Here is a 72089-nt window from a genome sequence, read left to right as displayed (position 1 = left end):
CTTTTACATAAGATTCAATGGTTACTCTTTTTAATGTAGTGCCTCCAAAGGTGAGGAAATAAATTCATGTATTGGAAAGTCAAGATGGAGTGTACTGTCCATATCATTTAGATTCTAAGGTGATTGGCGATGAAGCTAAATGTATTCCCTATCCTGGTAAATCTTGGAGCAAGAATATACATTTCTTGTATTCTCTTTCTTTGCATCACCAAATGTAAACCCTAATGTAGTTGGTCTTCAAATATAAGCAAGTGGATTATTATAATGTATTATGTTCTCTGGAGGACATTAAAAGCATGCTCCTCAATAAAAGGTTTTGCTTGGACAAAATGGATTCTCATTTGTCTCATGTAAAGCTCTTTCTTGTGAGGGATTTTTCCTCAAGTTACCTTATAGATCGTTCGGGTTCTATTGCTTAGGCATCGACTACAATCTCCTCTTCAGACCATGATTAGTGTTGCTAGGTTAGCATGATTTTTTGCAGTTAATTTGGGTCGGTCAAGATGGTTTTAATTTATGGCTCTATGTGCTTATGGATAACTCTATGTTTTATAGAAGGACCTTTGTTCTTGTTGTCTCTCTGGGTTCTGAATTGGGCCTTTTGATATGGATTTGTATTAGCTGGTATTTTGCAAGGCTCTATGAATTTAAGGATGAATATGTGTTTGATAGATGGTTCTTTGTTTATGTTGGTTACTATGGACTTACAAGGATAGGATATGTACGGTGGTGGATATGTGCATACAATTGGGAATTTCTATTTTTGGTTCCCATCATAAAGTTCATTGTTCTAGTTTCTAATTGGGTATTACACCTGGATTATGATAATATATGCTCTTTGAAGAGTGTTATGCTTTGGTTTGAAGGCATTTGGTTTTTCTCTAGGTTTATGTCCTTGGTATTGTATTGGAATTATGATGATATATGCTCATGTAGGAGTGTTTTTTCTTTGGTTGGAAGACATTGGGTCTAGTTTGGAATTGTTGGAAGAGTGTTTTGCTTTATCTCATTGTTGTTGGGTTTTGTCTGGATCTTAGTCTATGGTGGTTTACGTTGCTGGAGGTGCACTTGCTTTGGTGTGATGAAGCTAGGTCTTTTCTCGGTTTATTATGTTGCAATTAACTCTTGTCAAGGGGAGATGTGTACTATGGATTAAAGTTTAGTGACTAGGAAAATGTTGTATTTTGCGGCATTATTTCATAAAGTTCTTATTGCATCTATTATGGTAATAGATAGTAATTACAAATATGTTATTATGGCCTAATGTATTGGACTAAGCATTATTCACTGCGAATCTATTTCTCTTGTGTTTATGTGATATTTCAGTCTTCTAGCATGTTTTGTTGGTTTGGATTTGTAAAGAAAGCTATGTAACACTGTTTTGTTTATGAAATAAAAAGTGTTAAAAAAAACAAAAAACATATAAAATAATTAAATTTCACGTGATTCACACTAACCATATACTAACATATCCATTTATTCATCGGAGGAAAAAGCCACTCCTGATGTGTTAAAGTATAGCCCACATAGCCTTCAAATTAGGTACCCATTTTGAATGGGGAATCTCGATCATGGGAAATTATTTGTAGACTTTGAAAATCTTGCCCACACACTTAACTTGGAATCTATAATCATGTGAGTCTCATTATATTATATTAGTTACTCAATTCATCATGTTCAAGCATCTTAAAGGAAAGTTTTGTACCATGAGTTTAATAAAGTACTTTTGTGAAACAATTTGATTGCATCATCAAAATAAAGTTAATAAATAAAAAGGGACCATTAAAAGATCTTTGAAAGCTACATAGTAGCTAGTACCTGTCAATTAGTTTAAATATAGCTAAATTGAAGAAAAAAATAATAAAATGCTAAATTTACATATATCCCATTTTGCAACAACAAAACAATTGCATTTAGGGAAAAAAAAATTAATAACCTTCAATGCATTTATTATTGATTATCTTTGTTATTTTATGCTTACCTTGATGTTAGTAAATGAAATATTTCAATAAAGATTTTCTCAAGCATCCTACTTGCTCATCCTACTCACTCAATGCATTTCATATTGATAAATATCATTCAATGGATAAATGAGAGAGGTTACTGGTCAATGTTATTTGTGGTTGAATAGATGCAGAGGTAGAGAAAACACTCATCATAAATTGAAATAAATGGAAGAAGGAAGGAAATGAAAATACATCATCCACATACTATTTATATCCAACATTGCCCAAGGATTGAAGGTAGAATATTTTTTTTTAAGTCACACCATATAAATATAGTGATATTTAGTACTTAACAAAATTATACATCAAGAGTAATGTTCACTTGTGTTTTGTTTAATGTTTAGATTGATGAAGGTGATGTACAATCAAATGTATGAAATTTAACAAAGCTCCTTCAAGAACTTGATTCGACCCAAACATTTCAATTTGGGTACCTGTCACTACTTCACCCTCTTTGGAAAAACACTTGGGAATATCAGCACACTTGAAACATTAAACTTTTCTAGGTGTAATAAAATAGGAAATATTGCTTCTCAACTTACACATCAACAATTCCTAGAGGAACTAATTTTGAATTTTGTAGAGTTCAAAGAATTGTCAACTACCATTGGAAACCTCCACAAATTTGGAAATTCTATCTCTATATGTTCCTTTGTTGGAATCCCACCTGCATTCACTTGGTAACCTAACAAACTTAAGGAATTTTGTTACTCTCCTCGAGGAAATTAAAATATCTTTCCAACTCGATTAGCGAGTTGAAACAATTTGACATGCTTGTCAATAACTTCTCGATTCATGAATTTCCATTTTCCATTGTGGAAAAGGTTCAAGGAGACCACAAATTGGTTGACTCTTCTATTGACAACTGCACGCCTAGGCTCATTGACTTAGGCTTATCGAAGACTAAAATAACATAAATACTAAAATAACTTAAATATCATTTGGTGAAGGTGTTTTCCCACTTCTTTAATGTCTCAATCTTAGTTATTGTCATGATCTAATGGAGGCTTCATCATTGCCTAATTAGAAAATGAACTAATACCATTATTGCTTCTACCAACATAGCCAATTTAGCTACTACATAAAGCATGCCACAACTTTGAAATAATAGATTTATGGGGTAAAACTGAATTGAGTATGTCTAGTGGAAAATTCTTCTTCCCTATAGTATGGAGGAATTTTGCATAACAACATAGCTTAATTAACTGATGGAAACCTTCAACCACACGTTTGTGTTTTTCCAAGAATGGTAGAACAAACATATGAAGGAAGTCACCCACTTTCTAGTTAAAAAAAATTCCATGAATTCATAAGGAATTTCACCTAAAATCATATGTTAACTGATTGACAGAAGCTTTAAACCATAATTTTGTTTTCCTAAGAATTATGAATTAGAGAAATTTTGAGGTCTAAAATGGGTCTCCTAAGGAATATTTTAAAATAATAGTTGAAATAATAAAATAAGATTAGATTACCCCATCAAGTTTTAGAGGAAAACAAGAAAAACTACTTTTTCAACTTGTATTTTCAACTTATCTCCCTATGATTTTACTCAAATTTTGAGCGGGAGCATTCGTTGGTTGCGGAATTTAATTTTTCATCCAAGGAGTACCCATGTTTCATACTTTAGATGGACCCTACTACATGAAAAATGTGAAATACATGGAAAAACACAATTGCAATCATGTTGTTTCATGTATTTCACATTTTCCTTGTAGTAGGGTCCATCGAAATTATGAAACATGGGTACTCCTTTGATGAAAAAGTAAATTCCACATCCAACAAGTGCTCCTGCCCAAAATTTGAGTTAAATCGTAGGGCGATAAGTTGAAAGTACTAGTTGAAAACATATTTTTTATTTTTTTATTTTTTTACCTTTTTACTCCAAAAATGGTGTATCATCTCCCATGGTTGACATCATCATATTGAATCCTATTGATTCTTATAAAGTTGATTTTTGTTGTACAAATTTTTTTTTATGCCCATTTTTTACCTCGAAATTTCTCTAATGAAATCTCTATTAAGAATTCAAAATTATTGATCTATTTTAAGATAAACTTAAAATGTTGAAATTTACTTAAAAGCAAGAATGAAGGATTTAGAACAAACTTATTCCAATGGAGTAAATAAAGTGATGTTGTCGAATCCATTAAAAATAAACTCCAATTTCAATCACAAATAGCGTGTGTAGTACTACCATAGAATAATAGATAGTACAAAAACTTGACATCATAGGCTAGGAGAAGGCCCGTTAGCGGTGGCGATGAGATTGTAGGCCAAAACATTGCCATGCATGATAGTTTGAACAAAGGGCTAGCAGAGGATACTTTGTGCATCATTGTTCTTGGGATAAACTCATTAATGACTCTAGCAATAGATAGGCGTGTGAAATGGTAGCATTTCAAAATGGAATCTCGCACCTAACCATAGTCAACAATGTATAGGGAGACAATTATACAGATGGTAGAAAACTAAACTATCGTAGACATCATTCAGTAAATCCTCAAGGTAGTTGTTGTAACTTATTCTCACACCCCAAAAGTTACAAAATTTTTGAGTTTTAGCCAGTCTGCCTCTTAGCTTAATCCTCATGCTTATTTAAACTAGTTGTCGGGCTGATTTTGAGTAATTTTTATATTTTATATACTTAGTTTTACAAAAACATATATTTTTTTTAAATTACTTTTATTTAAAATAATATTGGGTTTATCACCCAATCTCCAAGTTCAATTAAGGATCGAAGCCGACCAACAATTATGCAAGCCGACGCTCCATTGGATATGACAAGTCACAAGCCATGCAAGTCAAAGTTCAAACATAAGTGTCAAGTCATAAGCCACACAACAATTATGCAAGCCGACGCTCCATTGGATACGACAAGTCACAAGCCATGCAAGTCAAAGTTCAAACATAAGTGTCAAGTCATAAGCCACACTTATGGCAGCAGACATCAAAGCACGAGAGGAGCCCATAAGGGCACAGATTTCTTTCAACTACACCTTGAAAAGTATTGAGTCAAATGGTGTATATAAACACCATTTATATTCTTCGCTTGGTGCATATGGGATAAAGTCCCATGGAGAGCTAAACTCCAAGTCAAAGACCAATGCAATAAGCACCAAACTAAGGCAGAACCTAGCCCACCAAACATCACCATTACGCAACATTTGACACTGAGAGGAACCCACAAGGAGTTGAGAGGAGGTACACATGTTGAAATGTGTTGTGGCTGGTCAATCATATAAAATGGGTCTAATTCTTTGATACATATGGGATAAAATCCAACAAATAGTCCAAAAATTCATGGAAATCAAATACAATGCTCATCCTAAGTCTCAAAGCCAGCTCAATGCTTAGTTAAAATCCTGATAGTTTTCAACGGTGAGTAATGCATCCAAGGTAAATCATTGGTCATCAATCATTCTGGGGCCATAGGTGTTTTTGAAGTTTAATTTGAGGAGGGTGTCTGTAATTGTGGTTTTTGCAAAAGGCCAATTTGGTTACGTGGCGCTCTATGGAATATTGTGGGACCCCTCCCCAGTAAAAAACCGCTTACATCTATCTACCCCTCGCAATCCAATTTTAATTTCAATGACAGCGCACGATTTGAAATTCTTTGTAATATGGAAGTACCAACATATTTTCCAAAAGGAGATTTCATTATTATAGATTGTAAGGTTTAGAGATCTCATTTCTAGCTGTGCTGAGGAGGGAGTGAGGATTCTCGGTGAAGGAAAATTTTTCGTATTATATAGGTTCCCTAGAAATTATACAAACCAATTATACATGTCTTTAAAGATTCTTCTGGGTGTCGTTCTAGCTATTCCCCCATTCAACTCTCCTATAAATATTGTTATGTCTAAGATTGCTCCTACCCTTATTATTGGGAATTTGATTATGCTGAAGTCGTCAACTCAGAGAATAGTAGAAACCTTGCACATGATACTCTACATCCATTTGGATGGATTCCAAAAGCACCTTATCAATTGTGTCACAGAAAAGAGATCCAAAAGCATAATATAATTACCACTTTTGTATTAAAACATGTCAATATATTCAAGGAAAGAATGGTGACCTTTCAAGTACAAATTTTCTATGATTTGAGTAATGAATTCTATTCACCACCATTGTGAGACACTTAAAATTGATTTGGGTAGATTGTTTCATTTTCAAGTGTTGATGAGAAGGACCAAAATGATTAATATAGTTGGTGTTGTTTATTCTTCAGAAAGGGACTATTAAAAATTTTAAATAGTAATGTACAAACAGTGAATTTCGAGTGCAATTTTTGGGTAATTGAAGATCAATTTCAAAAATCTAGAACGCGGGTTTTGTGCAAAATGGCACCAATTAGGTTCTACACATGAATTTCTGGCAAATTTTGAGTGGTTTGGGATATTTCCTCAGATATTTGAAGGGTGTATGTTCAGATTTTGGCATGGCCGATTTTCTGCAAAATGCCTCTAAAAAAAATAGTTAATTTTTCTACTGGTTGCGTATGGAAGGATGGACTATGTTCCTGTTTGGACTATTGGTGATGCCATTGTTAGTAAGAACATGTTTTCAAATATATCAATGACAGGGTATGGATTCTGGTATATTGAGTGTACTCTCAACATAAAATATTCTAGTATAATCCAAGTTATGTAGTACAATATTCCTATTGTCATAAGAAATGTTTTCGATCTTTCATCTCCTAGGACAAATATATGTCTTCCTTATATTATAGAGGCTAAGGAATTTGAGCCAGGTTAAGACTCTGATTCGAATGTAAAAGATTTTGCAACCATCGACAATGAAAAACTTGTAAATGTTGAAGGAATTGGAATAATGAATACAATTTTTGGTTCAGTCAAAGATGTTGATGCCAAGGTTATTATGATATCACAAGTCGAGGTCGTTTCTGACTGCAACATTGTTGGCACTTGTTGGACAATGAATGTAAAGCACACCTAGAGTTTGTGCTACTTTATTTAATGAGATAGCAAAGACCAATATAAATGTTTAGAATATTTCTCAGGGTGCTATGAGTACAATATTACAGTGGTTGTGAAACAAGAAGACTCAACAAGCCTACTTAAGAGATCACAGCTTGCAGGCACATGAAAAGCTCAAAATCTTGTTGAAGAATTAGAAGTTGAATCTGAACTATTTAAGAGACTTGTGGAGAATGGATTTGAGGATATAATATGAGATTTAAGAAAGTTAGTATTTCTTCCAAACAACTTGTGGTGCAATTTGAAACTTGTAGACAACAATCATTTTATTAGTGAAGTGAGATGGCTTTTGAACTCCAATAATGTAGTAACATCAAATTGTGAAGTTTTAATAGATGGCCAGCTAAATAAATGTATTGTCTGTTTTGAACAATAATACAACAGAAGCTCTTTAATCTACAAGTTTGAAAATTCGAGATAATTGTTAACCTCTTGTGAAAACTCTGGTCAAACTCCTTTAACTTGAAATTGGCAAAGGCACACTCTTCACCATCTCTTGGAGTAGTATTCTATTTTTCTACTAATCATCATAAGAAGATTCTTATTTTCAAATCTAATACAATGCATAATAATAGGTTATATGAAAAATTTGAAGGTAGGAAACTATGCTCTCTTTAGAAAAATTGGAAGCAAATAAAATTCAAAGAAAAAAGTGTTGGCTAGTAAAGGTAGCAAAGTATGCCCATTCTAAAGGGCGGTTGGCAATTTTTGGGAGACAATTATGAAGCAACCCCAAATTTCTAGACATGAAAATCAACATCTTGGAGATAGAGGATCACATTCCAAATCCCAGAAGAGAACCCAATAGTCAAGGGATCACATCATATTTAAAGGCAGCATTCTGGGAATCTAAATTAGCAGTCAAAGGATTATATCCAGAATTAGCAGCAGATGATTTTCCAGTGGTTGCAAATTTCTTGCAATTTTTCAAAGATTATTTTTATTTCTAGTATATTGTTCATATTTGTTTTTGCAAAAAGCTAGACACAAATAGCTTAATGTAATACTATATATATTATTTGATTTTGATTGTAAAGAGTTAGCTTTTGATGCCAAAACCCTGTCATTTCTGTAAATACTTTTATTACAGGAATTTTAATTAAAGTATTATGGCTTTAGTTTCATGACATAAATTGTTTCTCATGTATGTCTTTCTCTGTTATTTCATAAGTTGTTTCTGCTTATGTTCAAGGTAACATAGGAGTCAGGACAAGGCTAGGTTTGGGTATCAACCACCCTAACAACCCACTGCAAAGTTATCATCTACACAGAGATTAGCTAATTGAACATTCTTTTTAAATCATCTCCTCTACATCATTTAATTGTTGCCTTTTGTCATCTCTTGAATGTATATTGTTTGGCTGTAGAATTCTTCTGCGTGCATCTACTATATTTGATTGATTAAATATTAAGTATGAATACTTAATTATCTGATTTCTCTTCTATTCCTCCACTAAACTCTGTATGCTATGTCTTTCTATCGGAACTAGGCGTTGGCAGTTTGATTAAGTTTCATCAAGAGAGGGCTTTATTTATGAGCAGAGATTGGATAATCATCAAGAACCACCTACAACAAATAATAGACCTCGTCATTGTGCTTCAAAGGCGATTCTTCAGTGACAGTGAACAATGTTAAAAAAAGGCTCGTAACACTTAAGGGAGCCCCCTATGGTTTGAGTGTCGGCTTGAACCTAAAGTTTGGTCGAATTGGTTTCTCAGCGAAGTTTCGCAAGCAAGAACTGCCTTCGAGAAACAGATACAACAATATTTATTCAGATGGCATTTTGTTTTGCAAACAACAATGATGCCATATCCATTGTTGTGTCAAATACACCATTTTTTTCCTAAAAGGTGAAGAACATCGAGTAGAAATTGTTTCATTGATTTCTCAATGACACTTGGAACGAGGATGGGAGAACAAGCCACCTAGCTCTTTAACGCAACAATTAGAGTCAATCATGGGTTTCACAGTGATGGAAGTAATGGAGGTCATTAAATGTATCGCGAGATCCTTGGTTCCAAAAACGAAGGCTTCTTGAGATGAAGGACAAGCATAGATTCCCTCTGCCACCATGGAGAAATCAGGTAAAGGTGCACCTCATATTTGATCTTGTCGGCCACGTGCATGCACTTCCCACCGTCATCTTGATTTACCATGGGCTTACCCTTGTCATTTTGCAATCCAGTTGGTTTGTAGTGGATGGAATTAGATGCTTCTAGACCACCACGTCACGTCCTTTCTTGGATCAATGACATCCCATTTCTCATGAATTGTGAGTATGTTTAGCCAAGAACATTATGCTCGCTTATTCAAACTCATAACTATCATATGTGAAAACATATTTACTCCATGATTATTAATCAGTATAGAATAAATAAATAAATTTAAATATTAAATAAAAATTTACAAAATTTAATCCATAATTTTAAATTATGAAAAAGCTTAATTTTTTTTTATAAAAACAAATAACACCCGATGAAAAAAAAAAATGAACACATAATACCATTCCTACTACACATTAAGAAATCTAAAATAATCATTAAACAAAAAGAATTATGATTAAAATATTCACATGGAAACAATAATAATTATATATATATAACACTTAAAATCCACCTCTAAATTTACCTAACACCATCCCAAATTTATATTAAAAATATTCATCTACGGTATGTAAAGTTTACCTCTAAATATTTATATTAAAGGCGGTGTGAAGAATATTTTGTGGAAAGTATTCACATATTACTTTGTTATGTGAAAAAGGCCAACAGTGTTATATAATTCACATGGGAGGTGGTAAGTATTTGATTATTATTAAATTAAATTAATGCAGACGAGGGAACCATGACTACTGTTTTTCTTGTTTTTTCTCAACCGGAGTCCTCTCTGAACTGTAACATTAGCGTAATGGAGATCATGCGTCATTGATGCAGGGCATTTGTCTTTGATCTCACATTGAGAGAAGGATGAGCGGCTAGTTCCTGTCCGAAAACGCATGACTAATTTAAATTTATTGTTTTGAAATTTAATTAAATATGTTTTTATATTATAAATGTTAATTGGTAATTTCAGATATATGAAATTATTGAAACTCGAGACCCAGGCTCATAGTAGATTTCTCTAAGTTACAAAAAAAAAATATTAAACATATTCAATAGTGTTTATTTCTATTACTAAATAACTAAATGATTAGGTACACAGTGATTATTTATAATAAATTATATTAAAATATTTTCAAAAAATTATTAACTATAATATATAGTTAAGAGGAATAATTAATAATAACTTTTAAACATTTGAAGTAATAATAATATATAGGGTTTGTATTTCAAATAAATTCATAAAGGATGTTTTCGTAACAACTTTAACACTCAAAAGCCTAAACTTTCGGCCCGGAGTATGCCGTAAAACTGCTTCTGCTTGGCTAAGAGCTCGTCTTCCTCGGACGTAAGGAAACAGGTTAACGGCCCAAGACCCAGAGGCATCTGGCAGGAGTGAAAGCCTGCTCCCTTACGGACCACCAGCGGGTTATTACAGGTGGCGTGGTTTTCCTTGATAACAGTGATGAGTCAAACCGACATTCGCGGATAGCAGCCAGAGATGGTTGTCCTCACTGTTGGTTTGACACCTGAGTTTGATAGGTTTTGCCACCTTCGAAAAAAAAAAAAAAACCTAAACTTAATTTTTTATGAATGTGTCTTAGCCTTGGTAATCACATATTTGATATTTCTATATCCAATCATGAAATAACTCTTTTATAATCAAATTAATATATAGATGCATTTTATAAAAACAAAGATCTATTACCAAGGTACCAACAATAAATAAATAAAAACGTAAAAGCTCTCAAAATAAAATAGATTTTTTTTTTTTGAGTAAACAAACAAGGAAAGTAGTTTTCATGATTTTCATGGGACAACTAAAAACCCTTCAATTAGATTACTCTATTTCCATAAATTAGTGTTTTATATACTATACCAATAAGTCATGCATGTGAGCATTCCAAGTTGAGTCTCAACTTTTAAGCTTTAAATTTGATTGTTCGAAGTTTAGACTTAAATATGCCCAATGTAAAATAGTATGATAAAATTTAAGCTTAAATATACACAATATAGAATAGTATGATGTAAGTAGCAAGAAAATTGTCAAAACCCCACTATTAATGAATCACACTTATCTTAAAGTCTCAACACGACTAGAATATCTAAACTAATATTTATCCCTAACTTCTTTTTTTATTTTTATTTTATGGAATCCTTTTTTAATATATATATATATATAAAATTTCCATATATAAATAATATTATTTTAATTTATATATATATATATATATAAATAATATCTTTCTTAAAAATTATATCAAATATTTTAAAGATTTACATTTGCTGACTAGAAAGTATACCCAAATAACAGATGTAATAGATCTAAATTTGGAAGAATCGAATCTTAACTATTCACCTCACAAAAATCTTAACCCATACATTATAAATATCATTATTAAAATATAAATTTTAAAATAATCAATATTTTAACAAAAACCCAACAAACAAATTTAATCCTAATCGATGTGTAAACACTTCAGCTTGAGCATTATAAAGCAAAATGTATTTTAAAATTTGTCGTGCGGTTTCTGCCCTGCGGACATTTGGAACAACTATATTTGGAGCTTTATTGTTATAAACCCTTCAGCTTCAGCATTATAAAACAAATTGTATTTAAGATTTGTCGTGTCGCCCTTTTTATGCTTTACTAGGTGCTTTCCCCGAATTCGGGGAAACCGTCGTATGTGGGCGCAGAGAGGTCAACGTCTCTTTACGCCCCACTTAAATCATTTGGGATTTGGTTGGGCCCCATGCTAAATATTTAATTTGGGTATCAATAAAATATATTTTGATACAAATTAATATTATATATATTTAAAATATATTAATAATAAAAAATTATTTTAATTTGTTTTGGTGTTTTTATGCATATAGTAAGTAAAATATTTTAATGTTAACTATATATATTATACGTCATTTTAAAATAATATGTATTTATCAGAAAAAAAATTATAGTTAAAACATTTGTTTATTTTTATATATATTTCATTCAAAAATACATTTTAAACAATCAAAAATTACATATTATATTTTGTATTCTAAAAAACTTCAGATATGAAAAAAACTGATCTTTCTCTACTCATATTAGATCCATACTTAAAATTGAATACTATATTTAAATACCAAACTTGATATCTTCACCCAAGAGCATGCTTAAAAGTGATATTTGATTTAGACCATGTGATACTCAACCTCTGTTACACTTTTTCTTGTTCCTCTTTGCATGTGCTTCTGCCTCGTTGCATTTCTGACCTTTACTCTTCATTTAATAATGCCTGCCTTACTTTGACACCGACTATATATTCCCCATCTCGCTCCATCTCTCCGTTCGGGGTTGAGTGAGTGAGTGAGTGCTTTTTCTTTGGTTGGAAGTCATTGGGTCTAGTTTGGAATTGTTGGAAGAGTGCTTTTCTTTATCTCATTATTGTTGGGTTTTGTCTGGATCCTGGTCTGTGATGGTTTATGTTGCTGGAGGTGCAGTTTCTTTGGTGTGATGACGCTAGGTCTTTTCTTGGTTTATTATGTTGCAATCAACTCTTGCCAAGGGGAGATGTGCTCTATGGATTAATGTTTCGTGACTAGGAAAACACTATATTTTGTGGCATGATTTCATAAAGTTCTTATTGCGTCTATTATGGTAATAGCTAGTAATTACAGATACGTTATTATGGCATAATGTATTGGACTAAGCATTATTCTTTGTGAATCTATTTCTCTTGTGTTTATGTGATATTTCAGCCTTCTAGCATGTTTTTTTGGTTGGGATCTGTAAAAAAAGTTATGTAACCCTGTTTTGTTTATGAAATACAAAGTGTTTAAAAAAAAAAAAAAACATATAAAATAATTAAATTTCACCTGATTCACACTAACCATATATTAACATATCCATCTATTCATTAGAGAAAAAAACCACTCATGATGTGTTAAAGTATAGCCCAAATAGTCTTCAAATTAGGTACCCATTATGAATGGGGAATCTCGATCATGCAAAATTATTTGTAGACTTTGAACATCTCGCCCACACACTTAACTTGGAATATATAATCATGTGAGTCTCACTATATTATATTAGTTAAACAACTCATCAAGTTCAAGCATCTTGAAGGAAAGTTTTGTACTATGAGTTTAATAAAGAACTTTTGTGAAATAATTTGATTGCATCATCAAAATAAAGTTAATAAAGAAAAAGGGACCATTAAAAGATCTTTGAAATGTGGAAAACAAGTGCTACATAGTAGCTAGTACGTGTCAATTTGTTTAAATATAGCTAAATTGAAGAAAAAAATAATAAAATGCTAAATATACATATATCCCATTTTGCAACAACAAAACAATTTCATTTAGGGAAAAAAAATAATAACCTTTGATGCATATGTTATTTATTATCTTTGTTATTTTATGCTTACTTGATGTTAGTAAATGAAATATTTCAATAAAGATTTTCTCAAGCAGGATGCTCATCCTACTTGCTCAATGCATTTCATATTGATAGATATCATTTAATGGATAAATGAGAGAGGTTACTCGCCAATGTTATTTGTGGTTGCATATTGATAGATATCATTTAATGGATAAATGAGAGAGGTTACTCGCCAATGTTATTTGTGGTTGCATAGATGTAGAGGTAGAGAAAACACTCATCATAAATTGAAATAAATGGACAAAGGAAGGAAATGAAAATACATCATCCACATACTATTTATAGCCAACATTGTCGTGGGATTGAAGGTACAATATTTTTTTTAAGTCACGCCATATAAATATGTGCACTGTGAATAATAAAAATAGTGATATTTAGTACTTAACAAAATTATATATCAAGAGTAACGTTCACTTATGTTTTGTTTAATGTTTAGACTAACGAAGGTGATGTACAATCGAATGTATGAAATTTAACAAAGCTCCTTCAAGAACTTGATTCAACCCAAACATTTTAATTTGGCTTCCTGCCGCTACTTCACCCTCTTTGGAAAAGCACTTGGGAATATCAGCATGCTTGAAAGATTAAAATTTTCTCAGTGTAATAAAATAGGCAATATTTCCTCTCAAGTTATACATCAACAATTCCTAGAAGAACTAATTTTGAATTTTGCAGAGTTTAAAGAATTGCCAACTACCATTGGAAACCTCCCCAAATTTGGAAATTCTATCTCTATATGTTCCTATGTTGGAATCCCACCTGTATTCACTTGGTAACCTAACAATATTAAAGAAATTGATACTCTTCTTGAGGAAATTGAAATATCTTGCCAACTCGATTGGCAAGTTGAAACAGTTTGACATGCTTGTCAATAACTTCTCGATTCACAAATTTCCATTTTCCAATGTGGAAAAGGTTCAAGGAGACCACAAAATGTTGGAATCTTCTATTGACAACTGCATGCCTAGGCTCATTGACTTAGACTCGTCGAAGACTAAAATAACTGAAATATCATTTGGTGAAGGTGTTTTCCCACTTCTTTAATGTCTCAATCTCAGTTATTGTGATGATCTAATGGAGGTTTCAGCATTGCCTAATTAGAAAATGAACAAATACTATTATTGCTTCTACCAGCATAGCCAATTTGGCTACTACATAAAGCATGCCACAACTTTGAAATGATAGATTTATGGGGTAAAACTGAATGGAGTTTCTCTGGTGGAAAATTCTTCTTCCCTATAATATGGAGGAATTTCGCATAAAATCATAGCTTAATTAACTAATGGAAACTTTCAACCACACGATTGTGTTTTTCCAAGAATGTCAGAGAAAACATATGAAGGAAGTCACCCACTCTCTAGTGAAAACATTTTACGTGAATTCTGAAGAAATTTCAACTAAAATCATGCATTAATTGATTGATGGAAACTTTAAACCACAATTTTGTTTTCCTAAGAATTCTAAATTAGAGAAATTTTGAGGTCTAAAATAATAGTTGAAATAATAAAATAAGATTAGATTACCTCATCAAGTTTTAGAGGAAAAAAAGAAAAAACTACTTTTTCAACTCGTATTTTCAACTTATCTCCCTATTATTTTGCTCAAATTTTGAGCGGGAGCATTTGTTGGATCAGGAATTTAATTTTTCATCCAAGTAGTAGCCATGTTTCACACTTTCGATGGACCCTACTACATGAAAAATGTGAAATACATGAAAAAACGCAATTGCAATCACGTTTTTTCATGTATTTCACATTTTTTGTGTAGTAGGGTCCATCAAAAGTATGAAACATGGGTACTCCTTGGATGAAAAATTAAATTCCGCATCCAACGAGTGCTCCCGCACGAAATTTGAGTAAAATCATAGGGAGATAAGTTGAAAGTACTAGTTGAAAAAGTTTTTTTTTGTTGCATTTTTACTCCAAAAATGGTGAATCATCCCCCCATGGTTGACATCATCATATTGATTCTTATAAAGTTAATTTTTGTTGTGATGCCAATTTTTTACCTCGAAATTTCTCTAATGAAAACTCTATTAAGAATTGAAAATTATTGATCTATTTTAAGATAAACTTAAAATGTTGAAATTTACTTTAAAACAAGAATGAAGGATTCAGAACAAAATTATTCCAATGGAGTAAATAAAGTGATTTCGTCAAATCCATTAAAAATAAACTCCAAGTTCAATCACAAATAGCGTGTGTAGTACTAACATAGAATAATAGATAGTATAGAAACTTGACAAGACAGGCTAGTAGAAGGCTCGTTGGCAGTGCCGATGAGATTGTAGGCCAAAACATTTCCATGCATGATAGTTTAAACAAAGGGCTAGCGTAGGATACTCTGTGCATCATTTTTCTTGGGATAAACTCATTAATGACTCTAGCAACATATAGATGTGTGAAATGGTAGCATTTCAAACTGAAAGCTCGCACCCAACCATAGTCGACAATGTATAAGGAGTCAGTTATACAGATGGTAGAAAACCAAACTATGGTAGACATCATTCAGTAAATCCTCAAGGTAGTTGTTGTAACTTATTCTCACACCTTGAAAGTTACAAAAATTTTGAATTTTAGCCAGTCTCCGTCTTGGCTTAATCCTCAGGCTTATTTAAACTAGTTTTCAGGCTGATTTTGAATAATTTTTATATTTTAAATACTTAATTTTACAAAAATATATAATTGTATTTTTTTAATTACTTTTATTAAAAATTAAAATTATTTAAAAAAGGAAAATATTGGTTTTATCACCCAATCTCCAAGTTCAAATAAGAATCGAAGCCAACCAACAATCATGCAAGCCAACGCTCCATTGAATACGACAAGTCACAAGCCATGCAAGTCAAAGGTCAAACACAAGTGCCAAGTCATAAGCCACGCTTATGGCAGCAGACATCAAAGCACGACAAGAGCCCATAAGGGCACGAATTTCTTTCAACTACACCTTGAAAAGTATTGAGTAAAATGGTGTATATTAACACCATTTATATTATTCACTTGGTGCATATGGGATGAAGTCTCATGGAGAGCCAAACTCCAAATAAAAGACCAATGCGATAAGCACCAAACTAAGGCAGAGCATAGTCCACTAAACATTGCCATTACCCAACATTTGACACTAATAGGAACCCATAGGGAGCTGAGAGGAGGTACACATGTTGAAATGTGTTGTGGCTAGTCGATCATATAAAATGGGTTATGTCTAATTCTTTGATACGTATGGGATAAAATCCAGCAAATAGTCCAACAATCCATACAAATAAAATACAACGCTCATCCTAAGTCTCAGAGCCATATCAACGCTCAATTACTATCCTTGTACTTTTCAATGGTGAGTAATGCATCCAAGGTAAATCATCAGTCATTAATCATTGTGGGGCCCCAGGTGTTTTTGAAGTTTAAATTGAGGAGGGGGTCCGCAATGGTGGTTTTTGCAACAAACCAATTGGTTACGTGGCACTCTGTGGAGGATTGTGGTACCCCCCAAGTAAAAAAATCACTTACAACTATCTACCTCCTCACAATCCAATTCTAATTTGAATGACAACGCATGGTTTGAAATTTGCTAGGTAAGATGGAAGTAACAACATATTTTCCACAAGGATGTTTCATTATTACAGATTGTAAGGTTCAGAGTTCTCATTTCTTACTATGCTAAAGAGGGAGTGAGGATTCTCGATGCAGGAAAATCTCTCGTATCATATAGTTTTCCTAGAAATGATAGAAACAAATTATACCTATCTTCAAAGATTCTTCTGGGTGTCGTTCTAGCTATTCCCCTATTCAACTATCCTATAAATCTTGATATGTCTAAGATTGGTCCTACCCTTATTACTGGGAATTCAATTATGTTGAAGCCGACAACTAAGGGAATAGTCGCAGCCTTGCACTTGATACACTACCTCCATTTGGATGGATTCCCAAAGCGCCTTATCAATTGTGTCACAGAAAAGAGATCCAAAAATAGAGTATAATCACAAATTTTGTATTAAAACATGTCAAGATATTCAAAGAAAGAATGGTGACCTTTCAAGTATATATTTTCTATGATATAAGTAATAAATTCTATTCACCACCATCGTGAGACACTTAAAATTGATTTGGGTGGATTTTTTCATTTTCAAGCATTGATGAGAATGACCAAAATGATAACTAGAGTTGGTGTTATTTAGTCTTCATAAAGGGACTATTAAATTTTTAAATAATAATATACAAACAATGAATTTCGAGTGCAATTTATGGGTAATTGAAGATCAATTTCAAAAATCTCGAATGTGGGTTTTGTGCAGAATGGCGTCAATTAGGTGCAACACATGAATTTCTAGCAAATTCTAAGTGGTTTGGGATATTTCCTTAGATCTCTGAAGGGTGTATGTCCAGATTTTGGCATGGCCGGTTTTCTACTAGAAGTGTATAAAAAGATGCACTGTGTTCCTATTTGGACTATTAGTGATGTCATTGTTAGTAAGAACAAGTTTTCAAATATATCAGTGACAGGGTATGGATTCTGGTATATTTAGTGTACTGTCAACAGGAAAGATTATGGTATAATCCTAGTTATGAAGTACAATATTCCTATTGTCATAAGAAATGTTTTCAATCTTTCATCTCCTGGGAAAAATATATGTCTTCCTTATATTATAGAGGCTAAGGAGTTTGAGCTAGGTTCAGACTCTTATTCGATTGTAAAATATTTTGCAACCATCGACAATGTAGCACTTGTAAATGATGAAGGAATTCGAACAACGAACACAATTTTTTGGTTCAGTCAAATATGTCGATGCCAAGGTTATTATGATATCACATGTTGAGGTCGTTTCCGACTGCAACATTGTTTGCAGTTGTTGGAAAATGAATGGAAAGTACACATAGAGTTTGTGCTACTTTATTTAATGAGATAACGAAGACCAATATAAATGTTTAGAATATTTCTAAGGGTTGCTCTGAGTACAATTTTACAGTGGTTGTGAATCAAGAAGATTCAACAAGCCTAATTAAGAGATCACAACTTGCAGGCACATGAAAAGCTCAAAATCTTGTTGAAGAATTAGAAGTTGAATTTAAACTATTTAATAGACTTGTGGAGAATGGATTTGAGGATATAATATGAGATTCAAGAAAGTTGGTATTTCTTCCAAACAACTTGTGGTGCAGTTTGAAACTTATAGACAACAATTAGTTTATTAATGAATTGAGATGGCTTTTGAACTCGAATAATGCAGTAACATCAAACTATGAAGTTTTAATAGATGGTCAGCTAAAGAAATGTATTTTCCATTTTGAAGAGTAATACAACAGAAGGTATTTAATGTACAAGTTTGAAAATTCAAGATAATTGTTAACCTCTTGTGAAAACTATGGTCAAACTCCTTTAACTTGAAGTTGACAGAGACACACTCTTCACCCTCTCTTGGAGTAGTATTCTATTTTTCTTCTAATCATCATAAGAAGATTCTTATTTTCAAATCTAATACAATGTATAATGATAGGTTATATGAAAAATTTGAAGATAGGAAACTATGCACTCTTTAGAAAAATTGGCAGCAAATAAAAGTCAGAGAAAAAAGTGTTGGCTAGTAAATGTAGCAAAGTATGCCTATTCTAAAGGGTAGTTGGCAGTTTTTGGGAGACAACTATGAAACAACCCCAAATTTCTAGACAGGGGAATACACATATTTCTGATAGAGGAGCACATTCGAAATCCCAAATAGAGAACCCAACAGTCAAGGGATCACCTCATATTTAAAGGCGTCATTATGGGCATCTAAATTAGTAGTCAAAGGATTATATCCAAAATTGACGACAATAGATTTTCCAGCGGTTCCAAATTTCTTGCAGTTTTTTAGAGATTCTTTTTATTTTTAGTATATTGTTCATATTTGTTTTTCCAAGAAGCTAGACACAGTTAGATTAATGTAATACTCTATATATTATTTGATTTTGATTGTAAAAGGGTTGGCTTTTGATGCCAAAACCTTGCCATTTTTGTAAATACTTTTATTACAGGAATTTTAATTAAAGTATTACGGCTCTAGTTTCATGACATAAATTGTTTCTCATGTATGTTTTTCCCTATTATTTCATAGGTTGTTTCTGTATATGCTTAAGGTAACATAGGAGTTAGGATAAGGCTAGGTTTGAGTATCAACCTCCCTGACAATGCACTGCAAAGTTATCATCTACATTGAGATTAGCTAATTCAACAATCTTTTCAAATCAGCTCCTCGGCATCATTTAATTGTTGCCTTTTGTCATCTCTTGAATGTATATTGTTTGGCTGTAGAATTCTTTTGCACGCATCTACTATATTTGATTGATTAAGTATTCAAAACGAATACTTGATTTCTCTTCTATTCCTCCACCAAACTCTTTAAGCTATGTTTTTCTATCGAAACTAGGCGTTGGCACTTTGAATAAGTTTCAGTAAAAGAGAGATTTATTTCTGAGCAGAGATTGGATAATCATCAACAACCACCTACAACAAATAATAGACTTGGTCATTGTGCTTCAAAGGTTGTTGTTCAATGATAGTGAAAAACATTAAAAAAAAGCCTTGTAATACTTTAGGGAGCCCCCTCTGGTTCGAGGGCTAGCTTGAACCTAAAGTTTGGTTGAGTTGGTTTCTCAACGCAATTTCGTAGCCAAGAACTGCCTTCGAGAAACATATATAATAGTAGTTACACAGATGGCAATTTCTTTTGAAAACAACAATGATGCTACATTCATTGTTGTGTCAAATACACCATTTTTTTCCTTAAAGGTGAAGAACATTAAGTAGCAATCGTTTTATTGATTTCTCAATGACACTTGGAATGAGGATGGGAGAACAAGCCACCTAGCTCTTTCACACAACAATCAAAGTCGATCATGGGTTTCAAAGTAATGGAAGTAATGGAGTTCATTAAACATATCACCAGATCCTTGGTTTCGGAAACGCAGGCTTCTTGAGATGAAGGACAAGCATAGATTCCCTCTACCACCATGGAGAAATCAGGTAAAGGTGCGCTTCATATTTGATCTTGTTGGCCACGTGCGTGCACTTTCCGTCGTCTTCTTGATTTACCATGGGCTTACCCTTGTCATTTCGCAATCCAATTAGTTTGTAGTGGATGGAATTAGATGCTTCTAGACCACCACGTCACGTCCTTTCTTGGATCAACGACATCTCATTTCTCAATAATTGCAAGTATGTTTAACTGGGACCCTTATGATCACTTGTTCAATCCCATAACCATCTTTATGTGAAAACATAATTACTCCAAACCAATCATATCATAGATAAATAAATTTAAATATTAATAAAAAATTATAAAATTTAATCCATAATATTAAACTTTGAAGAAGCTTAAACTTTTTTTGCAAAAACAAAATAATACCCAATAAAAAAATCAAATACATAATACCATTTTAATTAAAAAATCTAAAATAATAATTAAACAAATAAATTTATGGTTAAAAAATTCACATGAAAAAGGTTATACAACTAAAATAATAAAAAATAAAATAAAATTATTATATATTTATTAATAGATTCCGTGTTATATATATATATATATATAACACTTAAAATCGACCTCTAAACTTACCTAACTCCATCCCAAATTTACATTAAAAATATTCATCTACGGTATGTAAAAATTAAGTTACCGAGGCGATGCTAAAAATATTTTGTGGAAAGTATTCACATATTACTTTGTTATGTGAAAAAGGCAAACAATGTTATATAAGTCACATGGGAGGTGGCAAGTATTTGATTATTATTAAATTAAATTAATGCAGGCGAGGGAAGCATGATTACTGTTTTCCTTGTTTTTCTCAACCCGAGCCCTCTCTGAATTGTAACATAAGAGTAATGGAGATCACGCGTCATTGATGCATGGCATTTGTGTTTGATCTCACCACACAAGCCCTCTCATATATATGAGAGAAAGATGAGTGGCTAGTTCCTGTCCGAAAACGAAAGACTATTTTACAGAGATATCTACTCACATTCTTATTCATCAAAATAAATTGATCTTTTCCTATATATTTTTACCATATTATGAATTATAAGTTTTTTAGGTTAGGAATATAAAACCAATTTTGGTTAATCTAAATTTAGTGTTTTGAAATTTAATTAGATATATTTTTATATTATTTTAAAAATATTGTGTTGGGCAATTTAATTGGTAATTTCTATATATGAAATTGTTGAAACTCGAGAAACTCAAGCTTCAGAGGTTTAAGTGTTGCTGAATTTCTTTTAGTTACAAAAAAAATAAAATATTAAATATATTAATGGTGTTCATTCCTATTACTAAATTATTAAATATTAGGTACAAATACACGGAGTGATTGTTTATTATAAATTATATTGAAGAATTTTAAAAATATATTAATTATAATGTATAGTTAAGAGGAATAATTAATGGTAACTTTCAAACATTTGAAGTAATAATAATATATAGGGCTTGCATTTCAAATAAATTCATAAAGAGAGTTCTTAATTAAGAACTCAGCCTAAACCCAGTTATTTATGAATGAATGTAGGAAATTCAAGGATCAATATATCTAAAGCATCCTAGCTTTGGTAATCACACATTTGATATTTCCATATCCAATCATGAAAAATCTCTTTTCTAATCAAACTAATATATAGATGCATTTTATAAAAACAAAGATCTATCAGCAAGGTACCAACAATAAAGAAAATACATAAAAACTGTCAAAATAAAATAGAAAATTGTTATTTCAAGTAGATAAACAAAGAAAGTCACTTCAATGATTTTCATGGGACAACTAAAAACCTTTCAATTTGATTACTCTATTTTCCATATGTTAGTGTTTTATATATTATACCAATGATGCATGTGGGCATGCCAGATTGAGTGTTAACCTTAACCTTTAAGCTTTAAATTTGAGAGTTCAAAGTTTAGGCTTAAATATGCACAATGTAGGATAGTATGATGTGAGTGGTGAAGAAGGTTGTCAAGACCCACAATTAGTGAGTCCACGCTTATTTTGGAGTTTCAACACTATGGGAAACTAAGGCATCTAAACTTAGGATGTTGAAATTGTAAACTCTACATATTGTTATGTTTATCAATGTTGCATATTGTTATGTTTATCCATAACTTCTTTTATTTTCTGCAATCTTTTTCGAAATATATATATATAAAAGAAAGAATATCTTAAAAAAAAAATTATGAAATATATATATATATATAATTTATTTATTAGATTATTGATTTTAAAAATTATATCAAATGTTTTGAAAATGAGTTATATTGGCTGACTAGAAAGTAAACGCAAATATTTTAAAAATATATGAAAAGTAAAAAAATTATTTATTAAATTAATAATTTTAAAAATTATGTCAAATATTTTGAAAATGAGTTACATTTGCTGAATAGAAAGTATACCAAAATAACACATGTTATGGATTTGGATTTAAAAGAATCAAATCTTATCTATTAGAAATCTTAACTCGTACATTATAAATATCATTATTAAAATGTAAATTTTAAAATAATCAATATTTTAACAAATACCCAACAAACAAATTGAATCTTAATCGATGTGTAAACACTTCAGGTTGAGCATTATAAAGCAAAATGTATTTTAAAATTTGTGGTCCGGTTTCTGCTTTGCGGATATTTGGAACAACTATATTTGGAGCTTTTATTGTTATAAACCATTCAGCTTCATCATTATAAAACAATTTGTATTTTAAAATTTGTCGACCTATTTATGCTTTACTAGGTGGTTTCTCCGAATTGGCGACAACCGTCGTATGTGGGCACACACAGGTCAACGTCTCTTTACACACCACTTAAATCATTTGGGATTTGGTTTAGCCCCATGGTAAATCATTTGAAAGTTAAGTTTGGTTTTCTAATTGATTCAGCTTAATATAATATAGCATGGGATGTGTAAATTTGTTTCTCTATTTGTGTAAGTATGAATGGAGTTGATAGTTTTTTATATATTTATTTATATAAAAATAGATTATTAAAATAAAATATATTAATATTATATATATAAAATATGTAATGTGTGTATTAATAAAATATTTTAATATAAATTAATATTTATATATATTTAAAATATATTAATAATAATAAAATTATTTTAATTTGTTTCAATATTTTTATACACACATTAAGTAAAATATTTTAATGTCAATTATATATATTATATGTCATTTTAAAATAATATATATTTATCATAAAAATTTATAGTTAAAACATTTATTTAATTTTATATATGTTCCATTTAAAAATATATTTTAAACCATAAAAAATACATATTATATTTTATAATCTAAAAAATTTCAAATATGAATTTCTTTTATCCTTCTATTCATGTTATATCATACTTAAAATTGAATAATATATTTAAATACCAAACTAGGTATTTCCGCCAAAGGGCATGCTTAAAAGTGAGATTTGATTTTGACCACGTGATCCTCAACCTCTGTCACACTTTTTCTCGCCACCTTTTACACGTGCTTCTGCCTCGTCGCGTTTCTGACCTTTACTCTTCATTTAATAATGCCTCCCTTACTTTGACACCACCTATATATCCCCCCTCTCGTTCGGAATTGAGTGAATGATTGCTCTGCATTCATCATATTCATAATCTCTGCATTGCATTCACAGTGAAGTGATCTCACTGAAGAAAAAGTGATTAATTGATCATCATGAAGCCTGCAAAGATTGTGCCCTCTGAAATAGTGAAGATGGTGAGGCATGCGGTGGCCAAGGCTGCACCACATATTCATCTCAAAGCTGACGTGGGTAAGGCGAAGGACATTGTTTTTGAGGTGCTGAAGAAGAAGACGCGCGCGTGTGGATGCATGGCAATAAATTATTATAGGTCTCTCCTTCACTTCTCACATTCCTTCCCCAAACTGAAATTGAAGCCCTACAACCTTTCTTCATCTTCTTCTTCTCATGCCACTGATTCTTCATATGAACGGCAGCTTCTTCCTTATGATGCCTTCAATACTAACGACGATGATTCCATAAATCCTGTCTCCACTTTCATATTGAAAAGAATTAATGAAGATGCGCCCAATCTGGAAGAAGAGATTGATCGGTTGGCCGATGATTTCATTGCTAGTTTTCACGCGAGTTTCCGATTGGAGAAACAGCGGTCATATCGGCAATATCAGGAGATGCTGGCCAGGAGCACTTAGTTTAGTTGACAGAGTATCAATCTATGGATCGTTAGAGATTCAAACAGCTAACCTTGTAGCTCCACGAGTTGTAAATTTCACGTAGATATAATGGAATAAAATATCGCTGTAAGAATTGGAACAGAAAATTTTATTGTTAGAGCCACCACGTAGGATGTCGACTGCCCTACCAGGTCAGGTTATAAATAACACATGCTTACTTATAAAAACATGTGTGCTTACTTATTAAAACATACACAGGTTAAGAATGTACATGTATCCCTAAGCTTGCTTGCATGTGTTCTATGAATTACTAATAAAAAATAATGGTAGGTTATTTTATGTTATAAATTGTGCAGTGCATTCAAGTTGAAAGGAGAAGCAATGTTATGATTCATTTAGTGATTTTGACTACCACAATGATATGACCATTATTCATAACATCTTGACCATTATTCATAACATCTTGCATTGTTTTATTTTTTAATTTAATTTAATTTAATTTTTTATTTTAATTCTATGTGCCAATGAAGGCTTTTGTACATGATAATCACTTTCAAATATAATCCCAAAGTTATGAAACATGGTTTAGGCTATTGTACATGATAATCACTTTATAAATATAATTTAAAGTTATCAAACATGGTTTAAGTCTAATTCACCAATTGATGTTATAACTTAATTTTAAAAAGTGAAAAGGGACAAGTTGGGTTACATGAGTTCCTAAGTGGTGGGGTGAGTTCCTCATGTGACACTTGGTAGAAATATTACATGCATACATAAGTCAAGTTTTCCATCATTCTTGTTATTAACAATCTAAATTTTGAAACAGGAACTATACATTCAAACAGGAACTCTGGCCAAAAAACCTTGTAAAAACATTAAAAAAACAGTGCTCAAAACGAAAAGTGTTGATGCTGGAATAACACTTTTTTTTTCTAGGGTAAATTTTCAACATGTTTTAAAAATAGCGGTGAAAACCAATTTTTTGTGCAAAAATTGTCCAAAAAACACCCCCAAAATGAAGTGTTGATATTAGAATAACACTTTTTTTTTTCAATGGTAAATTTTGTGCAAAAAACACCCTCAAAACGAATGCTTCGCATAACACTTTTTTTTTCAAGGGTAAAATTTTAACATTTCAAAATAACGGCGTAAAATATTTTATCATGACCCCGAAAAACATTAAAATTTCAAAAAAATAATGAAAACATAAAATAAAATAAAATAAAATTAAAACAATGAAAAAACACAAAAAAAGTTAAAAAAATATAACAAATCATAAATTAAAATATATACTAAAACAAAACATTAAATAAAAAAAAAAAAAAACCAAAAAAAAAAAAAAAAATCAATCATTAAAAAAAAACCAAAATTAAACTATAAAAGATAACGATTAAAAAACTAAAAAAAAATTCAAAACTATAAACAAATAAATAGTAAAAAAAAACATATTTAAAAAAAATGGAAGACAAAAAAAATATCTTGTTAACCATAAAAAAAATTGGTAAAAGAAAAACAACAAAAAAAAACTACTAAAATTAAGATTAAAATGTTGATTACTTAAAAAACAAATATAAAAATATATATAAAAAGGACAAAAAAATAAATAAAAACTGTTAAAAAACCAAAAATTATCTCATAAACCATAAATGAATTTGGATATATATATATATATATATATATATATATATATATATATATATATATATATATATGAGTAAAAATAGAAAAATTAAGAAAAACATTAAAAAAAATAGAAAAAAAAATTAAAAACAAACTAGATTAAAAAAAAATAGAAATTAACCACAACAAAAAACAAAAATAAACCAAAAAAAAAAAAAACCAAAAAAATATGAAAATTTTAAAAATATATGTCTCTTCAAACTAAAAAGAAAAAAGAAAAAGAAAAAAATTTAAAACATTTACAGTTTATAGAGAAATATGTATTTTTGATTTAAAAAATAATTAATTATTTTTATTAAACTTACATTTAAAAAAAACCAAAATTTAAAATTAAATTATCTTTTTTAAACGACTTTTTTTTTTAATAAATTATTAAAAAAGTTTAATTTTTTTTAAACATTTTTTTTATTAAAAAAAAAAACAAAGTTTTAAAAATTTTGAAATTTTCTATTATTTAAAAAAAAAAATGTTGCCCGTGGTGGCACAGCCCTGGGCGCTGTGGTGGTGCGGCACCACAGGTGGCGGGCGGGTGCAGGGGCGATTCCCAGAATCGCCCCTCTGCCCGCTTGTGGTGGCGCGGCCCTAGGCGGAGGGCTTGCATAAATTTAAAATTTTTAATAAAAAAAATTGTTTAAATATGTATATTTTTTAATCATTTTTTAAATTTAAAAAACATTTGTTTAAAAAAATTGTGTTTAAAATTTTTTTTAATAATTTTTTTTTAAATAAAAAAAAACATTGCTTAATTTTTTTTTTTTAATATATATATATATATATATATATATATATATATATATAACTTTAAAAAAAAGTTTAAATTTTGTTTTAATAATTTTTTTTATAGGGAAAAAAAAAATCAAAAATAAAAATCAAAAATCAAAATCAAAATCAAAATTTTTTAATCTTTAAATTTTTTGTTTTTAAATAAAAAAGTGAGCTTTCATTCATATATATATATATATATATATATATATATATATAATACATATTTCTTTATAAGCTTTAAATGTTATTTATTTATTTATTTATTCTTTAATTTGAAAAGAAATATATATTTTTAAAATTTCTTTTTTTTTGTTTTTTTGCTTTTTTATAATTTGAATTTATTTTTGTTTTTGTAGTTTGTTTTTTAAATGTTTTTGATATTAATTTTACTAGTTTTTTTTTTTTTTTGGGTTAATTTTCTATTTTTCTTTTTTAATCTAGTTTGTTAATTTATTTTTTTGTTCTTCTAGTTTTTGTTAATGTTTTTTTAAATTTTTCTGTTTTTACTTACTTAATTTTATATATTTTTTTAAAATTTTGTTTTTTTTTCCAAATTCTTTTATGGTTTATGAGATATTTTTTTTTTTAACATTTTTTTATTTTGTTTATTGTCTATATATATATATATTATATTTGTTTTTTTAAGTAATCAACATTTAAAAAAAGAAAAATCAAACAACTTTAAAATTCGTTAAGTAATCATAATTTAAAAAAAAAATAAACATAATAAATTTTAAAGTGTGAAAAGTAAGTCCTCTAAACAAAAGGTATGCTGCATCAACACGTTGCATCAACATATTTCAAAATCAGCATGAAAATCACTAACATTTAAAAACAAATATTTATATTTGATACATAAGAAAATTTAAACTGTCAAAAATATGCTAAAAAAAAGTGTATTTTGCATCACCACTTTTCAAAATCGGGTCACGTTTTTACTACCCCTATGAAACGGATAATCATATCGGTTATTTAAAGTGCAAAAAACTATGCTCTAAAAAAATATATGTGTTCTGCATTGCCCCTTTTCAAAATCAGGTCAATTTTTTGCTATCTCTACAAAACGGGTAAAAGTATCAGTTGTCGTTTCAAATTTTACGTTGTTAATTGTTCCATGCTCATTCTACCATGATTTCTCCATGGTTCATTGCTAGTTCACCCTTAATTCATGTTGATTCACCTCTTATCCATTGTAGGTCCATCCCTAGTTCATTATTGATCCATTGCTAGTGTGTTATTTCTTTATGCTATGGAATTGAGGGTAAGTGAGATTGGATACCTATTGACCCTCCTAACCTAGTAAATTGTTGTGAATTCCTTGGTGAAATTCTATGAGTTGGGACTCTTGGAGCTATAATATTTTGATACTTCCTAGATAGTTTGTTCCAAATCCCAAGGAGATTAGTGGCATAACTCGATGGACTATAGAGGTAGAGAAGGGGGTGCACTATGTTAGGTTGTGCACATTGGGGGATGTAAGACTATAGTTAGGGAGGCTATTAGGCTTGGTACTAGACCTAGTATTTGTTTGGTACTATTTGTATGATTGTAGTTGACTCTAGGTGAGCCATTTTCAATTTGGAGTTATACCCTCAACTTGGGGGTGTCCCACTTTTGATAGAATTGGAGCAATGTGGTTTATGACTGGGTGGAACGTCTAAGGTTTATAGCTAGTTATTGAATTACTTGAAATAAATGTGAAATTCATACTTTATATGTATTGCACATTGTGTTACTCTAAAGTGTAAATATTGCTTTATGGATTTATATGTTTATGCATGATTATATTATTGTTCTAGTCACAATTACTATCATATTTCATGTCATTGCATTGGACATGTGTGAGAAGAGTTATGGAGGTACCAAAGGTATCTAGATAGTTGAATTAGATTTGTTAAGGAAATTAGAATATTAAACAAAATTTTCCTATGAAGGATTGGATTTTATAATATGGAATCAATGTTATGTGTGCATAATTAATTCGTATAGTTGATGAATATCATTTCCACATATGTCATTGATGGACAATAGAATCAAATCTAGAATGAATGGTAATAAACTATGCATATGGTAGATGGGTAGTAGACCACTTATGCAATCATTTAGCAGTTAATGAAAAGTGTATTTGACCATCAATCGATGGTCTAGTCAAAGTACAATATAACTACATATTCAATTGACTAGTAGGTTAGTTCTTTCAATTGTTGGATAGTCGACTTCTTAGATACAGGTGACAACCAAGTTGAGTTGAGTGGTAATTTCCCTCAAATAGTTGGTGGGGAGTGTTAAAAAGTGGTATCAAAGCTCATTAGTTCAAACATTAGACCTACATTGGGATGAAGACTAGAAATTGTAGATTCAACCTTGAAAAATATGGTTGATTAAATCGAATCCCTAGTTGACTAAATCGACCGCTTATTTGATTTATATATTACACCAATTGGTTGATTTAATTAATTAACCAACATATTTTACTTTTATTCAATTAGACGATCAATCAATTCAAGTGTTTAGTCAAAATAATCTTCTAGTCTGTTGACTTGATGGTGTAGTTGACTAGTGCATATGATTGCTTGATTCAACCTAGTGGTTAATCAATTCAATTGTTTAGTCTATTTTCCTTTATAATCAATTGGTTAGTTGGAATCAACCAACGATTAACTAGTTAGTCAACTTGAGCAATAGTTAATTGGTCCGTGAACTCAACAAATGGTCAATTGGCTAGTTGGCTTCATGATGGTTGATTGGTTAGTCAACACAACCAACAATTGACTATCCCATAGACCAAACCAACAATTGACTAGAATATTTCATTATTCAAGTTAACCAAATGGTTAATGGACTCGACCATTTGGTTGATGATCGACTAGTTTATACCTTTGTCAACCCAATTCACAAGTTGACCGAATCAATTGTTTAGTCAATATTTCCTTGTAGTTGACCACAATAATACAATAGTCAGTTGACCAGGTTAGTTGATAACCTTATATATATTACTAGTTCACTAACTCACTTACATGAATAGAATTAAGTGAATTGGTTCAAAAACAATGTGTATAAAGGTTTAGAAGTTGATTTAGTACCTCATATGTCATCTCAAAAACCAAAATTAGTAGTGCTGGGTATGAATATTCCCATGATTTTTAGAAATTCAAATTTCATAGCATCTTTAAGGCCATAAATGACAATTTTAGATATAAAAGGTTTGAGTGATTTAGTCCTAACCATCACAAATGGAATATATAAAAGAGATATTTCCAACAAGATATTACAAATGAATCACATAGTTATTATGAGAAATTTACACTTGAAATAATGAAAGGGATAAATTAGGCACTAATTTAATTCTTATAAGCATAACCCCCTCCTCAAAGCTCAAATTAGGACACAAAAGTAGTCTATGGATAGCTCTTGGATTGTATAATACATCCATTGAATTATATTTGAAATCTAAGCATTGCAATTCTTGAAGAATTAACTAGAAAACACTTAGTCAAATTAGGAAAAATGCATTAGATTAAAAAACAATTGTATGATCATATGCCTAGAAATCAACTTTGAGAAAATGAATAGTTGAGGGAAAGCTAATAAATAATGGAATTCGATTTTCCATGTATAATATTTAATTGGAATATAATTTCTCAATAAACCAAAAGAAAGTTTCTAGTGGCCTATAGGGGTAGATAAGGTTTCTAATGTTTAAGATACACACACACACACATACAAAGTTATATTGGAATATGATTTTTACTCTTGTCTAATAGAATTATCTTTTTAACATTATAGAGTTGAAGCATAGGTAGGCTAAGAAGAAAATATAAGGGAAGAAAAGAATCCAAATGAGGACTATAGATATGGCATATGATCAATGTCCTAAAACAATGAAGATGGAGAAGTTAGGAGAATGAGTCTTGGAAATCCTGAGATGACTCAAGTGGTCATGGAAAAGACAAAACAAACAACCAAAGATTGGTTGAGAAAATGAGAAGTATAAATATGGAGGTTATTAATTACAAAGATAACAATGAAAGGTTGATTAGAGCCCGGGAAATGTAGGAGCTCATTATCACTCACATTTTGCAAAGTATAGACCACTTGCATCAAAGATAGATTAAGTTTATGAGTCCAAGCGAGCTATAAAGCATCAAGGATCTAGTAGAAGGGAGTATAATAATGATGTAAGGAAATATATGAATGAAAATAGGCATATGTATCACTCCCTAAGAAAATTAATGAGGAATTCATACACATCCTCCAATTTTGATACTAGCTAAAGTCTTTCACTAGCTAGACATCAAAGAAGGAGGTCCAAGAATGGTGATCTAAAGGGAGAAATTAGAAAAATTAAACCTCCTACATTCAATGTATACCATAGGTAGTGTTAGGTTGAGGCCCATTTGTTGGGAATGTGAAAATATCTTCAATTGTATAATTACTCTTCTAATCTGGAGGCTAGAATGGCCATGCATCACTTGCAGGGAAAAGCATTCATGTTGTGGTCATCTCAAGCAAGTTAAGAAGTTGTATGATAATAATATAAGTTGGAAACAATTCAAGAAGTATCTATCCAAGAATTATTATACAAATATGCAAGATTTCTTTAAACTCAAGCTTGAAAATATGGAAATGGAGGAATTTGAGAGGAAATTCCTTGAGTTGCTAAAGTAGACCAATTTTTTTAAAGATGAGAAAGTCAACATCCATAGGTTCTTGAGAAAATTGGAAAAATCAATTTTGATGAACCCAAGACTCTATAGGAACCAATAAAAAAATACAAGTATCTCTATGAACAAAGCAAAAGTAATCCAACATTCCAAAAGGCTTGGGATGAGAATAAGGAGGGTAAGATGCGTTGAATTTGTAACTATGGTCAGTCTTCATAATGTATATTTGATCACTTTATGTATTTTTATTTATCATTTCAAAGCATATTTTAAATGCTACAGTCAAAAGAAAATTCATTTTGAGTCAAAGTCCCATTGCAAGTTTAAAAAAAAAAGAAAATTTGAATTTTTGAAATGTAATTTTTGGCTCCAAAAGTTGTCAATTTGGCCTCCCTCCAAGTCAAGTCAACCCTGGATAAAGACACACACATTTGACCAAGATAGAGTACTATATAAAGGAACTTCGACCTCCTTCACTTGCGAATTCACATTCTCTCAAACACGACAATTTATGGGCAAGAAAGCAAAGGAAAAGAAGGATAAATAGGACAAATAAAAGGATGCATTTACTTTCTCTTCTCTCTCTTGTGACTCGCAAGTATGGATAGACTTTTCTCTCTTTGGTTCGCAGTTTTTCTAGGAATGTTGTTGTAGGGGGGCGGAATTCTGGAAAACTGCAAAGGCTAAATTTTCTAGGGTGATTGGCAATTGTAGGAGGGCCACAATTATGGGTCAAGTTAGGGAGAGAAAATTTCTAGATCGAATTGGGAGGCTTGGCTTGGAGGAAAAGATTAGGTTTGACCATAGGCCTAGGTGTGTCTCTCATTGAACAAAAATAATTTCTCTATTGAAAAGGTTGTTGGGTTTTTCCCCTTTGTGGGTTTTCCCAAGGTAAATTTTGTCTTCATTTGTGCATTATGATATCTACTATTCTATTATTCTTTATGGTTGAATTTATGAAGTATAATTGTTGAATGATGCATTAGAATAATTTAAAAGAAAATCTACATCAAATTAATTATTGGAATTTCATAAATGTTGTGCTAATCTCTATTTCACTTAGAAAATCAACATGGTATCAAATATTTGGTAAAGGAACAAAGGAACATTGATATTAATCTACAAAAACTCTAGAGGCAATTTTATTGAATTCCTTATTATAGATTAGAATCTATGGCTTCTTCTATGAAACTTTAAAACAAGTTAGAGGTAGAATCAAACTTCCGAGATTGGAAACTTAGAATAGATCTTATTCTTGCCAAGAACAAAGTTTAGGATGTTGTGATGGGAAAGGTTGTTGAACAAGCTGATGCAGTAGGGAAAGAAAATTTTAATGAGGATGACATCACTGCTATGATTCTTATAATGGACTCCATTAGAGATCATCTGATTCCCTACATTTCAAGATACGATACTTCAAAAAATATGTATGGTGCCCTAACAAATATCTACACTATCAATAATTTTGGACAATCCATGAGTTTGAAGAATGGGCTTTGAAATACAACAATGACTAATAATAACACTATCGCTTCATACTTCGTGAGGATTTCCCAAATAAGATATCAAATTAAAGCAATTGGAGAATCCATTCTTGATCAAGAACTTGTGACCACAACACTTAATGGTATTCATATATCATGGGATGGTTTTGGAGTAGGTATAAGAAACTAGAACGAAGCCCCTTCATTTGGACAACTATGGACATCTTGTGCTCAAGAAGAATCACAATTGATGATAAGAGATCATTAAGAAGAGGAAGTTAAATATTTTATATCTCATTTCAAGAATAATGGAAATATGAAGTTTGGTCCTCAACACAAGAAGTCATGAAAGGGATCTTCTTCCTCCGAAAGTTAGAAGGATTTATCAAAGATATAATGTTATGTACGTTAGGAATTTGGACACTTCAAGAGATATTTCCCTAACATGGCTAATAAAAAGAAGAGGAAAGGAAAACAACATGATTCCATAGAAGATGATGAAGATGAGAACCTAAAGAAGCCAAAATGTGACAAAGATTTCTTTTACTTTTCTTCTCCGACAGGTTCCATTGTGGATGATGATGACATGTGACTAGTAGATAGTGGACCATCAAGACACATGACCAAAGAACGTGGAAATATTTCTAGCGTGAAGAAAAAGAGTTTGTCCTAAAGGGTTGAGCTTGGAGACAATCATAACTATGTAGTCAAAGGAGTTGGAAAAGCATCCATAGAGCTAGAATCTATTAACAATGTGCATATAAGCAATGTTCTTTTAAAACCAGGTTTAAAAAATAATCTTATCTCTATTTCTTGTTTGGAAGATAAAGGAGATAGAATAGCTTTTGTGGATGGAAAGTATTTGTTTAGTCCAAGGGATCTAGTATAAATGATGCTAGGGTTATTAGGATTCCTGATGGAAGATTGTATAGACTTGTAAGTCAACAAGCACAAGAACTAGTACATGATGAGATCAATCCAAGTGAGTTATGGCATAAAGGGTATGGATATCTTCATTATAGAACATTTCCTTAATAAAGTGAAATAGTTTTAGGGTTTCCTAAATTGAAATTAAAGAATGATGGTGAATGTAAAGGTTGTGCTCTTGGAAAGAACATTAAGAAACCATTTCCAAACAGTGATAATAGATCTAACGAAACTTTGAATTTGATTAATTCTGATGTATGTGGTTTGATGCCTATGAAATCGATTTGTGGTTTGTTGTACTTTGTGACATTTATTGATGACTTCTCTCGCAAGACATGGATTTATATTTTGAAGACTAATGATTAGCCTTCACAAAGTTTCAAGAATTCAAAGCTGAAGTGGAGAACTTAACAAGTGAGAAGATCAAGATCTTGCAATTTGACATTAGAGGAGAATACACTTCAAAGGAGCTTGTTGATTTTTGTAAGGAAGATGGAATTAAGAGGGAGTTGATTTTTCCCTATAATCCATAATAGAATGGTGTATCGAAATGAAAGAATAAATCCATTAAAGAACTTTTCAAGGCCAGGATGCATGATTTGAACTTGTCGTTGTTCTTATGGGGTAAGGCATCATGGACATTTGTGTACATTCAAAATAGAAATCCTCATAAAGTTCTGGAAGGTATGACTCCTAAAGAAGCATTCTCTAGAAGGAAGCCAAAGGTTTGACAAATGAGAATCTTTGGTTATCCTATCTATATCCATGTTCCTAAGGATAAGAGGAACAAACTCGTGCCTTCAGGGAAGAAAGGCATATTTGTTGGTTAGAGTGAATCATCTTTGGCCTATAGAATCTACATTCTAGAAAAAAAATGGATCAAGGTCAGTCAGGATGTCACTTTTGATGAGAAAGTGGAATACTGGAAGTCCAAGGAAGTCTCAATGTATTCCTTGGATGAATTGAAGCAGGAGGATTGAAAGGAATTGAATTTGAGTTCTACAGGGTGTCTCAGACATCCAAAAGGGCCTTACGATCGAGTCAAACTGGTTGTTGTCCCAGAAATTGGGAAGAGACCAGCATGGATTATATCTACATTCAAAGAGGGAGAAGGACATGTAGCTCCAGATGGAACATCTAGAGACGTTAAGAAACCTAAGAGGTTTTCTAGCTATGTAGCTCTCATGAATAATCTTAATGATGCAAATCCTTCCATTCACAAAGAAGCAGCTAGCCAACAAGTATGGAAGGAAGTGATGAGTGAAGAGTACCAATCTATTATGAATAATGATGTGTGGGAGATTGTGCCAAGGCCTAAAGAGAAGTAAGTGGTGACTTTGAAGTGGATATATAATATTATGCATGTTGAAAATGATAGTATTGGACAATACAAGGCATGGTCCACTGGGCTAGAGGGTTCACCCAGAAAGAGGGAGAAGATTACGATGATACCTTTGCTCTAATTTTTAGGTACACTTGCATTACATCCATCATCTCTCTTGTTTCTTCGATGGGATGGGATTTACACTAGGTGGATGGGAAGACTGATTTCCACAATGGTGTGATTGAGGAAGAGGTGTACATAGATCAGCCTCAAGGCTTTGAGGTACATGGAAAAGAATATTGTGTTTGCAAGTTAAAGAAGGAATTTTATGGACTCAAGCAAGACCCAAGAGCTTGGTATGCTCGTATTGATAGTTATCTTAAGATATTGGGATTTACCAAGAGTGATGTAGATACAAACCTTTATTTTAAGGCTGTGAAGAATGCATATGTGATATTATTGTTATATGTTAATGGGTTGCTTCTAACAAGTTTTAAGCCTCTTATCGTTCAATGCAAGAAGTAGTTGGCTTCTAAGTTCGATATAAAGTATCTTGGGTTTATGCATTATTACATCGAACTAGAAGTATGGAAAAAAACCTGGTGAAGTATTCCTTTGGCAAGTATAATATGTGATTGAGATTCTTCAAAAGTTTGGTATGATGGATTGCAAATCCATGGCGACAACCATGGTGACTAACTTGAATAAGTTAAGAGGCTTTGACTCCAGTTTAGTATATCCATCTATGTTCTAATGGTTGATTGGTTCACTGATGTATTTGGTTAACTCCAGATGAGAAATATTATTTTCTATGAACACTTTAAGTCAATTCCAGGTAAAACCAAGAAATGAGCATTGGATTGTAGCAAAGCAAATTCTAAGATATTTTTGTGATACTGTGAACTTTTCTCTAAGATATGTTGCAAACAAGGATGTACAACTTTAGGTATATGTGAACTTTGATTGGGTTAGAAGTGCTTATGACAAAAAGAACACTTTAGGAGTATGCTTCAACTTGGACTCCGCTATGATATCTAGGATGAGAAGGAAGTAGAGATCAGTCACCCTCAATACAATAGAAGCAGAATATATTGCAGCATATGAAACATCTATAGAAGAATTGTGGCTTTAGAAGTTGTTTGCAGGATTGTTCGACAAAGAATTGGAATCGATGGTGATAAATTGTGACAATCAAAGTTGTGTGAAGCTTTCAAAGAATCTCGTATTCCATGACAGTTCAAAGCATATTGAGATCAAGTACCATTATATAAGTAACATGGTGGAGAGGAGAACGATAAGTTTTGAGTACATCTCCACCTATGAGAAGGCAGCTAATGTGCTAATAGAATCATTGGCTAGGGATAAGTTTGTGTACTTCAGAGACAAGATGGAGCTCGTGGATACTACTCCTCTCATTGAGAGGGAGTATTGATATGTTTGTAGCATTGAAGGAAATTCTCCTGGTAGGGAGAATGGGTCCGAGAGGCCTAGAATGCTCAACACACAAGTTTGAATGAGTGCCTCTCAGAGGAGACCCAATCACATAGTGACAAAAGGGTGTAGTGAGGTCTGTTAGTATTTAGACCCTGATCACACACCAAGAAGGGTGGAATGAGATCCTTTAACATTTGGATTCGATCACACACTAAGGAAGGGTATAATAAGATATTGGACCCTAATCACACACCAGGTAGGGTGGATTGAAGTCATTTAATCACCAACTAAGGAGGGGTTAAGTGAGGTTTTGGCCCAAAGTTCTCACCAGGAAGGGTAAATGAGTACTTTCTAGTTGAGGGTCTCAACATTTTAGCATAGGGAGAGGCCATGAGATTTAAGTATTGATCACTTTGGAGGAGTGAGTCCTAATATGTTGATGACATTTCCATGTGTTTAGCACCGCCATGGATATGGCCACTAGCAGATGTTGATGGTATATGATGATTTTGGTGATGATGTATAACTTTTCCTTTATAGAAATTTGTCAACTTGAGAACATCTCTGATAGTGATTATGAATACCTTCCTAGTTAAGAGGGAGTGTTGAATTTGTAACTATGGTAAGTCTTCATAATGTATATTTGGTCATTTGATGTGTTTCTATTTATCATTTTAACACATATTTTAGATGTTATAGTCAAAATAAAATTTATTTTGAGTCAAAGTCGCATTACGACCTTTGAAATTTAAAAAATTGAAAATTTGAAAAGTAATTTTTTGCTCTAAAAGTTGTCAAGTCAGCCCTAGAAAAATACACACCCATTCAAATACAACAGACTACTATATAAAGGTAGTTTGACATCCTTCACTTGGGTATTCACATTCTCTCACACAAGACAAGTTTTGAGCAAGCAATGGAAGGACAAGAAGGGTGAATAGGATAAACTGACTCTCTCTTCTCTCTCATGCAACTCACATGTGCAGATAGACACTTCTCTATTTGATTTGTATTTTTCTGGGAATTCTATTGCAGGGAGGAGAAATTCTTGGCGATTACAGGGGCTGAAAAAATTTAGGTGACTGGAAATTGCAGTGGGGTCAAAATCCCGGGTCAGGATAAGCAGAGTGAATTGTTGAATTAGATTGGGGGCTTGAATTAGAGGGGAAGACCAGGCTTGACCATAGGTCTAGGTGTGTCTCTTGTTGAACAAAAAAAAATTCTCTATTGAAAAGGTTGCTAGGTTTTTCCACCTAGTGGGGTTTCCTAGGGCAAATCTTCTCTTCTTTTCTGCATTGTGATTTCTATTGTTCTATTATTATTTATGGTTGAATTTTTGAAGTATAATTATTGAATTATACAATGGAATAATTTAAAAGAATAACTACATTAAATGTAACTATCAAATTTCAGAAATATTGTGGTAATCCCTATTGCACTTAGAAAATCAACAATATGGAGCAAACGAGGAAAGGGTACAAGCCAAATTTTTCAAGAGGAAATCTCAGGTAAATTAGCAAGGACATCCCACACCTAGTGAGATAAATAAATAAGACTCATAGGGAAAGAGGTCATGGTATCCACCCATTGAATGTTGGGGTTGTCAGGGAGACCACTCGTTTAAGGAATACCTTCATAACGATGCCAAATTCAAAACTTTTCCCAATGTTTAAGGAGTTGATATAGTGGAATAAATGGGTAGGAGCATGCCCAAAATATTTGTAACCTTCGCCAATCAACAAGTTGGTCAACAAGCACACATGATAGGATTTGAAGGTAAGAATAATAACCAACCCATATGATTTTAACTGATTATGGAGCTAGCCATAAATATATTGAACTAAATCTTGTTGAAATATTTAGTTTGAAATAAACCATCCATGGCAGGACTTGGTTTGATCAACTAGCTACAAGAACAAAGCAAAGGATTGATGAGTTGGTAGAAGAGTGTCCATTATAAATCAATGGTGTGAGCACCAAAGGAGATTTAAATATCATTCCTCAGAGGTCATATGACCTCCTCATATGAATTAATTGGTTGGGAAAACATCATGTTTTCCTATAAAACTATAACAAGGAATTTATTTCTCTTGATGAATAAGGGCAATAGAGGAAGGTGCAAGAAATTCCAACACCTATTTCTATAAGGGAAATAGTGAAGAAATTATTTAAAAAGGTATGTCATATTTGCGTAACCCATATGAAGGAGGAATCCAAGGATAAGGTACCAATTATTAAGGACTATCTAGTGTTAAAGAAATATGAAGATACTTTTGTTGATATTTTAGGGTTTCCACCTAAAATGGATCTTGAATTTTCAATTGATTTGATGCCTAGAGCTAGCATGGTTTCCAAAACACCATACAATATGAGCATACTAAAACATAAGGAATTAAAAATACAACTTGAAGAGCTTGTATAGAAGGGATACATACACCCGAGTGTTTCATCTTGGGGTGCCCCGGTGTTATTTGTTATGAATAAATATGGTACACTAAGGTTTTGCATATAATTTGAACATTTGAATAGGGCGACAATAAAGAATGAGTATACTTTACCAAGGATAGGTGACTTACTTGGTTAACTGAAAGAAACTAAGGTATTCTCCAAGATTAATATAAGGTCTAGATGCCATGAACTCATAATTAATAGGAATACATTGGTGATATAGCCTTCATAACTAGATATGGTTACCATGATTTTGAAGTGGTTCCTTGTGGTTTATCTAATGCAATAGCTATCTTCATGTGCCAAATGAATGGGATTTTCATATTTTTTGGACAATTTTTTCATAGCATTTCTAGATGACATCCTTATATATTCAAAATCAAAGGAGGAATGTAAGAATTTTAGGATAACATCAATTCTATGAAAAAATTAGTAAGTGTTCCTTCTACCAAAAACAAATTCATTATTTGGGTTACAACATCTTTAATTAGGGAATATTTATGGACCGAGAGAAGATCAAAGCTATCAATGAGTGGCCAATACCTAGAAATGTGATAGAGGTCAATCCTTTTCTGGGTTAGTAAGTTACCATAGAGGGCTCATTAAGGCCTTCTCAAAGATAGTGTACCAAATCACCTCTTTGCAAAAGAATGGTGTAAAATTTGAATGGATTTGGGATTTTGAAAGTGCCTTCCAAAATTTAGAATTTCTTTTGACAAGTGCACCAATTCTATAGATATCCATGAGAAATTCATTGTGTGCATTGATGTATGCAAGGAATGGCTTGGGGGAGTCCTCATGCAAAATAGACATGTAATATTCTTTTAGGCTAGAAAAATAAAAGATCATGAGAGGAACTATGTTACCCATGATTTGGACTTGGAATCCATAATTCACACTGTCAATATATAGAGACATTACCTCATAGGTAGGACATGTGAATATAGAATAGAATATTTTAGTGCTCAAAATTCAAAGTGCTAAAAAATGCTTGAAACTTGTACGATTAGATATATCTTAGCGATCTAAATCCAACACAACTCATTTCACTCAAAACCGATATCGTGTTCTGATTGAATTTCCAAACAGTTAAAATCTTAAAAGTTGAAGTTGCAAGTACACTCAGTCAGAAGTCTCTACGCTGACTGGGCATTTGATTGGCATGACTATGTTTTCGTGGGCCTATGGACGATTAACACTTGTCTTTTTGTGATTGGTTTTGAATGTTGTGTTGTTATTGGCTCATGGGTTAGTTTATATGGACCAATTAGAGAGAGCCATGTGGGCCAATCAGTGGCTGCCACCTGGCCTCCTAATGGCCTTGCAAAATTTTGGTATTTGGCCAAATCGACCTCCATTGGATTTGAACACGTGGCCTCCCATACAATAGCAAGGCTCTCCAATGCCCCACCTACCATGTTACTTGATAAACAATGGAGTTAGGATTTAATTTAAGGTTTGGCGCAATCTATATTTGGAATGGGGCTGGGGCTAAGCCCCAATCCTAGTAATTGGACCCACGAGGGTCCAGGGGTGGGACCATGGGCTAGGGCTTAGCCCAGCCCCATGGTCATGGCCCAACCATAAAACTATGCACTGGGAGCTCAATACCAAACCGCGGGCGGAAATATGGAAAGGGGCCAGCCCTAAGATCCAACCCCCAGTCACATGACCCTTCACAGAACTAGGAGTGCGAGCGCAAAGGGGGCCAGCCCCTAAGGGACCAACCTCAAGCACATGTGCTCCCATGAAACCATACTGTAGTGGAAAAGGGTGCAACTTTAGCCCACGATCCGAGAATAAAGGCCTACAACTTGGTCCTCTACGCAACCATAAGACCGAATTTTTTGGAACTGGGGGTTGATGGGCAGTTTAACTGTCTTACAATTTCACCCGTCGGGCATGATTTTAGGCTATATTTGTGTGCTCGTTCTGGGTTTGGGGCATTAAAGTTAGGTTTGGGCCGAATTGGAGGATTATTAGTTATGGAATTGGGTAAAAACTTGTAACATGCATAACTTTCTCAATTGTTGGCAAAATGAGGTGCAGAAAGAACCCAGATGGGGGTTTTTGACAGTTGTGGATCCATTGGAGACATCAATTTTGATGTTTGAGAACTATGGATCCATTTAAACACACTTTTTAGCACTTAATGAAAGAGGCCCTATATTGGAAGTTGGACTAGGAGATGTATCCCAAGAGAGGGGTGAACTCATTTATCATGTTATGTGTTTTAGATATGGTTATTTGTCTCTATTTGGCTGTAAAATTTGGTTAAAAATCACTTGTTTGTGTGTTTAATAAATTTATCCATTGTACAAAACACATAAATTTTACTTGCAATTTATTCAAATCTTCAAGTTTTCAATTACAGATCATTTTGGTATCAGAGCACAAGTTATTGTGAAGGTTTGCTTTGTTTGTAATTGTTTTTCTTATTCTTACAAGTTTGAATCTTAAAAGAAGAGAAGGAAAACTTATGGAACCAAGATCTCAAATTGTTTCAAGGAGAAAAAATACACCTCAAGCTTCAATAGTTATGGCACATGAAGAAGGTCCTGAAGGGATGTTTGAAGATGAGAAAAATTTCAGAAAATAATTCTTTGAGATGTCTGAAATGGTTAAGGTTCTTTATGAAGAAAGGAATTCAAGATTGTATGGAGAGATCTCAAAGCCTCCAAAAGGAGATGGAGGAAAAGGAGACAAGCCTCCAAAAGGGAATGGAGGGAATGGTGAAAAACCACCACCTTCACCTCCATCCTCATCCTCATCTTCATCCTCATCTTCTACTTCTTCTACCCTTTCACAAACACCTCCAAATTCTCCAAAGGGACATGGTAAAACTCCTTTTCTTAAGCTTGATATAAAGTTTGAATTTCCTATGTAGAAAGGAGAGGTAAATGCTGAGAAATTGGGTAATTGGGTTAGTCAGATTAAAGTGTATTACAGGATATAAAGAATCAAAGATGATGAGATAAAAAGTCATCTTACTTCACTTAGATTGGAAGGTGAAGCACTAATTTGGTGAGAATCCAAAACTGAAGAGGACGTGAAGAAACATGGTAAGGTTTTATCCTCTTGGAATGATTTTGTTGTTGCAATAAGAAGGCAACTTTATCCATTATCATACATGCAGAAAGCTATTATGGATTGGCAAAACTTTAGACAGGCTAAGGGGAAAAATGTTCAAAGCTATACTCAAGAATTTAGAAAAAGGGTTTCGATTTTGAGCATAGATTTATCTTCTCAAGATACTTTTCTCAAATACATTGGAGGATTACATAGTTATTTGAGACATACAATTCTCATGTTTAACCCTACAAAACTAGATGAAGTTTGTGTACAAGAAAATCATTTAGAAGAAAGAGGGAAGAATATTCCTCAAGAGGGAAGAAAAAATCCATTCAAGAATGGTGACAAAGGAAAGGGGAAATTCAAAGGAAAAGGAAAGAAGAATGCTTCAGTCAAGAAAGAGGGAGAAAAACTCACATGTAAACATTGTTCAAAAGAAGGCCATGATGAAGACCACTGTTGGAAACTTCATCCTGAAATGAGACCCAAAAAGTTTAACAACAAAGGGAAACAAAATACTGTTGGAACTACAAAACATGATTTAGAATCTGACTCCGGGGATGAAACAAATATCATAGCCATGGGATTGAAAGGTAAGGACTCTATTGAAAGTACTATTTCTTCAAGTAGTAGCCTCAATGAAAGTCAACATGAAAAATGAAGAATAGAGCTTTTCCACATTAGATTTATTTCAAAACATACCAATATAGATACATTGTTTGATAGTGAATCACAAGCAAACCTCATTTATGAAGACATTGTCAAGAAATTGAATTTGGAAACAACTCCTCATCATAAACCATATCCTTTAGGTTGGGTATGTGAAAATGGAAATGTGCATGTGACAAAAAGATGTAAATTAAAATTTACCATCACTGCAAACTTTATAGATGAGGTAAAGCTTGATTTCATTCCACTTGATATTTGTGGTATTGTTTTTGGAAGCCCATATCTATATGATATGAGAGCCATATTTCATCACCATGAGAAAAAATATCACTTGTTTAAAAATGGAATTGAGTACATTGTTAGAGCACATAACAAGAAGTTGAATTTTTCATTTGTGAATAATGGGCAAGTGAAGAGGTTAGTCAATGCTAGTAAGAACTTTGTACTCTTGATGATCAAACCCAAAGAGAATGTTGAAAATGAATATTTCCAAGGATGTGATGCAAAGTTAAAATCTGAATTGTATGAGGTTGTTAACACATATGATGAGATTTTTGAGGAGCCCAAAGGATTTCCTCCTAAATAGGTATCCAACATGATATCCAATTGCAGCAAGATTGTCCTCTTCTAAACATTGGCATGTACAGGGTGTCAGTTATGGAGAATGTAGAGATTAAAATACAAATACAAGATTTGATTGAAAAATGGGTCATCAAACCAAGCACATCACCATGTGGGTCACCAATTTTTTTAGTACCAAAGAAAGATGATTCATGGCACATGTGTGTAGATTTCAGATCCTTCAACAAGATTACGGTAAAGAATTGTTACACTCTTCCTCAAATTGATTATTTTCTTGATCAACTAAAGGATGTTGTGTACTTCACTAAGTTGGACTTGAGAAGTGTTTATCATCATATTAGGATTGTTGAAGGAGACACATGGAAGACAACTTTTAAAAAAAGCAAGTTTTGTTTGAATGGTTGCTTATGCCATTTGAGCTTTGTAATGCTTCTGCATCATTCATGTGAGTTATGAATGATGTCTTAAGGCCTTTTCTTGATGATTTTGTAATTGTCTACTTAGATCACGTATTGATATTCAACAAATCTCGTGAAGAACATGTCAAACATGTGAAATAGGTCTTACATGTCTTGAAGAAAGAATTTTTTTTTTTTAAGATGTCTAAATGTGAGTTTGGAAAGACCTCATTAGTTTATTTGGGACATATTGTTGAAGGGGGTGAATTGAAGATAGATCCCTCAAAGGTCAAATTCATTGTAGATTGGCCCAAGCCCAATAATGTATCTAAGGTTAGAATCTTTTTGGGAGCATCCCAATATTGGAAAAACAAAATTGCTAACTTCTCTTCAATTGCAGCTCCATTCAGTACAACCAAACAAGGAATTTGCTCTAGATTTAGCACCAGATTTTAATGCATTTTTTTCTCAATTAGGATGAGTAACTTGGCGGTAAATTTGGCTCTATTGTATAATTTTTTAAGCGTCCTTTTTTGTGCCAAATTTTGCATCTTGTTTTACACCAAATTTTGCATCATATTTTGCACTAGGATTTGCATTTGGTTTTACAACAGGTTTTGCTTCTAGTTTTGTGCCATTTTTTGCATCTATTTTTTCATCATTTTTTTCTCCCGTTTTGTGCCATTCTTTTCTTCTAGTTTTTTGTCATAATTTGCATCAAGTTTTACACCATATTTTGCAGCTGATTTAGTGCCTTTTTATGCATCCAGTTTGTGCCAGTTTTTGCATCTAGTCTTATGCCATTTTTTGCTTCTAATTTTGTACCTATTTTTACATTTATTTTTTCTCTAGTTTTTGTGCCTTTTTTTGCACCATTTTTTGGATCCAAATTTGCACAATATGTTGAATCTAATTTAGCACCAAATTTTGCATCTATTTTTTGCATCCACTTTTGCATGTCATTTGTCTCCCTTTTTTGCATCCTATTTTGCACCATATTTTGCATCATTTTTAACACCATTTCTTGCATCCAACTTTGCATCCTTTTGAGCATCCAAATTTTCATCTTATGTTGAGCCATGTGCTACGTCCAAATTTTTATCCCATTTTGGTGTCTAATGTTACGTTCAATTTTGAGCCATTTTTTCATCTAATTTTGCATTTGTTTTTGCACCAAGTTTTGCATCATTTTTACGACCTCATTTTGCATTCAATATTTCATCCAAACTTGAGCCATTTTTATGCCCATTTTTGCACCATTTTTTCTACTTTTGTGTCCAATTTTGCACCATTTTTTATGTACAATTTTCCATCCTTTTTGGTGTCTAATTTTGCATCCTTTTTGGTGTCTAATTTTGCATCTTTTTTGGCATCCAAATTTGCATTTTTTTTCTGCCACATATTGTGTCCACATTTGCTTCTCATTTTGCACCTAGGTTTGAGTTTGAATTTGCATCTAGTTATGCATCATTTTTGGCATCCAATATGGTATCCTTGGTTTCACCCTTTTTTAGTCCCATTTTGCATCTTGTTTTGTGTCTTTTCTTACATCATTTTTGTGCCCAATTTTGCATCATAATTTTACATCTTTCTTTGCATCCTCATTTTGGTGTCCATTTTTGTGTCCTTGTTTGCACCCAATTTGGTATCCTTTTGTATGCTCTATTTTATTCCTTTATTTGTGTCTAATGTTGCACCCTTTTTTAATTCTACTTTAAAACCATTTCTGTGTCATTTTTTGCATCTTGTTTTGATGGCTAGTTTAACATGCAATTCTTCTGATCCGGGTCCAGGTGTGACAAAGGACCCTTCCAAGACCTTTTACTTTGGTGATGTGTTAAATTGCATTTTTAAAAGAACATAAATGAATACATGTGCATGCTGTAAAGAAGAAGAAACATGACAATCACCAACAACATAAAACTCAAGATGTTGATAATGGAGTTCGTCCAGGAGGGACTACATCTTCGGGCCCTGGTGTCAAGCTGGTGTAGGCCGCTGCATTAAGTGCTGTCAATAGTGATGATGTACATAAGATGTGGTGTCGCTATCATACAAGGAAAGTGCCCTCACGCAGGAGTGGCTCCAAGAGATGTTCCGCTGTAGGAACTCTCATTCAAAAGGACTCCTATCAATATCACCTAAACTCATACATGATGATAATGAACATCCCGCCAACATGGCATAAAACGGATTTTAATGCAAACATACATGGCGACACATGAGTATCCCATCAACATAACGACAAAGGAATCTCCAACAAAACATGACGAATCATGACAACAAGTACATCCCATAAATGATTCCACATCACATCAAGCAGGAATCATGAAACAAGTAAGAAAAAAGATCCCACATCAAACATCAAACAGGGATTTGTGCAACACAATGCATAGCAAGCCCATGAGGCTTTGGATTGACGGTGAATGGGTGTGTTGTTAAGGCACTCCTTGCGCTAGGTCACCGGTTCAAATCCCCCATGGGTACTTAGGTTAGTCTAATAAAAAAAAAAAAAAACAATGCATAGAAAAAAGAAGTACATGAACACATTGCATATACCTCACATCCAGGGGCCATCTGAAGAAAAGGATGTCAAACTGCTGAAGCTGTTCGTACCATTGATCTCACGGCGTTGAACTGCATGGAAATGACTTCTTGCACATGAAAGCTGGCACCTGCAGTCCACTTTGAAAAGTGGCCGAAAAATGAAATGAGAAAATGGAAAATATAAATGCACCATCATATTTGTGGCATCAAATAGTGCAAACTTGACTATCAAATTTCTGAATTCTGAGAAAATGAAAATTCGGGGCTCAAGGAATCTTTTAGATTCCCCATAGATTCCTCAAAGATTCCCTCCTCCAGGTCCTCTGAAAATCTACTGCTCAGATCGAAATTTTGACTACACCATTAGGTTCGTGTCACTGAGAGGTGTAATATCAACATAAATTTTGTCCCATTTGGACATTGCAAAAATTTCACCCTCTTGAGAATTTTGCTCAATCATGGTTCCCCCTGCCTCTTCTCTGGGCTCATGGTTCCACTTGAAAATAAATAAATTAAAAATTATTCCTCAGTTTCCGTGCATGCTCCTTGCTCCTCCATGCTACCTCTTGCACTGACAAAAATGAGTTTATTTATAAATTTTTGAGCAAAGTTTACAAAAAGGCCCCACTAGCCCATTGGTAAAAGAGGTAATTAGTTAAGGGGAGGTCGGGGGATCAAATCCTGCCTCCCAAAAATCCGCGTGTATTTATTTTTGTGGGGGTTGGGTTCACATTGGGAGGCCCACCCCTTAACTACTGCTGATACATATTAATTGTTTCGGGCTATATTAACGGTCGTTGGTGGTTGCATTAAGTGAGTAGTTGGTGCGCTGTCATATGGGGCTACCTGGTGGGGGCTAGCCCACGTGGGCCTGGCGGGTTTACTCCTCATCGGCCTCCTTGTTTTTTATGGCATATGGTTGCGTATGGTGAGGTGTGGGGTGGTGGGGGTGGTGGCCCACCACCTCATATATATATATATATATATATATATATATATATATATATATATATATATATATATTTTGTTTTTGTATATAATAATGAGATTTTGAAAATTCTCGAACATTGACCGAAGGAGTCAATTTAATGAGGCCACAATTTCACCCCAAAGTTGCCTGAAATCTGGTGGTCAGATTTCTGCGAAATTCTGCCTTTTTTAAGCTTGCCAAGTCACTCAGTCAACCCTGAACTTTGACTACCTCTAATTTTCGCATACAAGCTCAGTTTGACGAACCGTTCACACCACCGCGATCACAATGACGAGATCTTCAACATGAACCTAGTTTGATCACAATCCAAACACTTTGATTTTTTACCCTCCTTGAGTCCTCTGGGACTTCTGCTTGTGTTTGGAGCCACCTGGATCAATCCTCCCCACTGAGGAGCTTTTGGTCCTCCAAAAGCATGAAAAATAATCTGCAACTTCTATGTACCTTGTCTGCATCACAAGTGTCCTGAAAAGGTCTTGCTTCCATCTCCTTCACCTTTGTTCTTCAGAGCCTTAAGCGATGAGCCGACACCTGCAATCTCTGCAACCTGTAGTACATTGTTTTGCAAATTACATTCTTGACTTTCATGACCAACTAATGACCCAAGCATCCCACACTTGCCACGAGTTTATAACACATACTCAGTGGTCAAGTTTACATCGAAATGGAAATAATACCCCAGCTATGAAAACAAGGCCAACATATCATTGTTGCTCCAACAAGTGATGGAAAACACATCATCGCTGCAACACATGATTTACAAAAATAAGCCCAAACACTATTTTTGTTATGACAAGTGATGGAAACACAACATCACTTTCAGAGTGTAAAATGCAACACATAATAAGACCAAACATCATTGTTGCTGAAAAAGTGATGGAAAACACATCATCACTTTTACATTTTAAAATGAAACAAATGAATTACAAAAGCACGACCATGATAAGCTAACATATCTAGAAACTATTTTTCACTTATCAATGTGAATGGGTCATCCCCCTCTGGTGGTTTTTCTTGTCGAACAACTGCTTCACTTGGTTCAGACACCGACACTTTGTCTTTAAGGCGCTACTCTGAATGGAGCCTCCAACATGTGGCTCTTTGGTGGCCACCTTTGTTGCAATGATTGCAATACATATTCTTCCTCAATAAAAACAAAGTTAAAAAAATATAGAACGCAAAATACAAATATAAATAACAATACTTACAATGTTTTGTTTCATCTCATTTACGATTTGTTTACATAACTTTGTAGATACCTCTCTTGTGTCATACAATGAACATGATAATTAGTGTTTAATCCTCTCATGTGACTTGGGAGCTTTTGTAAGTATGTAAACAACTTCAGTGTCCGGTACCGAACACATATCTATGACTCTTCCCATCACCTCATAAATTCCATTATCATTTGGTATATCAATATATAGATATATATTCACATTTTGGCTTTCTCTTTCTATCACATACCAGTTTCTTGATGGAAATTTCACCTCTTTAAATTCTTCCCGTATGAAATCATCTTCTTATCATTTGAGGCACTTGAAAGATTTGTAGCCATGAGCTCAGGTGGAGTTCGTTCACTAATGTTTTTTGAAGATGCACCTTTAAGAGTCTTTGGTCCAGAAATACTCACAGAAATCTTCTTTGATGCCATTTTCCTGAAAAATAGAAACACATAAATCAGTAAATAATGAAAAAATATTAACTTAAATTAACGACGAAAATATATCATAAATTTTTTATTTGTATAATTAGATAATTGAAATTAAAAAAATATTAACACTAAGAAAATCGCCCACCACCCCGTGGGCAGGCGGGCCGCCGAGGTGGCGCGGGGGGAGGATGTGGCAACAACTTCTACCATTTCTCCCCATATTGATCTCCTTCTCCGTCTTCAATCTACCCCTCAAGTGGGAGGCTGAAGGGTAGATTGAAGACGGAGAAGGAGATCAATGGGGCGAGAAATTGTAGGAGTTGTTGCCACAGCCTCCCCTCGCGCCACCCCGGTAGCCCGCCCGCCCGCGTGGAGGCCGCCAGGGTGGTACGGGGGGCTACCACAGCCTTCCCCCTGCGCCACCCAGGCGGGCTGTCGGGCGGGGTGGCATGAGGGGAGTTGCAACAACAAATTCTACCATTTCTCCTGATATTGATCTCCTCCGTCTTCAATCTACCCCTTAGTGTCCCTGCTGAGGGTAGATTGAAGACGGAGAAGGAAATCAATATCAGGAGAAATGGTAGAAGCCCACCGACACCACTCCGTCCATTCGCGAAGTGGCAGGCGATTCCGAGAATTGCGCAACCTCCGCGGGTGGACGGGCGGGCTGCCATGGTGGCGTAGGATGGGGTTGCGGTAGCTCCACACTGCACCACCCAAGCGGCCTGCCCGCCCCTCGGGGGTGGCTAGGCGATTCTTGGAATCGCCCAGCCACCTCCAACGGGCGAGCGGGCGAGTCAGCGCCGGGCGGGTGGATAGGCGGGCGAGAGGGCGGGTGAGGGAGGGCGAGGTGGGGTGGTCAGGCGGGCGGCGTCGGCGAGGGTGGGCGGGCGATGGTGGGAGCGGGCGGGCGGGTGAGGGCAGTTGAGGGCAGGTGGGGCAAGTGAGCGCGTGAGGGCGAGAGGGCGGGCTGGGTAGGCGTGCTGCGCGAGTGAGGGCGGGCAGGCATGGGTGGGCAGGGCATGCGAGTGAGGGTGGGCGAGTGTGCAGGGTGGGTGAGGACGGGCGCGCGGGGCGGGTGAGGGCGAGCGGGGTGAGCGGGTGAGGGTGGCCGAGTGAGGGGGGTGTAGGTGGGCGGGGCGAGCAGGGTGGGCGGGGTGGGTGAGGGCGGGCGGGTGAGGGTAGGCACGAGGGGTGGGTGAGGGTGAGCGGGGTGAGCAAGTGAGGGTGGCCAGGTGAGGGCGGGTAGGTGGGTGGTGAGGGCGGGCAGGTGGGGGGATGGGCGGGGGGGGGCTGAGGGCGGGTGTGAGGTGGGCAGGGTGGGTAGGCGAGGGTGAGTTGGGCGGGCGGGGCGGCGTGGGTGAGGGCAGGTGGGGTGAGCGGGTGAGGGTGGGTGGGTGGGCAGTGTGAGCAGAACGGGTGAGGGCGAGCAGGGCAGGGGAGAGTGGGCAGGTGAGGGCGGGCATGGGCGGGCTGGGTGGGAAGGTGGGGAGGGGGCGGCTAGGCCGGTGGGTGGGGTTGCGGTGCCCACCCCATGCCACACTGGTGGCCTGCCCGCCCGCCGCGAGGGTTGGGTGATTCCGGGAATTGCCCAACCCCTGCGACGGGTGGGCGGGCCACCGAGGTGGCACGGGATGGGCGCTGCAGCCCCACCCCACGCCACCCTGGCGCCCCGCCCGCCTGGCCGTGGGGGTTGGGCGATTCCTGGAATCGTTGAACCACTGCGCGGCCGGGCAGGCGGGCCGCCAAGGTGGCACAAGGTGGGCAACACCACCCTGGCGGCCCACCCGCCCGGCTGCATGGTGGTTGGGCGATTCCCGAAATCACCCAACCACCACGCAGCTTGGCGGGCGGCCCTCCAGGGTGGCACGGGGTGGTTCGGGTTGGTGGGGTGGGGTATGAGGGCGAGTGGGGGTGGGGCAAGGTGTGAGGGGGCGGGTGGGGTGGCGGTGCGTGAGGGGGAGGAGGGGGCGGGTAGGGGGAGAGGGGGTGAGTGGGCGGGTGGGGATCAGTGATCAAATTTGAAGGGCAGGTCTTAATTTCATTTAGAAGGGCACACATCTAGGTCGCACTTCTATAATGAAAAGCATAAAAAAAAGAAGCAATTCAATTGACAATAGTAAATTATTTTCAAATTTCTTTTTATTTTTTCACAAACAAAAAGATACCACTACGTCAAAGGCTGCATTAGTAAATGAATTACTCTTACACATGTGATTGAGAAATGTAACCACATAAGATCATATTGCGCAGGCCTTGAACTCAGCCACAATTGAACCAACTATAGGGACAAAATCATAGTTGGGAAACTGCATATGAGTACAAAAAATAAACATATAGGCATAATTATATCTTAATGAAATTGAAATAAAAATAAAAATACGAAGAAACAAAAATACTTATATTAAAAGTATATGGAAGGTCTCATTTATAAAATTAAAAATAAATTCTAGCTTATAGAGGAAGTATCAGTGTAATTCTAGCTTATAAACTTCAAATTTGACCAACTCACTATTCTATTGTCTATTAAAACTCTTTTGGAAAGCTGAGACTTCCAATATTTGCACATCTCAAATTATTGGAACTACAGTCCCTATACTTGGCTGCAAAATTGATACTCCTCATTAGTCTCCCTTCTACATGCAGCAAAAGGAGACCTGTCTACGTAGCAAGAAGAGGATCATTATACGCTGGGAAGAGGAGGCCTTAACCAGCCCTAGACACAGTCAAAGAGGAGTCTATATAAGCTGCCCTAGCCGCAGTCCTCAAGGTTGATGTAATCCGCATTTAAGGGTGACACTTACACGCTATCAAAGGAGCCCTAACGAAGCCTACTAATCTATTGTTTGATGATGCCCTAATCCGCAGTTATGATGAAGCCCTATTCGCAACGAAGGAGAGTTGATCAGTAGTGAACCCATACACTGTAATAAGGACCCTAAATATGCAGTTTAGAAGGGCTTCTATTTGTTGTCATCTAGCTGCAGCAAAGTAGCCATCATACAGAATGAAACTGGAATAAGTTAAGGGATGGTTTGAGCCTCCCTCTTGCAACTGTGTGAGGATGGTTCCTTCTTGTAAGGATGCCGAGTTAAAAGAAGCAGTGGATCAACCTGTTGGGATATCATTGGAAGATCAAGAGTAATGTTTATGCTGCTATAGGAAAACTATGTGTTAGGCTATAGGCCATAACACCACACTCAAATATTTCTTATGGGTATTTGAGGGTTCAGATCATTAGCTTAATCTAACAAGGTGTTGTGTATAATGCTGTTGAGATCTAAGGCTAATTTTGATGACTATATGATGTTGCCTAGAGAAAATGGACTAATTGCTAGATGCGGGGTAATAAAAACCACTGGTATTTCACATCTCATGTTTGTGGATGACTTGTTGTTTTCTAGAAAAATAAGTTAAGCAAACTACAAGCATTCTGTAACATACTTTCCAGATTTGGGGTGGCATCTAGAATTATTATGAACAAAGATAAATCTGTTCTCTGATTACTAGTATCTTGCCTCCAAGTCACTAGCACATTTACTAACACTGATACAAGTAACTCATTCAGAAATTGGGAATATGAAAACATACCAGGAATTGGGAATCCGCAAACAAATAAAATCTAGTACGTTAGGAAGCCTGTGGAATGCGCTCCTCTCCAAGCATAAATTGTGCTTAAACCTTGCTTGATAGGTGTTTGCTGAATCATGAATCTATGCTCCTCTCCAGCTTAAATCATTGTCAAACCTTGCTTTGGGCAGCCTTCAGGCACAACCCAATAAAATTACAGACCCAATACATGACCCATATTGACATCTAGTGGCTCTCAATTGAAACTACCAAATGAAATGGTATCAAAGGGTAATTGTGAAATAATAATTAATAAGAACTTGGATCATATGCACAATTAGAAAAAACAACTCAAAAAGAAACTGTTGTTTTTTAAATGAGAGCAACTTAGAAACTGCCAAATGTAATGGTATGAAAAGGTAATTTTGACATAATAAGTAATAAGAACTTGCATCATATGCACAATTAGAAAAAACAACCCAAAAAGAAATTGTTGTTTTTGAAATGGGAGTTTCTCAAATGGAATTTAAGTTTTAACATGAAAGGAAATTCACAGATTCAACATTCTTAAAATTTTAATTTCAGAAAAAATGAAATTTAAAAAAATGTTGAAAATTTAACAGCCCTTCTTAAAATTTTTTTAAGATATTATTCCAATTTTTTTTTTAAATGACAAAATTCATATCTTAAATTTCTTTTGACGCTTAAAAATTTCTCCTTACTTCTCTGACGTGCCAGAGGCCCTTTGAAGGGGAGTTGTCTATAATGCGACTTTTTGAAGATTCCGGTGACGGAATCCGGCGAAGAAATTGAGGTCAAATCTTGATTTCTTGCAGTTAAAATGGTTTTTTAACTGCATATTTGGATTCAGCACCCTGAAAAACCCCTAGGACGCTTTCATTGTGCAGAAACTAGCTATCAAACTTGCGATTCCAATAATTCTTGCCGGATTTCGACCGGAAAAATCCGCCGGAAAAGCTTTCAAAAAATCGCATTATAGACAACTCCCTTTGAAGGGCTCTGACGTGTTCAATTTTGAACGCGATTTGATTTTGACCACGTGATCCTCAATCTCTGTTACACTTTTTCTCGCCACCTTTTACACGTGCTTCTGCCTCGTTGCGTTTCTGACCTTTACTCTTCATTTAATAATGCCTCCCTTACTTTCACACCACCTATATATCCCCCCTCTCGTTCGGTGTCGAGTGAATGATTGCTCTGCGTTCATCATATTCATAATCTCTGCATTGCATTCACAGTGAAGTGATCTCACTGAAGAAAAAGTGATTAATTGATCATCATGAAGCCTGCAAAGATTGTGCCCTCTGAAATAGTGAAGATGGTGAGGCATGCGGTGGCCAAGGCTGCACCACATATTCATCTCAAAGCTGACGTGGGTAAGGCGAAGGACATTGTTTTTGAGGTGCTGAAGAAGAAGACGCGCGCGTGTGGATGCATGACAATAAATTATTATAGGTCTCTCCTTCACTTCTCCCATTCCTTCCCCAAACTGAAATTGAAGCCCTACAACCTTTCTTCATCTTCTTCTTCTCATGCCACTGATTCTTCATATGAACGGCAGCTTGTTCCTTTTGATGACTGCACCTCCTGCAATAATAACGATGATGATTCCATAAATCCTGTCTCCACCTTCATATTGAAGAGAATTAATGAAGATGCGCCCAATCTGGATGAAGAGATTGATCGGTTGGCCGATGATTTCATTGCTAGTTTTCACGCGAGTTTCCGATTGGAGAAACAGCGGTCATATCGGCAATATCAGGAGATGCTGGCCAGGAGCACTTAGTTTAGTTTACAGAGTATCAATCTATGGATCGTTGGAGATTCAAACAGCTAACCTTGTAGCTCCCCGAGTTGTAAATTTGAGGTAGATATAATGGAATAAAATATCGTGGTAAGAATTGGAACAGACAATTTTAATGTTAGAGCCACCACGTAGGATGTCGACTGCCCTACCAGGTCAGGTTATAAATAACACATGCTTACTTATAAAAACATGTGTGCTCACTTATTAAAACATACACGTGTTAAGAATGTACATGTATCCCTAAGCTTGCTTGCACGTGTTCTATGAATTAATAATAAAAAATAATGGTAGGTTATTTTATGTTATAAATTGTGCAGTGCATTTAAGTTAAAAGGAGAGCAATTTTAAGATTTATTTAGTGATTTTGACTACTATAATGACATCACAACTATTCATAGCATGTTCCATTTATTTTTATTTTTTATTTTAATTTTATTGCATAAATTTTCCAAATTATAAAAATAAATAAATAAATATTTTTCTCTTTTCACATGCAGTATACAAATTACATTGTCTCGGAACTTACATTTTAGTAGAACCTAAACCCATCATCATTGAATAAATGACGACCTAAATGTAACCCTTAACTGTAAAATATTTAAAGCATTTACCTGAAATTGAAAGGTTAAGGTTAAGCACCCTTGCACCAACATATGGAAAACTACGAGGTAACTTAACATTGGCACCATTTGCCTTCGATCTGTGCTTGAGTGATTGATCCAACAAATGACAAACATGAGTGATTGATCCAACAAATGACAAACATAAAAATGCCCAATCAATGATTGGTTCCAAATACCAGTTAATATATTATGTCTTTTATTTTACACATCTTCTACCTTTTTTAATGAAGACACCTACAACCTTTCTCACTTCCTCCCATCTATCACCCCACAATTGTGGAATAATAGCTGAGAGGAGACATTTGCCTCCTTGCAACAATGTTCTAAATCACCTATCCAAGCTAAACTCTTTCAAAAACTCCCTTGTTATTCTTTTTAAAAGTAGTTAATTGAGTTTACAGATACTAATTCCAATAATGTCTAAATTATTGATAATTTTTGCTTCATCTAGCTCAATCAAGGAAGATGATACATGAATAACTAGGCTCAAAGATGAGTTACCACCAATCCTAATTGAATTATTATTATAAAACAAAATTGTCTAAAACGTGATTAGGCCTTACTTGATTCAACATCCAAGACAACATTATTCATAAAATCTATATTATGCCTCTCATGCATACATGTGGAAAACTAGGTGTAATAACTTAAATGTTTTTCTTATAAAATCCTCATTCCCATCATCACTTACAACTTCAAGTCCCCTTGGAGAAAGAGGGGAAATTGTCCCTTGAAGAAAATTGATAACAATTTAGTGGGTCTTGAAAAATTGCATAATTCATCCTTTGACTTCATAGTTTGCATATTATTGGATCCATTAACCCTAGCTTATATTCACATCACTATAGTCTAAAAGTTTCACATTGTTCCTTTTTTTCCTTTTCGCAATATATTTCCCCACTAGTTTTGTCCAAAATTAGAAAAAAAAAAAAAAAAAAAAACTACATATTTGAATTATTAAATATATAGATTAATTGTCCCATGAATCTTGGATCTCGTTATATATTTTAAAATACATTTACAATATTAATAATTAGAAATTTCAACAAAAAATTGTATCATTAAATTCTAATAAAAAAAAACATATATCCACTATGGGGGTGTTATTGATGAGGTGATGGGTTATAGGACGTTGTGCCCTCCTCCTCCCAAATGTGCCACTTCATTTAAGATTCACAGGTCAACTTGCAGTGTTATAGGTGGTATCGTCTTCTTTAAATGAAATTTACTTAATTGGTGTTGGAGTATGAAGAGGCAAGTGTGAGTGGAGGTGAGGGAAATCCCTCTTCCTCCAATTGTTGGTTTTAAGTTGCTTTGATAGTTCGTGGTCTCTCTTGGAACAAAGAAACACTATTGAAGTGTAGCTTTATTGTTGCTTCTTATTTTCATGGGTGTGGGCTGAGTCTTTCCACCGCTCTGGTGTGAAAATTCTTTGCTTTTTCTTTTATAATTTTCCAGTCTTGGGTCTTATGTCAATGGTTCAACTCGTTTTCTTTACATTTGTGTTTTCTTGTTCTGTTGCACCCAATTCTCTTTCCCATGGGAGAGTTTAATGGTAATTGGGAATCTCTGAGTTCAAATTATTTTCAGGTCCTGAATTATAAAGTGTCTGGCAAGAGAGAGATTCTCTTGTAGGAATTTTTCTCACTGGTGGAACTGTGCTAATCAGTGCTTTTTCTATGCATCTTTGTGTCTCGCCAATTCCTAGGTATGTCTCACCTTCTTTCAGGGCAGTGTAGAATCTTGTGTGTCACGATTTTGGGCTATAAGAATTTGATATTTTGTGTATTTGGGACCCCTTGTTTGGTGAGTGGGTGATGATATAGTGGTCTTTAGTTCTTTTAAACAGGGTGTTGGGCCTACTCCTCCTTCTATTTTTTTTCTAGGTCATGGGTATTTTAGAAGTTGTCCCAAATGTTTTTTCTCAGTAGCGATAATTCCTCTTAGGCAAAGAATGTGTAGTAGGCAAGGTGGTGGAGGAAATTCTACTTTGGCGAAGAAGACGGTTCACCCTTTTACATAAGATTCAATGGCTACTCTTTTTAACGATGTTCCTCTAGAGATGAGGAAATAAATTCATATATTGGAAAGTCAAGATGGAGGGTAGTGTCCATATCATTCATATTCTGAGGCGATTGGTGAAGAAGTTAAATGGATTCCTGATCCTGGTAAATCTAGGCGTAAGAAGATACATTTCTTATATTCGCTTCCTTCACATCATCAAATGTAAACCCTAATGTAGTTGGTATTCAAAGATAAGGAAGTGGATTACTATATTGTATTCTCTTCTCTGGAGGACATTAAAGGCATGCTCCTCAATAAAAGGTTTTTCTTATACAATATGGATTCTCATTTGGCTCATGTAAATCGCTTTCTTGTGAGGGATTTTCCCTCTAGTGGCCTTATTGATCCTCTAGGTTCTGGTGCTTAGGCACCGGCTAAAATCTCCTCTTCAGACCATGATTAGTGCTGCTAGGTTAGCATGATTTTTGCAGTTAATTTGGGTCGGTCAAGCTGGTTTTATTCTATTGCTCCATGTGTTTATGAACATCTCTATGTTTTATGAAAGGACCTTTGTTCTTGTTGTCTCTCTTGATTTTGAATTAGGCCTTTTGATATGGCTTTGGATTAGCTGGTATTTTGCAAGGCTCTATGAGTTTAAGGATGAATCTGTGTTTGATGGATGGCTCTTTGTTTTTGTTGGTTTCTAGGGACTTGCAAGGCTAGGATATGTACAGTGGTGGCTCTTTGCGTACAATTTGGAATTTCTATTTTTTATTCCCATCATGAAGTTCTCTGTTCTAGTTTCTAATTGGGCATTACACCTAGACTATGATAATATATGCTCTTTGAAGAGTGTTATGCTTTGGTTTGAAGTCGTTGGGTCTTTCTCTAGATTTATGTCCTTGGTATTGTATTAGAATTATGATGATATATGCTCATGTAGGAGTGATTTTTCTTTGGTTGGAAGACGTTGGGTCTAGTCTGGAACTACTCGAAGAGTTTTTTGCTTTATCTCATTGATGTTGGGTTTTGTCTAGATCCTGGTCTGTGGTGGTTTATGTTGCTAGAGGTGCACTTTATTTGGTGTGGTGACGCTAGGTATTTCCTTGGTTTATTATGTTGCAATCATCTCTTGGCAAGGAGATATGTGCTCTATGGATTAAAGTTTTGTGACTAGGAAAACATTGTATTTTGTGGCATGATTTCATAAAGTTCTTATTGCGTCTATTATGGTAATAGCTAGTAATTATGGATATGTTATTATGGCCTAATATATTGGACTAAGAATTATGCTCTGTGAATCTATTTTTTGTGTTTATGTGACATTTCAATCTTCTAGCATGTTTTGTTGGTTGGGATCTGTAAAGAAAGCTATGTAACCCTGTTTTGTTTATGAAATACAAAGTGTTTAAAAAAAACAAAAAACATATAAAATAATTAAATTTCACCTGATTCACACTAACATATACTAACATACCTATTTATTCGCTGGAGGAAAAAACCACTCCTAATGTGTTCAAGTATAGCCCACATAGCCTTCAAATTATGTACCCATTATGAATGGGAAATCTTGGTCATGGGAAATTCTTTGTAGACTTTCAACATCACGCCCATGCACTGCACTTGGAATCTATCATCATGTGAGTCTGATTATCTTATATTAGTTACTCAATTCATCACGTCCAATCATCTTAAAGGAAAGTTTTGTACCATGAGTTTAATAAAGTACTTTTGTGAAACAATTTGATTGCATAATAAAAATAAAGTTAATAAACAAAAAGGGACCATTAAAACATCTTTGAAATGTGGAAAACAAGTGCTACATAGTAGCTAGTACGTGTCACTTAGTTTAAATATAGCTAAAGTGAAGAAAAATAAATAAAATGCTAAATTTACATATATCCCATTTTGCAACAACAAAACAATTGCATTTAGGGAAAAAAATGTAATAACCTTTGATGCATTTGTTATTTATTATCTTTGTTATTTTATGCTTACTTGATGTTAGTAAATGAAATATTTCAATAAAGATTTTGTCAAACATCCTACTTTCTCAATACATTGCATATTGATAAATATCATTCAATGAATAAATGAGAGAGGTTACTGGCCAATGATATTTGTGGTTGCATAGATGTAGAGGTAGACAAAACATTCATCATAAATTGAAATAAATGGACAAAGGAAGGAAATGAAAATACATCATCCACATAGTATTTATAGCCAACATTGCCCAAGGATTGAAGGTACAATATTCTTTTTTTAAGTCACATCATATAAATATGTGCAGTGTGAATAATAAAAATCGTGATATTTAGTAGTTACCAAAATTATATATCAAGGGAAATATTCACTTTTGTTTTGTTTAATGTTTATACTGATGAAGGTGATGCATAATCAAATGTTTGAAATTTAACAAAGATCCTTCAAGAACTTGATTCGACCCAAACATTTTAGTTTGGGTGTCTGCCACTACTTCACCCTCTTCCGCGAAACACTTGGGAATATCAGCACGCTTGAAACTTTACACTTTTCTGAGTGTAATAAAGTAGGAAATATTTTCTCCCAAGTTACACATCAATAATCCCAAGAGGAACTAATTTTGAATTTTGCAGAGTTCAAAGAATTTGTAACTACCATTGGATACCTCTGCAAATTTGGAAATTATATTCCTATATGGTCCTTTATTGGAATCCATGATGCATTCACTTGGTAACCTAAAAGACTTAAATAAATTGACACTCTCCTTAGGGAAATTAAAATATCTTGCCAACTCAATTGGAGTGTTGAAACAGTTTGACATGCTTGTCAATAACTTCTTGATTCGTGAATTGCCATTTTCCAATGTGGAAAAGGTTCAAGGAGACTACAAATTGTTGGACTCTTCTATTGACAATTGCATGCCTAGGTTCATTAACTTAGGCTCGTCGAAGACTAAAATCACTGAAATATCATTTGGTGAAGGTGTTTTCCCACTTCTTTAATATCTCAAATCTCAATTATTGTGATGATCTAATGGAGGTTGCAACATTTCCTAATTAGAAAACAAGCTAATACTATTATTTCTTCGACCAGCATGGCCAATTTGGCTACTACATAAGGCATGACACAACTTTGAAATGATAGCTTTATGGGGTAAAACTGAATGGAGTTTGTCTGGTGGAAAATTCTTCTTCCCTATAGTATAGAGGAATTTCGCATAAAATCATAGCTTAATTGACTTATGGAAAATTTCAACCACACGTTTGTGTTTTTCCAAGAATGTTAGAACAAACATATGAAGGAAGTTACCTACTTTCCAGTGAATTTGTTTTCCATGAATTCTGAAGCAATTTCACCTAAAATCATATGTTAACTAATTGACAGAAACTTTAAACCACAATTTTGTTTCCTTAAGAATTCTGAATTAGAGAAATTTTGAGTTCTAAAATAGGCCTCCTAAGGAATATTATAAAACAATATTTGAAATAATAAAATAAGATTAGATTAGATTACCTCATCAAGTTCTAGAGGAAAAAAAGAAAAAACTACTTTTTCAACTCGTATTTTCAACTTATCTTTTTATGATTTTACCCAATTTTTGAGCGGGAGAATTCATTGGATGCAAAATTTAATTTTTCATCCAAGGAGTACCCATGTTGCACACTTTTGATGGACCCTACTACATGAAAAATGTGAAATACATGAAAAAACACAATTGCAGTCACGCTTTTTCATGTATTTCACATTTTTTGTGTAGTAGGGTCCATCGAAAGTATGCAACATGGGTACTCCTTGGATGAAAAATTGAATTCCGCATTCAATGAGTGCTCCCGCCTGAAAATTGAGTAAAATCATAGGGAGATAAGTTGAAAAAGTAATTTTTTATATTTTTTTTTTATCCTTTTACTCCAAAAATGGTAGATCATCCCCCATGGTTGACATCATCATATTGAATACTTTTGATTCTTATAAAGTTGATTTTGTTGTACATTTTTGTTTTGATGCCCAATTTTTACCTCGAAATTTCTCTAATGAAAACTCTTTTACAAATTCAAAGTTTTTGATATATTTTAAGATAAGTTAACTTTACTTAAAAACAAGAATGAAGGACTCGGAACAAACTTGTCCAGTGGAGTAAATAAAGTGATGTCTTCGAATCCATTAAAAATAAACTCCAAGTTCAATCAAATATAGTGTGTGTAGTACTGCCATAGAATAATAGATAGTACATAAAGTTGACAACACAGGCTAGGAGAAGGCCTGTTGGTGGTACCGATGGGATTGTAGGCCAAGGCATTTCCATGCATGATAGTTTGAACAAAGGGCTAGCGAAGTATACTCTGTGCAACATTGTTCTTGGGATAAATTCATTAATGACTCTAGTAGCATATAGATGTGTGAAATGGTAGCATTTCAAACTAGAAGCTTGCACCCAACCATGGTCGACAAGGTATAGGGAGTTAGTTATACAGATGGCATAAAACCAAACTATGGTAGACATCATTCAGTAAATCCTAAAGGTAGTTATACATATGGCATTTTGTTTTGCAAACAACAATGATGCCACATTCATTATTATGTCGAATACACCATTTTTTTCCTAGAAGGTGAAGAACATCGAGTAGAAATTGTTTCATTGATTTCTCAATGACACTTGGAATGAGGATGGGAGAACAAGCCACTTAGCTCTTTCACGCCGTAATCAGAGTTGATCATGGGTTTCATAGTAATGGAAGTAATGGAGGTCATTAAATGTATCGCCATATCCTCGGGTTCGGGAACACATACTTCTTGAGATGAAGGACAAGCATAGATTCCCTCTACTACCATGGAGAAATCGGGTAAATTTGCACCTCATATTTGATCTTGTCAGCCACATGCACACACTTTCCGCCGTCATCTTGATTTACCATGGGCTTACCCTTGTCATTTCGCAATCGGGTTGGTTTGTAGTGGATGGAATTAGACGCTTCTAAACAACCATGTCACGTCCTTTCTTGGATCAACGACATCCCATTTCTCAAGAATTGTGAGTATGTTTGGTCAGGGGCCTTATGATCGCTTGTTCAAACCCATAACTATCACTTTTGGCCATGTCCCTGTGAAAACATAATTACTCCATGAATATTAATTATTACAGAATAAGACGTGAACCAATCATATCACAGATAAATAAATTTAAATATTAATAAAAAGTTATAAAATTTAATCCATAATGTTAAAGTATCAAAAAAACTTAATTTTTTTTTTGATAAAAACAAAATAATACTCCATGAAAAGAAAAATAAAATACAAATACAAATACAAATACCATTTGTACACCAAGTTAAGAAATCTAAAATAATTGTTAAACAAAAAAGAATTATGACTAAAAATATTTACATCAAAAAATTATAAAACTAAAATAATAAAAAATATAAATAAAATTATTATATATTTATAAATATATTTCGTTTTATATTGTTATCCACTTCTAAATTTAGTTAACTCCATCCCAAATATATATTAAAAATATCCATCAACGGTATCTAAAAATTAAGTTACCGAGGCGGTGGGAAGAAAATTTTGTGGACAATATTCACATATTACTTTGTTATGCGAAAAAGGCAAACAATGTTATATAAGTCACATGGGAGGTGGCAAGTATTTGATTATTATTAAATTAAATTAATGCAAGCGAGGGAAGCATGACTACTGGTTTGCTTGCTTTTCTCAACCCGAACCCTCTAAGAATTGTAACATCAGAGTAATGGTGGAGATCACACGTCATTGATGCAGGGAATTTGTCTTTGATCTCACGGGCCTCATATATATATATATATGAATGAGAGAAAGATGAGTGGCTAGTTCCCGTCGGAAAATGTAAGACTATTTTACAGAGATATCTACTCACATTTTTATTCATCAAAATAAATTGATGTTTTCTTATTTATTTTTACCAACGCAAGACTATTTTACAAAGGTATTTACTCACATTCTTATTCATCAAAATAATTTGATGTTTTCTTATTTATTTTTACCATATTATGAATTATATGTTTTTTTGGTAGGAATATAAAACAAATTTTGGTTAATTTAATTTTAGTGTTTTGAAATTTAATTAAATATATTTTTATATTATTTTATAAATATTAAATATATTATTTTGGTAGTTTTAATTGATAATCTCAGATACAAGAAATTGTTGAAACGCGAGATCCAGACCCTATAGATGCTCCATAGACCGCTAAACAAAAAAAAATATATATCCGATAGTATTTATTTGTATTACTAAATTAGTAAATGATTGTACAAATACATACTGTGATTATTTATTATAAATTACATTAAGTATTTTGAAAAAAATATTAATTATAATGTAATATTAATTATAATGTATAGTCAAGATGAACAATTAAACATAACTTTCAAACCTTTGAAGTAATAATAATATATAGGTCTTGCATTTCAAATAAATTCATGAAGGGAGTTCTCAAGTAAGAACTCTAACACTTCAAGCCTAAACCCAGTTATTTATGAATGAATATATATTTAAAGTATCTTAATCTTGGTAATCACACATTTGATATTTTCATATCCAATCATGAAATAGCTCTTTTCTGACCAAATTAATATATAGATGTATTTTATAAAAACAAATATCTATCACCAAGGTACCAATAATAAAAAATAATATGTAAAAGCTCTCAAAATAAAATAGAAAATGTTATTTCAAGTAAACAAATAAGGAAAGTGGCTTCCATGATTTTCATGGGACAACTAAAACCCCTTCAATTTGACTACTCTATTTCCATAAGTTAGTGTTTTATATACTATACCAATGGGTAATTTGATTACTCTATTTCCATAGGCTAGTGTTTTATATACTATACCAATGGGTCATGCAGGGTTGAGTCTCAACTTTTAAGCTTTAAATTTGAGTGTTCAAAGTTTAGGTTTAAATATGCACGATGTAAGATAGTATGATAAGGTTTAACCTTAAATATGCACAATGTAGGATAGTATGATGTGAGTAGTGAAGAAAGTTGTCAAAGACCCACTATTAGTGAGTCCACATTTATCTTGGAGTCTCAAGACATTGAGTCATTGGAACATCTAAACTTAGCATATTGAAATTGTAGATGCGACATATTGTGATGTTTATTTATGACTTCTTTTATTTTATGCAATCTTTTTTTAGAATATATATATATATATATACGGAATATCTTTAATTTATTTATTAAATTAATGGTTTTAAAAATTATATCAAACATTTTGAAAATGATTTACATTTGCTGACTAAAAAATATACCTAAATAACACATGTAATAAATCTAGATTGAGAAAAATCAAATCTTAACCATTCACATTACATAAATCTTAATCGATGTCTAATCAATTATTAAAATATAAATTTTAAAATGATCAATATCTTAACAAATACCAAACAAACCAAATTAATCTTAATCGATGTGTAAACACTTCAGCTTGAGCATTATAAAGCAAAATGTATTTTAAAATTTGTCGTCCGGTTTATGCCTTGCGGATATTTGGAACAATTATATTTGGATCTTTCATGGTTGCAAACCCTTCAGCTTCTGCATTATAAAGCAAATTGTATTTTAAAATTTGTCGTCCTGTTTATGCTTTGCTAGGTGGTTTCCACGAATTCGCGACAAACGTCGCATGTGGGCACACTGAGGTGGGTATCAATAAAATAATTTAATACAAATTAATATTAATATATACTTAAAATATATTAATAATAATAAATTATTTTAATTTGTTTTGATGTTTCTGTATACATGTTATTAAAATATTTTAATGTCAACTATGCATATATTATATGTCATTTTAAAATAATATATATTTATCATGAATTTTTTTATGGATAAAACATTTGTTTAGTTTTATATATATTCTATTCAAAAATATATTTTCAACAATTACAAATTACAAATTATATTTTAAAACATGTGTGCTTATTTATTAAAACATACACATGTTAAGAATGTACATGTATCTCTAAGCTTGCATGTGTTCTATGTATTATTAATAATAAAAAATTATAGGTTATTTTATGTTATAAATTGTGCAAGAATGTACATGTATCTCTAAGCTTGCATGTGTTCTATGTATTAATAATAATAAAAAATTGTAGGTTATTTTATGTTATAAATTGTGCAGTGCATTCAAGTTAAAAGGAGGAGTAATTTTAAGATCCATTTAGTGATTTTGACTACCTCCACAATGACATCACCACTATTCATAGCACCTTGCATTGATTTTTATTTTATTTTTTAATTCTATTGCTTAAATTCCTCAAATTATAAAAATAAATAAAAATTATTTTATTCCTCTTCACATGTAGCATACAAATCACATTATCGTGGAACCTACACTTAAGTAAAACCTAAACCCATCATCATTGAATAAATGACGACATAACTGTAACCCTTAACCATCGAACACAAACAATGAAATTGACAATGGCATTGCATCATTGAGAAACATCATACAAGATTTTAGAAACATTAGAGATCCCACCTCCCTTTCACTTGCTACATCTTTGGAGACCATTGCATCTTCCATTGACATTTCCAAAGTCAAGTTATTTGGTATTTTTAGTCACAAGGATAGGATGTTTCAATATTATAGGATGGGTTTAGATATAAACAAGGTGTCATGTTTACAAATTCAAAAACGAGATCTCATGAGCTAGTTTATTGGCCCTAGAATTCATTTACACCTAGTTATGATAAATAAATATATTTACACAAATTGGTGCACATCCTAACCTTTAACAAATCATTGGATGTAAAGGAAATCTATACTTTTTGACAAACCTCCCTGTACTAATGAGGTCCCATTATATCTTCTTAGAAGATAATGGCCAATCTTCCTTCAGGCTCCATGTCGACTACCTTGATGTTGGACAATTCTAGGGGGAAGGTTGTGAGTTTGTGTAAAATTGATGAAATTCCAAGCAGTATCCATTGAGAGGGTTTTACCCTCCCAAGTGGGAGCCTAACCACGTTTCCTAGTGTCTTACCATCTTAAATAACATTCATTAGGCCCAAACCTTTGTTTCCACCTTGATTCATAACTTGCCATATCATATCACATTCATGGATTTTCCCCATTATGAGGGATATTTAAATGATGGTAAGTGGGGGTTGGGCCTTGAAGCCATGTACTGGAGTTTAGCCATGTGAAGCCACTTAGATAAACTAGCCATTCTAATCCTAATTGATGTGATCTTCATCAATGCTTGAGTTATGGGCATACTTGCTATGGGTCAATGAAGGCTCTTGTACATGATAATCACTTTCAAATTTAACCCAAAGTTATGAAACATGGTTTAGGCTATTGTACATGATAATCACTTTATAAATATAACCCAAAGTTATCAAACATGGTTTAAGCCTAATTCACCAATTGATGTTATAACTTAATTTTAAAAAGTGAAAAGGGACAAGTTGGGTTACATGAGTTCCTAAGTGGTGGGGGTGAGTTCCTCATGCGACACTTGGTAGAAATATTACATGCATACATAAGTCGAGTTTCCCATCATTCTTGTTATTGCTTCATGCTCATTCTACCATGATTTCTCTATGGTTCATTGCTAGTTCACCCTTAATTCATGTTGATTCACCTCTTATCCATTGTAGGTCCATCCCTGGTTTATTACTGATCCATTGCTAGTGTGTTATTTGTTTATGCTATGGAATTGAGGGTAAGTGAGATTGGATAGCTATTGACCCTCCTGACCTAGTAAATTGTTTTGAATTCCTTGGTGAAATTCTATGGCCAATTATCCTTTCTCATCTTGGGTATAATTTCCTAATGTGGAGACTAAGGGTGCCTAGAAGACTCTTGAGGGTAGTTGGGACTCTTGGAGTTATAATATTTTTATACTTCCTAGATAGTTTGTGCCAAATCCCAAGGAGAGTAGTGGCATAACTCAATGGACTATAGAGGTAGAGAAGGGGGTGCACTTTGTTAGGTTGTGCACATTGGGGAATGCAAGACTATAGTTAGGGAGGTTGTTAGGCTTGGTACTAGGCATAGTATTTGTTTGGTACTATCTGTATGATTGTAGTTGGCTCTAGGTGAACCTTTTTTACATTTGGAGTTATAGCCTCAACTCGGGGGTGACCCACTTTTGATAGAATTGGAGCAATGTGGTTTATGACTGGGTGGAACATCTAAGGTCTATAGCTAGTTAGTGAATTACATGAGATAAATGTGCAATTATACTTTATATGTATTGCACGTTGTGTTACTCTAAAGTGTAAATATTTTTTTAAGGATTTATATGTTTATGCATGATTATATTATTGTTCTAGTCACAATTACTATCATATTTCAGGTAATTGCATTGGACATGTGTGAGAAGAGTTATGGAGGTACCAAAGGTATCTAGATAGTTGAATTAGATTTATTAAGGAAATTAGAATGTTAAACAAAATTTTCCTATGAAGGATTGGATGCTATAATATGGAATCAATGCTATGTGTGCTTAATTAATTCGTATAGTTGATGAATATCATTTCCACATATGTCATTGATGGACAATAGAATCAAATCCATAATCAATGGTAATAAATTATGCATATGGTATATGGGTAGTAGACCACTTATGCAATCATTTAGCAGTTAATGAAAAGTGTAGTTGACCATCAATCGAATGTGTAGTCAAAGTACAATATAAGTACATATTCAATTGACTAGTAGGTTAGTTCTTTCAATTGTTGGATAGTCAACTTCTTAGATACTGGTGACAACCAAGTTGAGTTGAGTGGTAATTTCCCTCAAATAGTTGGTGGGAAGTGTTACAAAGTGGTATCAAATCTCATTAGATCAAACATTAGACCTACATTGGGATGAAGACTACAAATTGCAGATTCAACCTTGAAAAATATGGTTGACTAAATTAGATCCCTAGTTGACTAAATTGAATGCTTATTTGATTTATATATTACGTCAATTGACTGATTTGATTACTTAACCAACATATTTTACTTGTTGATTCAATTAGATGATTAATCAATTCAAGTGTTTAGTCAAAATAATTTTCTAGTTTGATGACTTGATGGTGTAGTTGACTAGTGCATTTGATTGCTTGATTCAACCTAGTGGTTAATCAATTCATTTTTTTAGTCTATTTTCCTTTATAATCAATTGGTTAGTTGGAATCAACCAACAATCGACTAGTTAGTCAACCCGAGCAATAGTCAATTGGTTAGTCAACTCGAAAAATGGCTGACTAGTTAGTTGACTTGACTGATAATCAACTATCTAGTTGGCCCAATTAATGGTCAATTAGCTAGTCGGCTTCATGATGGTTGGTTGGTTATTCAACACAACCAACAATTGACTATCCCATCAACCAAACCAATAGTTGACTAGAATATTGCATTGTTCAAGTTAACTAAATGGTTAAGGATTCGACCATTTGGTTGATGATCGACTAGTTTATACCTTTGTCAACCCAATTCACAAGTTGACCAAATCAATTGTTTAGTCAATAGGTCATTGTAGTTGAGCACCATAATACAATAGTTAATTGAATGGGTTAGTTGATAGCCTTATATATATTACTATTTAACTAACTCACTTATAGGAATAGAATTAAGTGAATTGGTTAAAAAAATGTGTATAAAGTTTTAGAAGTTGATTTAGTACCTCATATGTCATCTCAAAAACCAAAATTAGTAGTGTTGGGTGTTGTCGTTCTGTATTTTTGAGGTTGAGGGAGTAAACACATAAGACAACATCAAAACCACTTTGGAAGTTGGGATCTAGCCCTGCCAGCTTCAGAGAGGGATCTCTTTGTAAAATTTAGCCATGTTTGGTGTAAATTTTAGGCTAGTTATTAGTGTATTGAGTGTTTCTGATTGGATTGTTTGGTTGATTAAATTGTTATAATTCCATTGGGCTATGGATTCTAAAGATTAACTGGATCTGCATCAAACTTTGAAGGAGTTTCACAAGGCAAGCTAGGTTGCACTAGTTGGATCTTTCAGAATTTTAAATGGATTATGAAATAGAAGAAATGTAAGATTCAGTAGAAACTAAGGAGAAATGAAGGATTCCTTAATTTGACTTCAACATAAAACATATAAATCACTAACAACCAGAATAGGGTGTTCTGTATAACATATCCTATTCGTCACAGTTTTTGTTATGTAATTAAGCTTTTTAGAAATGACAGAGAAAGGAGACAATGATTAAACACATGAACAGAAGAAAAACATCACCAATTCATACACCACATGAATCCTATGAAGAATGTCCTTGTATTATTGATGCTTCCAGAAACTTAGAAAATTACAATTTGTAGAGGAAATTATATTCAACAATCAACCCGTAATACTTCAAACTATGAAGTATTTATAGAATAATTACAAAATGATTTACAAATCGTTGTCTCAACTGACAGTGTATTATTAGCATTATCTAAACCATAAAATCGATCTTCTGCAGAATCATAGGCAAGGTGGATAGCTACATGAAGAGGTGGCTCTATTTTGGAGGATTCGGTTGCTGAATCAACCTATAACTGTGTTGCGCTGGCTGATGTGTTGGCTGATGTTCTCACTACATTCGAGTTTCTTTTTACTCCAATAGATCACATAGTTGGTCCCACCTTTTTTCATTTGGAATGGTTAACTTGATTACCCTTCGGTAAATCTCATCAACCTCAGTATACTTTGCAAATGTTGGCTTTACTGTGAAGATATGTTTTACCTCATGCTGGATAAAGAAGTCATTTCCCATTGTCTCTAAGAATGCTCTAGCTATCATGTTGCCTTTTATACCACTGAATTTAATATTGTTTCTGGCCACTTCCTTCATCTTTATAACATAATATTCTTGAGAAATCAATTTTTCATTAATCACATATATGTTGGGCAATCCTTTCTGATTTAATGCTTCAATCTTGTTGAAGAATCTGTTCACTCCCAACTCCAGTGTTTCACATTTCTCCTCCAATTGAGTAATGAGATTTATTTTAGTTAAAACCTTCTTGACTTCCAATATGGTGGTAGTCCTATCATTAATTCGTAACTCTTCAAGTTCATACTTATTCTTTGAATTCAGGAATTTAATGATGTTGGAAGCTTCGGTAGGCATATCTCCCAACTTCTCCCTTACTTCAATAATGGTTTCAGTGGCCTTTTGTATCAATTCCTTATGTTAAAAAATGATTTGGATGCAAGGCCAAATCTCATTCATGGAGTCCAAAATATCCATCCAAATGGTTTCCTTGGCTTGGGCTAAGGTTTGACTAATTTTTGTATCCTTCTCTATCCTCTGTATCCTCTCTAGCATCCTTTGTGACTTCTGTACTTTAGCCAAATGAGAAGCTTCAGTTCTGGATTTCTGTTCTTGCAGAGCTTTGAGCTGCCCATGCAACTTCTTAATTTCTTCTAACTAGATTGTCATATTTTCCAGTGTCTTTGTCACCTGCTCAACTCTTATAGCTTGAGTTGAAGAGGTTGCTGCAGTTGTAGTTCCTATAGCTAGGATTTGTACGATGGGTATAGCATGCAGGGGGACTCCTACACCTCAGAATTACCCTCTCCTTGACAGTTTTTCTCACCTCTTTCCCTTGCTTTTCCATAAGATTACAGATCCCCATCAATGATAAATGATAGGTTTTGTCTTAAGGAAGGCATTAAATGATTGACATGTTATATTTTTATGTTTTTGCTATTTGAATAAATTTTTGCAAATTAGCTACAGAATGCAACCTATTCTGTAGCTAACTGTGTATTCTGTAGCTACTTCCATGGTCTGGCAGGTTCCAGGTGTCAAATGAAGAATTCAGCCACATGGGCATCTCTAGAATCGTCTCCACATGGATTCTATCCTATTCACTCAGCCCAGATCGACAAGAAATCAAGCTCAAGATCGTAGTCAAAGGTGGAGTCAAACATATGATACCCAGAAGCAATAGGACTCTTCGTTTGTTCTTTCGTGGTTAATCAATAAATCTAACAGTTCTGTTGCAAGAATTAACTCGGATCAGCCACTTGTGTTAACGATTCTGTTGCAAATGTCTCGCTCGAATTTAAGTCACCTGTAGCTGATCATACGTTTACACAGTTCTGTTGTAATACATATGAGCCACCTGTAGCTAGTTTTCCTCAAAGACAGTTATGATTATTTCCTTTTAAATACTGGTTGTACAGAACCGAGAGGGGGTTCGGAGAATTTTATGTATTAAGTTCAGACTTCCAGCTCTATATTTTGGGACTTCGTTCTTTTCTATAATATAAGTCGTGTGTTGACCAATGATCATTTAAGAGAGCATTTTCAATTAGTTAGCAGCTCAACCCAGTCAGTTGCAGAGGGCCCCTGCACTGAAGGAGGTTTTCTTTCCATTCATTTTCTGTTTAGTTTTAATTTCATTATTTGCTTTTAGCAGTATTTCTAACTTAGGTTGATTTATTTTAGTTTTGATCAATAGAATAATGTTAAAACTCAATTGTGTAGTCTTGTTCTTCCAACACATTTCATGAAAGGAAACGATTTTGTTTCTAAACAGAGTAAGGTTGAAATAATGAGAACGCATTGTTGTCTAGCTTACTCACTGTTTTGTTATTTATTTTCTAGGACATATTTGTCAATCCAATGCGTTAATGAATGTTTTTTATCACCATTTCAAGTTGATACTCATCCTAAACTAAATGGTTGACCATTCACTCCACAGAATGGTTGAAATCAATCAGTTACCTTTTGCATGTTTCATTTAGTTCT

General features: G+C 33.8%; 2 protein-coding genes across 2 annotated transcripts; both read left to right on the top strand.

The window, feature by feature from the left end:
• Positions 1 to 24209: 24209 nt before the first annotated feature.
• LOC149153163 (uncharacterized) lies at positions 24210 to 24707 on the top strand. Its single transcript, XM_089441585.1, has one exon. The coding sequence runs from the start codon at positions 24210 to 24212 to the stop codon at positions 24705 to 24707; it is 498 nt and encodes a 165-aa protein (XP_089297711.1).
• Positions 24708 to 54201: 29494 nt separating this feature from the next.
• On the top strand, positions 54202 to 54708 carry LOC149153162 (uncharacterized). Its single transcript, XM_089445049.1, has one exon. The coding sequence runs from the start codon at positions 54202 to 54204 to the stop codon at positions 54706 to 54708; it is 507 nt and encodes a 168-aa protein (XP_089301175.1).
• The last annotated feature ends 17381 nt before the right edge of the window (positions 54709 to 72089 follow it).

Source organism: Pinus tabuliformis, chromosome 9 (assembly GCF_031772625.1).
Source record: "Pinus tabuliformis cultivar Carrire ecotype Pingquan chromosome 9, CPIR1, whole genome shotgun sequence".
In the NCBI taxonomy this organism is placed as follows: domain Eukaryota; kingdom Viridiplantae; phylum Streptophyta; class Pinopsida; order Pinales; family Pinaceae; genus Pinus; species Pinus tabuliformis.
This window is presented reverse-complemented; position numbering and strand designations above follow the sequence as displayed.

What these genes read in the sequence shown, in the direction of transcription:
- LOC149153162 (XM_089445049.1), top strand. Translation starts at nt 54,202, where the DNA reads ATGAAGCCTGCAAAGATTGTGCCCTCTGAAATAGTGAAGATGGTGAGG.
- LOC149153163 (XM_089441585.1), top strand. Translation starts at nt 24,210, where the DNA reads ATGAAGCCTGCAAAGATTGTGCCCTCTGAAATAGTGAAGATGGTGAGG.